The sequence below is a fragment of the Pseudopipra pipra genome, chromosome 8 (genome assembly GCF_036250125.1).
Source record: "Pseudopipra pipra isolate bDixPip1 chromosome 8, bDixPip1.hap1, whole genome shotgun sequence".
In the NCBI taxonomy this organism is placed as follows: Eukaryota; Metazoa; Chordata; class Aves; order Passeriformes; family Pipridae; genus Pseudopipra; species Pseudopipra pipra.
Window position 1 is genome coordinate 37,576,602 of NC_087556.1, and position 69,194 is coordinate 37,645,795.

Here is a 69,194-nt window from a genome sequence, read left to right on the forward strand (position 1 = left end):
TAGAAATCCTCTTCCCTTCATGGCAGGTCAAAGCACGAGTTCCAGTAGACTGAGAACATAAAGTGTGTGTTATGAAAATACTTTTTTTTAAAGAATGACTAGTTAGTGACTAATTATTAAATTTTAGGATGTGTTTGCCTTTATGCCCACACTCCATTAGCATTTTAATTTGGGACAGGAGCATGTTTCTGAAGGGAATTGCTCACTTACCACACTTGGGTTTACATGACAGAGTGGTGTGGATGCCTCAGCTGGATTAATTTTGGTTAAAACTAACCAAGAGGTGTGCTCTGTGCTACAAAAGTGTGTCTGATGTCCTGCAGATGCCAGTGGGTGCCAGGTCCATGGGCTGAGGCTGGAGTCAGCCGAGGGCACCCTGCCCAGGCAAGTAAGGGTGTTGTACTCTGCAGGGGTGTTTCTGATGTGCTGGATGTAGGCACACGAAACTGTAATTTAGGAGAAAAACTCCTACATTTCTTACCAGTGCAGGGCTACAGCCCCCCTCTGAATTTCAGATTTGATATTTCTGATTTTTGGAAAGGTCTCACTGCAGTGCTGAGCTGTGGAAATAACTGCAGTCCATGAAAGACCCAGGTACTGCCATGAAATTAGGCTCTTATTTACCCACTTGCTTTAAGGAACACAATACCATGCAAAGGTGTTTTGTGTATTTTTTCCTTTGTATTTTTTTTTTCTCTTGGCTGGTTGGTTGTTGTTCTCCTCCCTCCCCACCTCTATCCCTTCTCACCCACAGATCATTAGATTGTGACTTACCTACTTCCATTTTCCCCAGATATTATTGTGACTTCTTCAGCTCCCATGCAGACCCTGTCTACATGACCCAGATGCTTTTTCCAGAGAAACTCAACTTTTGAAATGTTCCCAGAAATTTCTGTATCAATATAGTTCAAGTATGTGTTGCCTGGTTTGAAAGTTCCCCTGCCAAAAGAAAAGCACAGAAGTGATGCTTGGTGTTCTATAAAAATGAGGGGGAAAAACCACCACAGTACAGGCAGAAAGGAAGATGAGCTGTGGGATGCTTGAGTTGAGCTTTGAATACCAGTGTTATAATTTTATTATTTTTTTTAATAGAGTTACAAATCAGAGAAGTCAGGCAAAATTTTAGCTTAAGGCACGTTCTTAGAGTATATATTCCTTGGGGAACATACAGGACTCTTGATGCAAAACCAGATCACACAGATCTGAGGCTTCCAGCTCTAGCAGTAGCAGATCATGTCTCAGGTCCAGAAACAACAAATGCCGACTCTCTACTAACTAGTCATATATATATATATATATATATATATATATATATATATATATATAATGCACTTTTCACTCAATCCTTTTTGTAAGAATTAGAAAAGATTGTATCCTTGACATTGGCATTTTGGTTGATTTCTTCCTCCACATCAGTACTGCAATTATTTGGCTTCCCTGAAGCTATTGTGGCGGTGCTGAGTCTACCTCATCTCTCCCAAAATTATTTATCCTGAATAGCTGGAGGAAGTTCTGAGGACTAAATGTCATTTTTCCCTCCTTTGACATAAGTCTGTGGTGAAGATACCAGCTAGGCAGATTGGTGAAGGACATAAAGTCTCAATATTAATCTTACTTAAGAAAGCACAGGAAACAACATTCCTGCTTACATAAGGAGGTGATCGTGGATCCCAAGACAGGTTTAGTCTGTCAACCTGATATATAGTCTTGTTAGTACCCAAGGAGGAGAGAGCTACTCAGAGGGATTTATATACGTATGCAAATTACACAGCTGCTTAAATTCCTGTGCCTTTCAGGATGAAAACACTACATTATTCAGCACATTCTTTGTCAGTATTGCCATGGTTTATTCCGTAAGTTATTTTTGGAAAATAAGATCTATCTTCACATAAATCCAAGTCAAAACGTTCTGTCAGTGTTTCTGGTTGCTCTAAACCATGAAGAAAATTGAAAATCACAGTTTAAATTTGTGCCTTCTGTGGCATCACTGTTCACTGTAACAGAACACACATTACATTAACCTAGAAATTACTTGTACGTGTATTGCTGCAGTTGTGTATTTATAACCAAAAGTACTCCTGGTACAGATCAGTAATGGTGCTGTTTTCAAACACAGAGGAGGTTGGTTTTACAATTTGAAGCTGTGTTCTTGCCCAGGGTCTTTTTACTGAGGTTTAAATTCACATTTACTAGAAAAATCCAGGGGGAGTAGACAGGAATCCGTATTTCAGCACGGTTCCTAAGAAAGCTGCAATTTTCTTACTCAAATACTCCCCAGAGGAGCGGGTAATTAAATGTACATCACACAGCTCTTTGTCCTCTCAGAGAACACTAAATCATGTTTGAGTCCAGCAGTAGCCACAGAGCTTTTTGCTCTTGCCCAGTTTGCCATGCTAACCATCAACTCCAGAAAACAAAAGAAAATACAGAGCAAGAGAGACCCGCAGACAGATTTTTACCACAATCTGTAGCACAGGGAACTTCAACCACTTACCAGCTACTTTTATTACTAGTGTACATCACAGACCATAATAGAACAAGATGAAGCATGTAAAAATAGCTGTATATATATTCAATATGACAACAAAGATAGAGCCATTTTTTCAACAGTCATATTAAACTCACTTGTCAATTGTATATTTTTTCCTGATCCCATTAGTTCCAGTCAAGGCGACATCTATATTCCCCTTTGTGACTTCTGTTGCACATACTTTGACGTGTATCTCTTTTCTCCAGCCTTTGAAAGCAAAATCAAATCAATCACCGTTGTAAGGAGACTTCTTTCTTAATGGCAAAATTTCTTGTGTGTTTCAATGTCTTTCAGGGAAAGGAAAGGATTGCACAAATGTGCTTATAAGCAAAAAAACATGATTTTTTTTTTTTAAGGAAAATGTTCTGTGCGATTCTGGTAGTTTTAATTTCTTGACAGTGGTCTAAAATCACTGCTCCAGTCTTTGCCATCCTCCTGAATCTGCTGAGTATTTAATCTGTCATGGTCAATACTGTACTTTGCTCTTCCACTTGGCCTCACTGTTAATTTTGTGATTTCTTACATTTATGAGCGGTTGCACGGGTAGCATGTAAACTCTCAGCTGTGTGGTGAGGCCCACTGGACTGCTGTGGTAAAGACATATTAAACAAAACCTTCTGTTTTCCCAGGATGATTCTGATATACATACAGAGTGGTTAGGGGTTTTCTTGTATCTGTCACAGCCCAAAAGCTTTCAGATCATATCATCACCCGTGCCTGTCTAAGGCAGAAGAAGGGCCTTGGATGCAACAGCTCATATTGATTTCAGGCAACTAGGGTTGGGAAGTTTTTGTACTGGCTTTAATTCAGGCTATTCAAAGAAGAATCTCTTCCCCCAGTTCATGAGGTTATATTTGTCTTTCAGGCTATAATTACTATAAACTCAACAGCTTGCAAATGTTGAAATCACTGTATTCATTCAGACTGGAGAAATAGCATGCTTTTCTATACTCTAACTTTTTTACTTTTTGCTCTTATGAAGGTGTAATATAAGATTTTTTTTATTCTTACTTTTGCTTTCATATTTTAGTGCCTAGTGAATAAAAACCTCAAAGGCTCTCTGTCATTCGTTGGCCTCGAAGTTGATCACCTGCGATGAATTACAATTTATTTATTAATTTTCTTATTTCCCAGTTCTGTGTCTGCTTCTACATTAATCCCAATTAAACCTGTACTTCTTATTACTCCCTGCCATTTTGACCTGATGAGCTTTATGAAACTATTCTGAAATGCTCCAATTTTAATAAATTTTTGTCAATAAAAAAATTGTAACAGTTTCCTATTTGAAGTTATGCACTTCCAGCATAACATTCCTCCCACCTTCAGCTGTACAGAATTTTTAAGCTATGATGTAATAACCAAGTTTAACTGAAAGGTGAGCATCATTGATATATTTCCACAATTATCTCAGCTTTGCCAAATAATGATGGTACTGCATGTTCCTAACACACCTGAAATTCTAGATGTGTTAGTTAGTGAGTGCCACTCATTAACTCCAGCAGCTCTCTGCAGATGTGTAAGGCCCTTTTTCACACATAATTAATTGCCACTTTAGAATACACCACCCAAAACGAGCACTTACGAGCATAAGGAGAGGAAGCCCCTGTGTTTAAATAAACTTTTTGCTGTTCTTTTTCAGTTTTATGTAAGAACTTCTCAGCATAATGACCCATCAGTGGGCATCCTTCCTTTGGACATGGGAAACAGTCTCCCTGGGGGGAAAATAACAGTGTGCATTACCAGACATTTTCCGTTTTAATCTCACTTCTTAAAGCTTAAGGAATTAGCATATTTCAGCTTTTTCCCAGCCTTTTTTTCGAAAAGGTACTTGCTTCTCAATTGAGATCATATCTTCAGTATTTATCTGTGTGGCGGAAAAAGGAGTTGAAATGGTCAGTCAGGTTATTTTATCTGGTTGGAAATCAGAGAGAAACAGGTTGAAAATCTGGCCTAATTCCTCGTGGTCCTGCAGAGACCATAAGTAAATACCTTAATGCATGTTGTGCCTTACTACCTGATCTGTAAAATACAGGTAATATATTCATCTTTTACAGGGTCCATTGAAAGGTTTTCTGCTAGTGATAGATAGGATGGGTAACCATATTTCAAAGGAGGTCTGGCTGGATATCTCACTCTTACAGTAAAAACATTGAAGTTTAGGAATACTGAACTTAGACTCTCACTTTGGAATTTGTTCTGTCTGCTCTACAGCCTTTATTCCCATGCAGAGCCTCGATGAAATTAATCTATTACATAGATCAGACAATCAGATCAGGAGCTTGACATCCATTAAAAAAAAAAGGAAGAAGAGAGAAAAAAGATGAGCATGAAAGCAGATTATTGTAGTTGGGAAAAACAGCATTTTTATATTTACATAGGTCAGTTTTGATATATGGGAGGTTCTGTTTGGAAGTGATATTTGTGGATCTTTGGCTATTTGTGCATTTGATGACTAAAAAGCTAAATGATCATCATCACCACTTGTCTATCATGAAATTAAAAAAAACCATTTCCCTTACATTACTAAATTGCACAGGGTTGAGGTTTTCAAGTCCTGAATTACATCAAACTTTCAAGTTATGTGGCAACATTGATACAAACAGTAACAACATTTTTTGCCTTATTGTAGTAAATCCTTTGGGAGTAGATGGAAAAAAATCAGCCGTGTCCTCCTCCTTGGCCAGTCCTCAGTTGCGTTGCCAGAAGTGGTTCAATAAAGCCCAATTCCATTAGATATGAACCACCAGGACATCATGCTGCCCTGTTTCTGCACTGCCTGAGAGCTGGGTAAGCAATGCTGGGCTGGATAAATATCCCCCCTGCCCTACAGATTGGGGATGTTTATTTTTTAGACAGTGAAGCTTTTCTGAAATCTAGGGGCTGTCCTTTTCATGATGGGCTCCATCAGGTTTAGATGGACTTCCTTGAGCCAGAGGGGCCCTTGCTGCTCACCTACCCAAAAGGTGAGCCCAGCCACTTTTTCCCATTATCCTCTTACTCACCTCTTCATCTCTCCCTTTGTAATGGTTTTAGATGTTTATATTTTATGTCCTTTTTTATTATAGATATTGTTTTTAAAGTTTGCTGCTTTTAAACTTGCCTGGTTTTGAGTGTGGTCTGGATGAAGGTGGTCAGTGGTTCTGCACAGTCCCATGATTCTGAATGTAGAAGTTGTCCCAGAAATTATTAAGAGAAGAAAGGCAGGACTATAATTCCTCAGATAAATATAATCCCAATACTTACCAATACAAAATCTCGGTATGTTTCACACTGATACCCAACAAATCCACTTGGAGTGATAATACTCTCAGCATAATACCGGAGACTTCTTTTATGCCCACATCCAATAGCTCTGTATGCTGGGGAGAAAAACCCAAACAACAGGTGAAAAACAATTGAAGCTATTCACTGACATAAAGTCCATGCCAAAGCAACATTTGTTGGTCTCTTTTTCTCAAAAGCATTTGCACAGAGTGAAATCTCAGGGAAAAAAAAAAAAGGGATAATTAAAAGACCTTCAAAGGGTGAATTATTTGGTTTTGGAGTAAAAAAGTGTATTTATGCCTACATATATATTTTTTTGATGGGGAAGAAGTAGGTTCTATCAGAGGTGGACATGCACCAAGGTGGACCTCCTGCAGCCTCCCGTCCTGTATGGGGACTCAGCTGCTTTTACTTTAGCATGAGAAACAAGGAGGATTTAGGAGAATTTCCCTTTGATATTTCAAAGACTGAAAGAATTCATAGCTTAGGTTTTGTAAGGCAAACAGTAGTTACTATGAAGTAGTTTTCATTTGCTTACAGTTATCACAATGTGGTATTTTGTAAAACCACAGTTTCCACTAATTTCTAGAATTAAAGGTAATTGTAGTAATTTTTTTAAATTTAGTGGCTTTCAGTGTTTTTATCCTCTAGAAAATCTGTAGTCATTTAATAGAGATTCTGTTAAATTCTCTGAAAAGCCAAATGTATGGCAGTGTGTTCTCAATTTTGTCAGAACTATTTAAAACAAGTACATTTTCCCATCGGAGTGAAATTTATAAGCAGCCAGTAAGAAAAGGAGAAAATGCTGTTTGGGTTGTATTTACAGACCCCTTGTAAAAAGTGTTGCATTCATTGACGCTGAAGTCTCTCCTTCATCAAAATCCAGCATACTAAAGTTAGGTTGGTTGTATAAAAATATGCACTGTTCTGCCTCAGCGTATGGTGGGGGCTCTCCTAGTCACAGGAGAAGTCTGGGAGCACTGAAGTAATTGCAAACTGGCACAGTTTACAGTGAAATCAGAACTACCCCTACTATCAATATTTGTGCATCTTAAAGATATACCAGTTGGTGTTGACCAATTGACACATTGTTCTTTGCATAAGGAAAGAAAAAAACCACACCAAACCCCCTCTGAAAAGTACTTTTATGTTTTTCTTGATAATAATCTGCACTGTCAAGGCTTCCTGAATATCTTTTCTTTATAGCTCCTTCTTTAATTCGGAAGGGTTTGTACTTTAAAACCCTCAGCTCTTACAATTGGCTTAATTTGTGTTAGCACCAAATTCACTTAACAGCTATACTCTCCCTACTGCATTAAAAACTGTAGAAAAAAAATTACTAAATATTATTTCTAAAACACTTCATACATAAAAGCACTACATAAATGTAAATATTACCAAACAGAACAGAGATGCACAATGCAAGGTTTAACCAAGAGGCACGAGTTAAGGCTGTCTCTATTTTTATGATCTGCATGAACAACAAATTCCATCTGCTCATGTTCAGTAGAGCTGTTTCTCCTTCATGACAAGACATTGCAAACAGTCTGTGTGAAATGTCTCTTGAAAATATTTATTTGTGCTGAAAATTCAGACATTTTTATGCAGTCCAATTGGAAAGTGTTTTGGTTCCAAATGACTGTGCCCAGCCAGCTTTCAGTTCTCTTTGTTACTAAGTTCTCAACCAGTTCTGAGACAGAGCATTTTTGAAAGCCAATTATTTAACTAATGATAGGGATTTCAAAACATTCAGCTGTGAATAACAGATGTTCTCATTTCTGTAGGTTAGGATCAGAAGACAGGATTTTGTGGATCTATTGTACTGGATCCCAGGGTAATTCTGATTAACTGCCCAGCTTTCTTTGAAGAACATGAACTACTAATGGAATAGTCACTTTATTATCTTTTATATTTCTAACCTTGAGCTGTTTCCTTTGAAGATACTAAAGCTTAATGGCATGGATGAGTCCCAGTAATATTGGGAGTGATGTCTTTCAAGGGAGAAGGGAAGCTCAGATTTTAAAATACTAATTTTTGGATTAGCCTTAAATGAAATTTTACCAGTCCTTCATGTGTGGAATTCCCACTGAGATCAATCTGTCAGCACAGTGGCAGGCTCTTATAAAGCTTGTGATGAACAATTTTCCATGCTTTAACTGAAGTTTCCATCTGGAATTTGCATTGGTTAGTATAAAAGAAAATTTGACGGTATTTCAGAGGCAGCTTTAAATGTTCCATTTTTGAGTATTGTCTCCCTCCCCCAAATCCGAGCTACATAAATAACATATACATTCAAAAGGCTTTACCTTATCCTAGTCTTTATTTCTAACTGTAGCTTACAATGAGGTATTACTTCTTTAAAATACATTTACCTCTCATAAGGTCATTGACATTCCGAGTTGCAGGAGGTACATGAAACTGGTGGCATCCTGGCATCTTCTTCCCACCATTTGGGTAAAAATCCAGGTGGCCACAAGTCTGAAGAATCCCTGGAGCTGAAACGCACAGTGAGTCCAGGCCAGTCACTCTCAGGTACACTGTGGCCAACCCATGTGTCCATGTCAGCCTTTGGGTGAAAACTTACCAAAGTCAAAGAAAAGATGACCAGCATGAGTATGAATTATATCAACAAATTTTGCATCTGAAGGATCCAGCCTAACCATTGTGGGAGTATATTGGAAAAGAGGCCCAGCTGGATCCAAACCTAAACAAATGGAGATACATCTGATTGAGTAAATACTACTATATGTATATCATCACATACAGGGTGTGTATACTATATGTCATTACATTTCTGCCTTTACTCCACATGTAAAAACCCATTTTGTGGTTCACAGCCAGCAAAACAGTAGGGTTTTAATAGAAAGGGGATTGGAGACATTGCAGCACTGTAAAATGCTGATGGCTGCTTGGCTTTCTTTTAAGGGAAAATGTTATAAGAAGAGGTTTGTTGGGTTTTGGTTTGGGGTTTTTTTGGATGTTAGCAAAAATATGAAATCTTGATATGTTACTCTGAGCATGTAGATTTGTTTTAAGAAATTTTTTTTGGCCACAAATCCAAAAGGTCTTAGTTGAAAATGGTACCCCTTCACTTCAGTGTCAGTGAGGTTCCCTCGGAGATAAAGAAAATACATCTGTGATCCCAGTTTCCCTGAACTGCTTATGTGAACTGCTTATTGTGTACATGGCTCAGACAAACCAATGTCTGTGCAGAGAAAAGAACTGACTGGAGGAGAAGGAAAGCAGAAAATGGGGAGTCTTTAAAAAAAGCGATGTGTGAGTGTGTCGGGATGCTGTGTCTCTGTGTGTGTGGCTGTGTGACTAACAGCTTTCTTCATTATCAGGGTGATGTCCAAGGCTATTTACCATCTTATCCTGCTGGGGTTTTATACCATCTTATCTAGGGGGTTTAATTTTTCATTTCAGATTTTCAAACTTCTGAACTGCTGAAAAGTCATGTTAGAGTGGGTTTGTAAAACCAAGTATGACAATGAGTTGCTAGTGTTTTACAGGTCTGTTATTCCACATACAATACAGCATTCTCTTCCTATTCTTTATATCATTACAAATCGTAACCAAGTGCTCCCTGGGGCCTATTGAAAGTCTTTTTTCCCTGTGACCTGTGAAAAGTGACCTCTACTTAGCTCCAGTCAGGGCAGTTAAGCCTTTTTGGTCTGTTGTGGTTGAGCCTTCCTCAGAGCCTTAAATGTTGATATGTGAAATGCTGGTGTTCCACAGGAATGGCTTATCCTATGACCTGTGTGCCGTCCTGTTGGCTGGTCACTGTTGTTTATGACAAATCAGCGCACTGCAGTCTGTATTGTGTGTTATAAATGAGCAGTAATTCTCCAGTTTCATGAAAATATAAAGTTCCATCAGCAAGAATCACTTCAGTACCTGTAATTCTTCCAATGCCAGGTTTCCTTCTCCCTGCCTCCCCAGCAACGTGTGCTCCAAGACTGTGGCCGATGAAATGGATATTGGCAGGAGAGTAGCCACAGTCCTTCTGTGAAGATGTATGGAAACTTAAAAAGCAGTGTGGGAATACAAGTCTGTTAAACTGCAGCATGGCCCCATGCAGTGCCAGGACATGGATAGAGCAGTGAGTGATGGAGGCAAGTGTATTATGTGGAAAGTTATAGTTATGGGCAATGGGATCTCTACCTAAAGAGAAGCAATTCCCCACTCACCCCACCTCTCTCATACCACACCTCTGTAAGGAACTGGCCCTTATGATAGAAATGAAGGATGATGGAATTTCTGCACATAAGTCCCTACATTTGCACTGATTGCTTTTCCAAAAGATGAATGACTCCATTGCCTCGCCCCTGAAAATGTCTGTCTGTTCAGGAGAGGAGTCTGGTAAAGGAGCTGTGCCTTTGTCAGGACATACCATCTGTGTGAATCTAGTGTCCATCCTGTCATGGATATGCTCCACCATGCAGGTCCTTAAGGATGGGGAGGACCATGCCTGGAATGCTGCTGGTGTGCCAGGCTCAGCTGAGCTTCAACAGGGGAAGCCTGATGTTGGCAGCTGCAGGAGAGTCAGTTCTCTCTGCTGCAATGCAGTTCCTGCAGGAGGCAGCGTGTGTGACCCGTAGAGGGATATTTAATCATATTGGTTCTCAATTACCACTCTTGACGTACCGGTTTTGTTAGACAGTCTCCAATCTGATCTCTTATCCAGTAAAAAGTTCATCCAGTACAAACTTTCAGCAACTATGGCCTGTAAGCCTCCAGGGACATGCTTATCTGTGGTCTGGTGCTAAAGCAGGTATTTCCATTTGTGCGGGATTAGAGCCTTTTAATGACACTTTCAGCTCTGTTACCAACTACCTCTGTGTTTCCTGGCTCTATTGACACAAACCTAAAGGTGCCACTCTGAACATGAGCTTTACCATACAGACTATAGTTTTCCCATTCCATAGATACTTCTACCTGGAGAAAGTTCACCAGATACTCCAGCTCAGCCCCCACAATGCGGACGTTGTTAACTGCGTCAGTGTACAAACCACTGGAGCCGCCTCTCCAGTCGGTCAAAATGCAGTTCACATCTTCAGTGTGAAACATGAACTGGTGGGAAACGAGAGAAGGGGAGACAAGAAGAAAAACGGTATTAATTGCAATTGTAGCAGGTCCTTAAGGATATATATAACATAAACAAGTTTATTTTGTTTAACTATAGCAAAAAACCAAGCTTTGTTTATGCAACTGATGAAGACACCTTTAGTATATTAATTCCTACTGATGCTGAAAATCAACACAAGGAGGCAGAGTGGAGCCAGTGATCTGAGCACTGGAGAAGGACATAGAATCTTTCTTCAGTTCTGTTTTCCATTCCAGATGCCTTGGTTGGATTTAGGGTACCAACTTCTCTTAATGACAGTACCCCAGTTACCAAAAGAGGATAGTATGACTTCTTTTTTATTGCCCAAGATCTATTCCTCAAATTTGTTCTGTTTGGATCATCTAAAAGGATTCTCAAATTCGTGTGCACCTGCTTGAACTGTTCGGCCTCAAAGTTCATAAGTTCTAACCAAAATCTTTCATTTATACACTTCTGCCAGTGGAACTTTCTGATTTTTTTTTTTAATTCTGAAACAAGTTCATTTTTAAAATGTGCCCGAGTAAAATAAAACCAATCTGCTGAACAAAGCCTTTTGGTTTTATTAGATCAAATGTCTCAATCAAACTGAAACCTTTATTTTGACCTTTTTCCTGAGGTGAGAAAAATCACTCTTTTCTTTCCACCCTTATTATTAGCAAGGAATTGAAAAATCAGTTAATTACAGCTTTCCCTGTGGAGGTGAATGCAGCAAAAGGGCATGCAGCAGAAGGCTGAAGTGCACTATACTCATAGCTAGGAACAAGGGGGTGGTCATGTGGAACTGGGTATCATTCTAAGTTCTGTTCCCCTTCTCTGAATTAACAAGAGAACAGAGGTGTAAATTTTACATGGGAGTTTTAAGCCACTTTTTAAGATGTGGATATTTGGACTTTCAAATACAAGTAGAATGACTGTCAGACCAAAGTCACACATACCCTGCAGATACTTGTCATCCAGGGCAGATCTGCTCCGGCAAGGTGGCCGTGTATAATGAAGCGAGTTTGCCTGTGTGTTCGGAAATTCGAAGCTTTGATAGTTGAAGGATTTGTAGCTGAAATTTTCTGTGTCAAAGAAACCAAACAAGCAACAAACAACACAAAAAGGATGTGACTGCTCCATCTCAGTGTACATTTTGATAAAACCCCAATGGTTAAGGCATAATTGTGGACTCTGAAGAGATGAGTCTTGTTCCTCACTGACTTTCTAGGGGGGATCAGTTAATCACTTCAACAAATTATTCACTTCCTCTAGTTAATTGAACTAATAACATGGGCATCCCTACACAATGCTTTGAGATATGCTGGTACAACACTGCCATTAAGTACAAGATTTTATCAAACATAGAAATGCAAAGACAGCATCTTCTGACAGGTATTATGTGGTTGACTTTGAAACTATACCTATTTTTCTTTCTTTTTCCTTTGAAGATAAGACCTTCATTGGTAAGCTCATTTATATTTTATGAGAAAGCCCACCAGGTTTACAAAGTCAAAGACTATAGGTATTTTGGGGTTTATTGAGGAGAAATCATAAACACCTTTACTGTTTATGACTGCCATTTTTATAAAAAAACACTATTAAGCCTTTTTCATGTAATGTAAGCCAACACCACCACCAAATTGCCCTCCCTCCCTTCATATGTATTTGCTTTATTTTTCTTGCTCTCGCACTCTGTGGTGGTCATTTCTTACCTTTCACCAGATTAGTCTATAGCTCCAAAAACCTGCATCATGTTAAACCCGGCCCAGCCCAGACATCTCCAACACCTCAAGCATCCTGATGTGAGCTTTTTCCAGTACTTGCTGATTCCAGAGGAAAGGGCTGGCACACTGCTTGTGGCTTTCAGTACATTCCCATTTGATGTGTCCTAAACAGTCCTACAGACTCCTTTACACTACTTCCATCTGTCACTGTGTCACAGTCCACAAGTTTTCAAATGTTGTTGATAACTTCACCTTTTTCCATTTTTTCCATAGAGCTCCAGAGTCTGCTGTCTCTATATTTTCCCGCCTGATGTGTCTTCAAGAGGGATAACCTGGTTCAGTTCTTCAAGCTTTCTCCATGCTATGTCTTATCAAGTCTTTTTCTTTATCCTTTTAGCATCTATTTTCCCTCAGTCCCAGTAAAAAAAAAAAAAGTTTTAACGTTTGTTTGTTTTCTTTGTCCATACCCATTTCATTCTGGTTTTGGTTATTTCCTTCTCTTTCCACATATGATTTCACTTTCTCCAGTTTGTCTTTAGCCTCCTGTTTTCCTTTCGAAGCCTTCCTTTAATTTTTCACCCTATTTTCCTGACCTTTTCTGGTGAATATACGTATTTTCTCATCTGGTCTTTGCTCTTAACTGTCTATCTGTTCTTAGGGCTCAGTGTTGGCAACCACATAAGCAGAGCCTCTGAGACTAATTGTATGCCCTTCAGAGGACCCAGTAATCACGCCTATGAACAGCATTCCTGAGTGGTGTATATGGGCCTGAAACACGTTTTTAATCTGTAGAAATGCAGGAGCCAAAATTGAGTTTTTCTTTTCTACTGCCTTCCCTACCTCTAGCTTTAGAATGCTAAACCTGAAACTGTATTTGGGCCATTTTCTTACTGTAGAGAAGCCTATAAAATATATCCAAAATTTCTCAGATGACTCTCATCAGAGAGCTGAAATGAGGAAAAAGAAAAAGATGGAAGAAAATTATTATTATTATTATGTGTCTAATAAAATTGAGCCTTCTCCTGGGAGACTTATGAGCAAAAATACAGAATAAAAGAAAGAAAAGGAGAAAAGAAACTATCCCTATAATTTTTTGCATGTACTGTCAGTGTTTAAAAACAAAGCAGTTTCTTACTTGATATTTCATCATGTTGTCTCTAGTGTAAAGAAGGAAGTTTGTGTTCACATCTTCTGGAGAGCTGGGCAAGCCTGCCAGTTGTCTTCCTGGGATCCCAGCCCAAGGGGGGCTATCTGTAAAGCATCCAAGCCTCTTGTAGCAAACTTCCCCTCCTGGGGTACACAAAATAAAATGTTAGTGTTCTGTGAACGTAACAGGTTCTGTACAAGAAGCTGCCTGGAGAGTGTTTATACCAGTGAAGCAGAAAATGGGTGATTCAGATCAGGGTGGCACTTGTGTGCATTTTTCGTTAAGGGACTTGTTTGTGCTCTGTAGCAAGGATTTGAACTTCAAGAGTGATTCCTGCTCCAAACATAGCCTAGAGCTCAGCTTGATGATCTCAGGAGAACGCAGGATGTGTATGGTCAAACATATTGTTACCAGCCCTCAGAAAAAGACAATAAAATCTTGATCCACAGAATAAACCAGCTTTTGCTGCCAGCACAGAGTAGTCCTTGAAATCAGTCATAATGCTCCAGGGATTATCTAAATTGTTATTGCTTGTGCAACAATTCAGGAAGATGTAAAAGACGCCCAAAACATTAAAACAGATACCTCTGGTTGCTCCACAACATACATTAAACATCTCCTTTTTTTTTTTAATCACCATAAGATTTTAGTGGAAGCAATAAAGTGGAATTTGAGTGGAAGCTGAAAGCAAAGCACAGCCTCAGGAAGTGAGGTCTGTGCCTTAAAGACCAGTTTCCCAGTTTCTGTTGCAGTTTTACTACAGTAACGATGGAAATATGACATGCGGGTGTTGCAATTAATTGTCATCCTTACACATTGTTGCAGCACAACAGTTGTGAAATCCCAGATAATTTTTATTGCTATTAAAAAGACACTGGAAACAATGAGAAACTGTTGTTACCTAGGACAGGCTCATAGTCCACCAGACCGTGACTTAATCTGTAGGAAATGCAGGGGTAGAACAATATAAACTGGAAATGCAACTAAAGAAAAAAAGGATTTAATTGTGGAGCTGTGGATAGAGAGTCCACAAGTGACTCAGGCATTTTCACAGGTGTCTTTTCTCTGATATTGGCAAACTTTTGGACTTTTGAGTCTTTTTGTTTCTTTTTGTTCCGTGTGTCTGTCCCTGTTGAAACTATTCCTTCCTATTGGTAAAGAGGTGTTTTGGACAAAGACTATTTTCTTGTTCTCTGCAAAGTGCTGTGAAGAGTAAGTGCCTGGCTCTAATTACCAGGGTGGTAGCTACCATGAATGCTGGTGTGGGTTGAGGGTGGGTAGGGGAAAATGTTCTGGAAGAATTTCATTATCAATTTAAATATAAAAATACCTTCCGAATTCCCATTTTGTTAGACAGCTGCAGAAACCTTTACAGACTTAAAAAGTAATGGCTTAAATGTGCAAAAGACATGACATAACTCAGTGGTCCTAGCAATGGAGTATATGAAATCCATCCCAAAGAACATCCTTTTTCTACAATATAGATATTCTAGTGTAAGCTGCACATAACAACTTTTACTGTTTATATATTTATCAACCATGTGTCTCACCTCTGGCTGCATTGAGAAGAAAAAGAGTAGTGATCCACACTGCAAACATCTAAAGTGAATAAGAGCACAATTCAAACATAACTGAAATTAGAATCTGGAATTCACCTAAGGGTTTCCTTGACCCATTAAAAAAAACCAAAACAAAACCAAGCAAACAAAACCAAGTCACAGCGGCCATAGGGGTACTTCAGTCATTCACTGAGTTGGATCCAAAAGAAGCAACACTTCTTTAAAGATAGGAAGGTTTCAAGAAAATAACTTTGGAATTATTTCTGTTTGTCATGGAGATTTTGCATATGCAGGGTATCCTGTAAGCATCCTTAAAGATAGTCTTCCTGACCTTGACAAACAGGAAATGGTTTTTTTCTCTAGAGCTGCAATTTATGGGCAAGTAAATTAAGTTCTTAGAGCATTTGCAACAACATATTTTTACAGAACAAAGTTTGTCCTAGGATTTAATAGAAACGTTACTCATAGAACTGCCATTCAATGATTGTATTTAAAAAAGAACAACCTTAATTAATTTGTATTTTTCAATCATATGGATAGTGTTGGAAACTCATTTTTATCATTGCTATCAGCCATGTATGCTTATCAGCCATCATCTGCCTGATTACCTAATCACAGCTGATAGGTAAGCACCAGAGTAAATGGAACCCACCATTTACTTCAAGGAGATACAGAGAAAGTCTTTTAAGTGTAGTCTCGCTACTACCACTAGTACCTTATCTTCAAAGAAGAGAATTCTTATACGCTCTAATGCTGTGCCCAGATCATCCAACGAGCCTTGCACAGGCAGAACCCTGAATCTCTTTCCTGATCAGTATTCCCAGTCCCTTGAAGTCCACGACACAATGTTAGGAGCAAAGAGTTCATCCCTGTGAAACCTACTGCAGGTTCAAGCAAGTCCTGCTTCCATCTCCTCCTCGTGCAGCCACTCACCAAATACCCCACACCTTACCATGATAAACCTTATTTCAGTTCCTTAGGTGTTCTTGGCTCCAGTGTGTCCCATTTTACCGTGGCACAGCTCAGCCCAAGTCCTTGGGGTCCCCCTCTCCCTGCTGGTGGCAAGCCTTGCAGAAGCTCTGTGAGGAGCCTGGAATGAAGCAGGACAGTGCTGCGCCTGCCCTTCAAGGGCACGTGGTGGAAGGATCCTCACCCCAGCACTGCTCCACAAGGCAGGTTCCCAGCTCTGTCTGGGACTGTTGGCTGGTGCCAAAAGAGATCTCCTTCTGTCAGGCGTGCTTCATCTGAGATAACACGGACCAGGTCAGACCAGTTGCGCTGCGACTCGACCTATTTAAAGCCAGGTTTCAAACAGGGTGTTATTGTCCTCCATTGTAATTATTTTTCAAGGTAAAAAGTGCTGGGAAGTGTGATGAACAAACACACAGCCTTTAAGGATCAGCGGGGCTGCTTATCTGGGTGTGATGCTGAGCTGGGTTCAAGCTGTTACCTGAGAAAATGCAGAAAGAAAAGAGAAGTATGAAAAATGATAAAAGAATTAAATTGCTCATTCTGTCACCTCTTAGTTCCTCATCTTGTAGATCTCTCATCTGTAATTTTGCTACTGGATGAATTACCTGACTTTTCTTTTAAACAAGGGAGAATAGTTCCTTGGGCAGATTGTCACCACATTCAATCACCGTGAATCTTCATAATTAAATTATATTAATTGCAGTAATTTTATTTTTTAGCATTTTGATAATGATGTCATTTCACTCAACATTTCACACTTTCCTAGAAAACTTTGTTCCTGTAAGTTATGTGGGTCTTTCCAACTTAAATGTTCTATGATTCTGTGTAGACACAAATGAGAAACTTGCATATCTACATTTTAATGTTAAACCCCTTAAGTATACAAGGGGACACCTCCTAAGGCAAGGGTGTATAGAAAGGGGAGACTCCCTTTCGGTATAATCCTTTCCACTGACTGATGGATTATTTCACATTTAGCACATGCCAATATGAACTGGGTTAAAGTGATTCTTATGAATGCTAGGTACAAAAGCATCTTCAGGCTTTTCTTCTTTTGTTTAGCTAGCCTTGAAAGGTTAATTTCTTCAGATGAAAGCAAATAGATGTTCTAACTCTGTGCTCTGTATCCCTAGCAGAAAATTAGGAAGAAAGGTTAATACATAGAGAGTTTCTTTTCTTAGTCTTCAGGACTAAGTCCAGAAAAGTGTTGAAGTAGTCACATTAAAATGAATTTGAGTTATCCTCTGCTCGCATATTTAAATCTGTTGTTAGGATGCAAGTTGGCTGGTTAACCAGTCACTCACAGAATTCAGTAAACATAAGTGGAGAAACATTCAAAAGATGCACACACACACAAAATTGCTTTCAAGCTCTCCCGGGTTATCCTGGGCAAATCTGGCTTCAGGGATAGCTAGTAGAACTCAGAGCTGTGATATGTGCTATACTCAGACCTGGTGAGCAGGTGCTCAGATCTCTGATATAGCATCGCATTCAAAGGGACTTAATGCTTGGGTTTATATCAATCACTAAGAATTCATAGGCAAAGTCAGATAGGCTGATTTTTTAGAATTTAGGGGTCCCACAGGTAATATGTAGTCTACATTACCTGCTTCTGATTTAATTCCATTATATATAATATTGGCCCAAAACCTCACTTCATTCTATATTCACAATTCCTTCACAATTCAGAAAGAAAGTTTACTGCAGAAACAGGTCACTCCAACTTTTAAATTCATCTAGTTGATTCAATAAATTATTCTCACTAATATGAACTCATAGATTTTACCTCTTCAGAGTATTTTGGTGCATATGTTCTCAGGGTAGCTCAAGAAATGTGAATAACCCACCTACATTGGGAAACCTTTCTGAAACCTGGTGTTGTAGTCCCACACCATAGCACACCCCCCTGCTTCAACACGGACTCAACTGCAGTGTGGGGGTGACGATTTCAGATCACTTACAAGATTCGGTGACATTGCCAAGTTAAAACTAAAACAACAACATTTTTAAGGGCTTTTGATTTTACCTAAGATGAGGACATCATTGTCTCACATCCTAGGTGAAAATGTGTACTATGCAATTCCTATAAATCATTATTCCAGCTAGTATTGAGCATCAGCTGGCATTTAACTTATCTAGGCTCTTCTCGGAGCACATGAAGTGACTATTTAGTGATGTTCATGCTGCCTTTCAGCAGTCAGTGAGACATGACAGCTCTCCTCCAGTGTTTAAGACAAGATTACTGGAAGAGCAAAGTATCTTCGTATTTGTAACAAATTAGTCAGAGGATTTACTCCAGCTGACAGGCATGAAATGGGATTTCTATAGTAATTTACTAATACCAGGAAAGCTCATAGCTCAGCAGCATTGTAAGATGTCAGTACTTCTGTGCTGGCTCCTAGAAAATCTTGCACTTTAATGAGGTTAACTACTTCAGTATTATTCGGGACCTATGTAGGAAGTAGCAAGCCACAAAATGCTGACTCTCCATCCCTCAGAAGTTCTTGAGAATTTCTCATCCATGAACTTGGCCAAGCTGTCCTGAACTCACGCACACCTCTAGCACACCCAGCATCCTGTATCAGGTACATTCTAATTATGTAACTGTGAGGAGAATCATCTACTTCCATTTGTCTTGAGGTGTGCAATGCCAGCTTCATTTCATGCCCCTGTTACTAGTGTGGAAGAAAATGAGTAAGTCATCTTCTGTTTCCTTCTCCATGTTCCCCTTCATTCTAGAGATCACATTCATACCCCCATCTCTTTTCAGGGCTGACTGCATATTGCAGGGTGTGTAATTCAGTTTTGTGTTGTGTATGAATAACTTTTATTATAGATGGCAACAGTAATGTAAAGGTCACCTTTCCCAGCACATCAGTTGTAAGGCCCTCCCTAAGAAAGTAACAGTTTTGAATAAAAAAACCTTAAATACCAGCCAGTATTTTTCTATTCATTCCAGTCTGCTTGGCTGCTGAAAAAGATATGAAGGGATTATTATTCTTTATATCTGCTGTCCTTTCATTATGATCCAGCTTCTAATACTTTTATTGATGCCAATCCCAATGGGATGACTCATAGAAAAATATTTCTTAGCTAAAGAAAGAGTATCGAATGTTAACTTCCATTTGCTTTGTATTTTAATACTATTTAAATGAACAGCTGTTGCATGACTTATTTGTAACTTACATGGAAGCCCAAGTTTTTTTCTTGCACTTCCCAAGGTGAACCTGGAGTTACCAGGAGATTTGAACTGTGATGCTCCTGACTACATTTTGTCCCCGAAATTCCAATAAAGGGAAGAGGTTGTGTAAGTGCACTGGTTCCTATCTGGTCCCCTCATATCAATATGTATTTTCAAGGATTTGAGTGTGTAATTAGCCATCCTTTATTCACTGCTTACCTCTCTGTGGTTAACTACAACACTTACTGGCTCTCTGAGAAGATAGGTGAGGAAGGATTAATCTTTACAAGGAATTCTGCACGAAACATTCCCCTGAGCTTTAGCTGACCTTCTAATGTCTAAATCAAGAACTGCTGCCTAGCCTGGTCTCTCTGGATATATCTCACATATCTGGGTAAGTCTGAAACATCCCACTACTATGCGACAAAGTTATTCAATTCAGTGTCAGTTTAGAAATCCTAGAAAAGTACAGATCCATATCCTCTTTGATGTAAGAGAGCAGAGATAAGCATCGTCTTTCAGCTCTAGTACAGTTTAACTTTCATTTGGCAAGATTCAGTGTCATGGTTTGAGATAGCCCCAAAATCCAATTCCCTAGCTCCATTCCCCCTCCCACATCTCAACCTAATGTGAGATGGGTTTTTCCAGACAAAACACACCAGACTCAAAGTGGGGGAAAGGGAATATATTACAATGACTGTACAAATAAATACCATATCACATTATACACATGATCACAACTATCTCTACCATGACATATAGTATTTACAATGGATCAGATCTCTTCTCCCCTCCAAATAAAAGTCCAGGAGGGAAAGAAGGACAGATCCCTTCCAGTCACTAAGCAGCAGCATCTTCTGAGGCAGCGATCTGTCTGTCTTCTCCACATGCAGCAGCTGATAGCTGGCTTTCTGCCAGCACTCACGAGGGAGGTATCCAAGCTCCCTCGGCCCCCTTGACGCAGGCAAAGGGGTCTTCCATGGGCTTCGTCACCCCAGACAAGGTCGTTTCACCACGTCATATCACGAGACACGGGGGGGTCTTCGTGATGGTCTGGTATCTCTTGCAGGGCCTCTGTGCCCTGTCTCTCAGGCTGCCACCGCGGCAGCAGTGCAAGGGGGGGGAGCCAAGGTCAACTCCCCCTGCATTCCATCTGGCCGTCCCGGTCCAGCTCCGGGACGCTCTGAGCTTCTCAGCTCCTCTCTCTCTCCGGTGCTGCATGTCCAAAACTCTTCTCCAAAATAGGAGTCCATCTATTCCTCCTTTCTCGGAGGTCTCAAAGGAGTCTGGGGGGATCTGGTATCAGCCTTACCCCCAGAACTCTGTCTCTCAGCTGCTGGCTCTCTCTCTCTCCCTTTCCAGGAGTCCTTTCTCTGGTGCTGCATGTTGTTTCTGCTGCTCCTCCAGTTCAGGTCCTTATCTCTGGCTCTCTGCCACCGTTTCTCTGGTCAGTGCCGGCTGCTGTTCTGTGCCCATGGAGAAAACATCTCCTGGCAGAACTACAGACACTTAGTCCAGTCTAGCACTGTTCCAGGTCCCTGCAGCCCCCAGCCAGGGGCTGGGGGGCCCCAGAGGGCCCGAGGGGCTCAGAGCCCCTTCCTCATGGCTCACAGCATGGCCACCTCTCCTCTACAACCAAACCACAACTCATCTCTTCCAGTGCTTGTGATATGTTTACACTTCTGCAGGAGCGCCCATTGGGCAGAACTTCAAAACTTCCAGGGGTTCCACCCCTTGGGGTCTACCACTTTTCTTAGCCTCTGGGGGAAAACAAGAGTCAAACCACGACATTCAGTAACATCAACTTTGACTGGAAAAACAGGGGGAAAAAATCTTATTTGTGCAGTGCTTCAGTTTGATAAAATACTGCACTGCTTGAAACAGTTTAGGGAAGAAAAGAATTCAAGAAATATTAGTGAGTTCAAATTTTAAAGTTTGAGGATGTGTATCCCAATATTTTCACATAATAGTGAAAAAATTGCTAATAACCATCTGGTTAGTAATAGATCATACTTGTCTCTACAGCAGCTGCTGAGTCTAGGCTGCATGTTGCAAACAGATGCAGTAGGTCAGACTCGCTGATTGAATTCAAGAGTTATACTGATTTCCATCAGGTGAGGTCTGAAATTCGTGTCTTAATAAACAAAATACATTTATTCTGGCAGTTATGCCTTAGTTTGCATCAAACAGACTTCCAAGTGGGTTAGCTGGTCACCATTTCTGTGATAAAACACTCGTGCTCAATGCATATTCTAAGGACAGCATTGAATTTAAATGTACAAAATAGGGATATAAATAATATAATATAAACAGAGAATTTTAAACCTCCACCAGCAAGGTATTTTAAGGCCAATGGACGCTATGTGCATTGATCTAAATTTTGGGATGTAAATTAGTAAACAATAGTGCAAAAAAAATGAAAGAAATAAGTAAGCTTTTAGACTTTTTCTTAACCAGTTGCTATTTCTTTCTCTTATCAGCCATCTAGCATGAAATTATTGGTTTTGTACCTTTGAAAAGTTAGAAGATACTTTAAGGAAAGACAATAAATACCATAAAAAATGGATTTCATAGATTAATGGGAAAGCATAGAACCAAGATTTTAATAATAGCTTCTTTCCACAGCCCTGTAGAAGGCTGTGGCAAATGAGTTGTAATTATCAGGATGATTTTTTTTTTACAGTTTAAAGATTACATGAAGTGGTGGGATAGAAGCTTTGTCTGAAGGCCTTTGAATTTATAAATTTCTAAGTTAAAGCTGCTGGTTATTAGTAAATAGGAAACCATCCTTTATGAGATCTGGTAGCATAGTTGCTGAAAAGCTATGACTTTAAAAACACTCTATTTTTTTTTAGTTCCTGATTTTGTCTGACATTAAAAAAGACATTTTATATTAAACAAGTAACATCAGCTTATGGGATGGCTGAACTATTTTCTATATGTTGATATAACCACCCAGAGGGTGGTTGGGCACTGACCAGGCTCCCCAGGGCAGTGGGCACAGCCCTAAGGCTGCCAGAGCTCAAGGAGTGTTTGGATGATCCTCTGGGCCACAGGGTGTGACTCTCAGGGATGGGCCTGTGCAGGGCCAGGAGCTGGACTTGATGATCCTTGTGGGTGGGTCAGCATATTCTGTGATTCTGTGAAAATAATTTTATGTATTTCTTTCTGAAAGATAAGAATAAATTTGGAGGCATAAACATTCTACAGATTCTAGTCCCTCACCAGATTTAATCTGTATTTCAATCTTAATCAGGATTTCAATATCCTTATATCTCATTTTTTTCAAACTATCAAATGCCTGTCACTGCAAGAGCAGAAGGCTCCCGGTTTAAAACTGGATTATGAAGTCAGTAGAATTATATTAATTTATATGAGCTGTTAGCTGCTATTTAACGGAAACACCTAGTAAAAATATCAGGGGGTTTCATATCAGACCTTTGATGTGATACAGGGCCTGGTGTTTGTGGGTTTATTTATTATTTTGCGGGCACTGGTTTGGTTCCATCACATTTCGTTTAACTTCAGGAAGTTTATGTCAAGTTTGCTGTTATGTTTGTGTCACTATATATATAGGTTCTTAACTACTTGTGGTGTGGCAACATCTGTAATGCTTTCATAAAATGTGTATTGTTTTTGTGGTATTCTCTCCACATGGTTCTGACCACAGGTTTGTGTTTGTCCCTCATTTGTGTCATGTCTGGAGAGCAGGTTTGAGTTTGGAGCTGTGTACCTAAGGCACACGGTGTTTAATAGATTCTTCCTCCAAATCCCTGGAAGGGGGTGACAGAAGGAGAAGCAGCACCTGGATGGTTCCCAAAGACTGTTTGGTGCCTCTAGCTGGCTTTGCCGCCCCCTGTGCAAAAGGACGACTTACATGGGGAATAAGCTTTTATCATATTTGCTGAAAAGAGCAAGATAAAAGGCTGCCTGTAAACAGGAAGGCTTCTTTGCTTTTGGGTATTGCTGTTTCTTCAGTGAGTCTGGGTTTTCAGTATACTTTAAGGATACTATCAAAATTTTAAGAACTTTGAGTCACTACTGCAACTAAATCAGGTTTTAACAAGGCACTACCTTTGCCCCCTGCTGTTTTGGAATGTCTCAAAACTCCTTTGAGAGAAGCCAGCTAAGATAGGGTAGGCTATGAAGAGAAGTAACTAGTTTATTCTTCTGTAAATGAAGTAATACAAAAGCTACAGGACGGGATTCATTTATTTTGCAGGTCAGTTAAATCAGTATCACGTTCAAAATTACTTCAGAAAAACTGAGTCATCATTATTTTGATTTTAAGCCTTTTGGCTTTGCAGTTAAGGAACACAACCTTTCTTTTTTCAATTGTGAAGAAGTCATGAGGAACACAGAAAGCTTTTTAAAGGGCTACCCCAAGTGAGAGTAATGAGGCAGGGTTGCAAAGCACAAAGCAATTTTAAGCCTAAGGAATGTGGGAGTGGGATGTTGCAACCAGCACAGCATGCAGCATTACCACACCAATTAGACTTAATAAGTTTAACTGGAGTATTTCACAATGTGAGTCCAACCCAGCCTCTTTTCAAATTAGCTGAAGTAATTTTCAGGCTAGAAGAGCACATTTCAGTATTGATTTCAGGATGTATGTAGTTGTTTCAGGGTGTATACAGCTGCATCTAAGGTGCATACAAACATCTGAAAAAGATGCTGGATTTTCAGTGATCTGTTACTGGATGGGCACTAAATGCTAAGTGTGAAGAACTGGAGAGTGAGAAGCTTTAGAGATGGTTTCCGTGTGGGCTTCCTGCTTCTGAAAACCAGTTGGGTGGTTTGTGAATGCATCACTTGTAGATGATTGTGATGTGCAGGCCCTGGGCAGTCGTGAGCAACCTCTTCTGCCTAATCCCGCTTTTTGAGCAGGAGAGACTGGACTAGATGATCTCCAGAGGTATTGTCCAACCCCCACCATTCTGTCCTTCTCTAAAGGGGCTTTGCACTGCCCTTTTGAACTGTAATCTGTTGATGACCTGTGTTGAGGTCACACAGTAGCTTGTCACACTGAATGGCAGCCTGAATAATTTAATATTGAACTGTGATTAATCACAAGATGAAAGCTCAGATAGGCTGGTAAGAGGCAGTGTTCTTTGCTGCAGCATTTCCCACCTGAGGTAATTTTCCTTGTTCTGAAAGTGTCAAGTACAGCTGGGCAATGTACTACATAGGAAGAAGGGAAAGAATCTCAAAAACAAATAAATGAACAAAAAAAACCCTTTAGATTTGCTTGTGCAAGAAGAAGATTGTTCTTCCACTCAGCAAGGTTTTGAGAGGACAAATTAATTGTTTCTCTGACAAAACTATACATTGGAGGCTGTTAATGATCCCATAGTCTGTGCTAAAGGTTTTAGCTGATTGTGTTTGTCATCAGCTTTTACTAAAGAAAAAGCAAGCCTTCTCGGCTGTGTGGATATTACAGGAACGAAATGATTCCATTCATGTAGATAATGATAACAGAGCCAAACCAAAACTATTGTGAGTGTCCTATGTGGAACAATATACAGAATTTCAAAAGGGATTGTAGTGGTCCCATATACAGAACTAACATACTTCCTGTTCCTTATTTGCTGATCAGGTCATGTTTATCTGCCTGTCAGGACTGTTGGAGCACTGGATGGAGAGCAGGTCATATGAGGAGGATTACGGAGTAAAAGGCAGCTTGTACTGAAGTGCAGGGAAAGTATAAATATTTATATATATTGGCACAGCGCCTGGCCTTAATGCTTAAAATCCTTTGGAGAGCTGTCTGCATATTTACTGTATTAATGATCAAATGCAAGGCTGTGTTGGGAAAGGTCTTCCATTTGGAAGTCAGTAGTTGAGACTGTCTTGCCTATGAAAAAGAGGGAGAATTTTCGTTAGAGGGTGTAGGATTCTGGCTGGTAATAGTCTTAATTCAAGGTATTTTTAGAGAATTGATTTAATACAAGCAGAACAAATGGCCAGAAGTGTAACGAGAGACAAGTTGAAATTAGAAAGTAGATGTGCATTTTGAATGTATTGTCATAGCAACTGATTAAATTCTCCCTCTCTTGCTGTTCTGGGGACCTTTTAAATGTGCTTTGGCTAAATAAAAAGTATTAGACTATTTCAGAGCCAAAAGGTCAGTTCTTGTTGTCTCTTTTGCACTTTAATTCTAGTACACTGATACTTGCTAACCACGTATAACCCTAGATGCAGAATGAGAACTTGGGTTATTAACAATAAACAAGTAAACAGCAGAAAGACTTGACCTTTCTTTTGAATTGCCCTACAGTGTTACAAAATACCAAACAAACCTCCTTCCCCAAAGAAACGCCCCCCAAAATGCCCCAACAACTCACCAAACACAAAATCACCGACAACCAAAAAGCAGAAGTAACAAACATGAACAGCAAGTGGAGGAAGAGTTTGAAAGCGGGCTGGACAGAAGCAGAAGTGTTACTGCCCACTCTTAGGCCACTGTGCTGATTAAATGGGTGTTGTTAGGTTTAGATTAGTAGTTTGTTGTTGTTGGGTTTTTCGGTGGTGTTGATTTTTTTTGTTGTCGTTGTGGGGGATTGTTTGTTTGTTTGTTTTTATTTTGGTTTTTTTTCTGTATTAAAAATCTGGCTCAGTTACTCTCTAGTTCTGGTGTGTTCTCTTTTCCAGGTGGTTGGTGTTTCTGCAGTGTTTGGCACAGGACTGGGGGAGATTTTTACCCAGCTTTCTAAAGCTGTAGATGAATAGGAGAGGTAAGGGGATAACTTCTGGTCCGCGACCCAGTGACCACTTCCTGAAGGTCCTGATTCATGAGTCTGCTCCTTTGATTTGAAAGGAGTGTACAGTTGCCATAGCCAAGGTAGCTTAGGGTGTCCAGTATCAGCATAAAAAGCAGCAGTAAAAAGGAACTATTCAGAGATGAATTTTTGTGCTGTTCCGTGAAAAAGTAAAAGCTATCTGTGCCAGCAAGTCTGTGAAGTAATTTTTTTCTTGTAGTTCCATACCAAGTTTTGAATTGTTGCTGTTTTAATGAAGTATGTTCATTGATTTTGCATCCATTGGTTTCAGAATCCAAATCTGGGGAAAAAAGTACTGTCTTTCTGAAATGTCTCTCAAACATGAAAGCCTAGAGAAAACTTTTTTTTGTGAGTAAAAAGAAGCCTCCAGGATGATCCTTATGCAATACAAATCATGTGTTTTTCAGACTGAATGCACTCCCTTTATTCACCTTTTCAGAGAGTATCGGCCAGAATACGAGCGCCTGAGAAAAACACTGGTAAGTGTTTTTAGCTGTTTTACACCTGAACAGTGTATCTTGGGTCACTTTTGTGCACACAATTGCCTTTATGTTGAGAGGGTCTAACATTTCATTTACTAGTCGTACTCACTGTGGGAAAACTCCTGTCCTGAAGGAGTCCACCATTTGCCTTTTTTTTCCTAGATGTGGTGGAGCATATCTTTACAAAACTAAAGATTTTGTAAAACAGATGTTGCTCACTGGTTTAGTGCTAGTATTTGAGCTAATTGTGTGAAAATGATTGGGAAATAAGATTGTGTCTTCCATTCAGATGGACAGAGAGTTCTTAAAAATAAATTTCCAAAGGGATTTGTTGAGACTATCCCTGTATCTTCCTGCACCAGTGAAGAGTACTAGTTTGACTTAGTAAGAAAGACTGAATTGCAGTGCCAAAATCAGTAGCTCTGCTCACCTTGAGTTCTGGCTGTCCAAAGGACAGTTCTCTGCAGGCACAGCTACACAGAGTTTGGCTTCCCGGCGCTGCTGAAAACGTCCTAGAATCCCACCTGACTGGAGGTTGCTTTCCATGCTTAGTCAGAAGTTCTGTGTAACCTGAGTTGAAATGTAAGACCTGCGTAGTGACTTCTGCTCTCTGACTGGGGGACAGGCTGCTGGGTTTGGGTGAGGTTTCTCTTCTCCTGATGTTTTAAATGTTCTCAGAATCCACAGGTAAATCTTTGTCTACGGGAGAAAGCTCAAAATAAACAAAAGAGAGAGCAGCTGGAACACTTGTGGAAGGACATGGGCAGCGTGTGTGTGCAGGGCAGCACACTGGCAGGTACCTCCCCAGGAAGATAAAGTTTACTGCAGAAGTTTTCTGAAGAGTTTGCCTTGTGAAGTAGTACAGTGCTTCTTTGTCCTCACAGCAGAAGTGTGAAAGCAGCTCCATGTTAGAGGAGCAGGGCTTTAGTTCCTGTGGGGTTGGTCACACTTAGCTCTTCCTGTGTCAGTCACAGGTTTGGAAGAAACCCCGCTGTGTAGCTAAAGCAGTGGACCTACTAGAAATAATGAAATACTTTAGAAAAGGCGAAACAGTCAGATCAGAATATGAGAAAGCTCTGCTGTTGGCTGCACTGTTCCTTAGATGAGGCGAGTAGGTGCTGATGGAGTCTGTCCTGTGTCTGGGATCCACAAGCAGCTTTCTGTCCCCTTAGAGCAGGTGTTCATTGCTGGGTTTCTGTGCAGATAGAAACCTTACCTTTAGCAAGCTGCTGTGCTGTGTGTGCCTGCAGGTAAGAAAAGCTGGGAGTGCAGTCCCTCTGCTTTGATTGCTGTGTCCCTTTGGTAGTGATTTTGGAGGGGAATCCCAGAGCGATTTGGTTTGAAGGGGACCTTCAAAGGCCAGCCTGTCTTCCGTGGGCAGGGACACCTTCCACTGTCCCCGGTTGCTCCGAGTCCCGTCCAGCCTGGCCTGGAACACGTGCAGGGATGGGGCAGGCTCAGCTTCCCTGTGCGGTGTGCTCTAATATCTCTCCACTGGCATCCTGAAAAATGTTGTCAGCGTGTTTTGTTGGCCGACGGTAAGCAGGACCTGGGTGAAAAGGACATTCTCTGAGGTGCTGGGAGAAGGAGGACTCGTGCGGGCACCTCCAGAGACAGCGGGAACGGGAGCGTGCTGCGGAGAAGGAAAATTCCAGGGGGTGGGTGCCGAGAAATATGTCCTTCCCTTGCCCTGTGCTCTGCACTTAGCAATGGGTCAAGTGCAGAAGTTTCCTGGGGACCCTGGGAAATGATGCCGGGTCTGCTAAGAAAAGTGGGTCCAAAAGAGCAGGACCTGGGTCTGCGAGCGTGGGAGAAACAAGGGCCGGGTCATCCTCTGCCTCCAGGAGGGAGGGCAGCAGGAAAGGCCACGGACTAAAGCACTGAAGTGCCGTTCCCCAGGGAGCCCCTGCCCAGCACTGAACTTGCTTGTGCACTTGCTGTCCCTTTCCCAGCGGAGCCGAAGCGTCAGGTGCGGGTGCCGGGGGGATGGAGCTGCCAAGGACAAACTGAGAGGGTGTTTGTGAAGGAAGGGGGTAGAAGGAGCTCTTGACGTGCTTTTTTTACTTCTTCATCCCACAGAATTGCCACGAGAGGAAATACTTCAGAGGGGCTTCCCTCCGGATAAGCCCTGAATGTGCCAGGAGGTTTCAGCCGGGAGAAAGGAGCTGTGGAAGAAAAGCAGCCTAAAAATAGCCAGTGGGGATCATCAGGTTTTCCAGGCAAGAAGAACAAGGAGAGAGATGAGGGAATCGGGTTCCAATTCCTAATGATTTGGTGGGTGCAGGAATGATTTTTGTGTGTTTTCCAGTCCCTTTTGATTCCTGAGATGATTTTAAAATGATGGCTTTAGCAATCAACTAAATCGGAGGTGTTGTTTTTGAGAGGAAATGATGCCAAATAAATGCAGAGTTTTGGGTCAGTTTTTGGGATGATTTGAGTCAGTTTTTGGGGTCAGTTTGGGGTCATTGTTTGGGGTGATTTGGGTCACTTTTGGGTCAGCTTTTGGGGTGATTGGGGTCAGTTTTGGGTCAGCTTTTGGGAAGATTTGGGTCAGGTTTTGGGGTCAGTTTTGGGTCAGCTTTTGGGGTGATTTGGGTCGGTTTGGGGTCAATTTTTGGGGAGCACTGGGTGTTACTGGGGGTTGTTGGGGAGCACTGGGTGTTTCCTGGGGAGCACTGGGTGTTACTGGGGGTTGTTGAGGAGCACTGGGTGTTACTGGGGTGCACTGGGGAGCACTGGGTGTTACTGAGGGTTGTTGGGGAGCACTGGGTGTTACTGGGGAGCACCGGGAGAGCAAATGAAAAATAAAGGGAATAAAAAATAACCGAAATAAAAAAGGAAATATAAAATAGAAAAGAAAATTAAAAAAAAAAAAAAGGCAAAAAAACTAAAAAGGAAATAAAATGAAAATGAAATAAAAGAGAAAAAAAAAAAAAAAACAACCCCTTCTTGGGCACCCCGTTTCCTCTCCTCCCCCCCCCCCCCGAACCGTAAATTGCGGGGTCATCACCCCTCGAATGTGAGAAGGGGACCCCAAAATGTGGGTGAGGGAACCCCAGGGAGCCGAAAAAGTGGAGGGGGAGCCGCAGTAAGAAAGCGAAGCCGGGCGGTCGGGCGGCGGGGTGGAAGGGGGGAGCCAAGGTGGCGACGCCGGCGCGTGCGCAGTCGTTGGGAAAGACGCCGGCGATCACGTGGTAACTGAGGGCAGCCAGGAGCGGGACCGGCGACGCATGCGCGGTGGCTCTCGTGCCGGTGCAGCGCTCCCTGGTCGAGTTAAGGGCCGGTTCCGGCGGCAGGGAGGGACTCGCGGTCTCCCGTCCCTCCCGGGGTGTGTGTGGGGGGAATAACATGAAGATTTTTTGGGGTGAAAGCGCAGAAATTAGCGAGGAGGGACGCTAATTTGGGTAAACCCGGTCCCCGGAAGTAGAGAGCGACCGGAAGTCCTCCAAAGCCCCGGCCCGGAAGTCCGCCAAGCCCACAGTAAAGATGGCGCCGCCAGGACCGGAACGACCACACTAAAGATGGCGTCCCCGGCCCGGAAGTCCGCCAAGCCCACAGTAAAGATGGCGCCACCAGGTCCGGAACGACCACACTAAAGATGGCGGCCCCGGCCCGGAAGTCCGCCCCGAGGCCACACTCAAGATGGCGCCGCCAAAACCGGAACTTAGCCGAGGCCACTCTAAAGATGGCGGCGAGAGGCCCCCTCGCTTTAGAGAGGCGTTTATCCTGTTGCCTGACCTCCGCCGCCACCCGGACCCCCGCCCCGCGCCCGCAGCGCCGTCTCGCCGCGCCGCTTCCCGCTGTGGGGACAAGGCGGGGCGCTCGGCGGCGCCGGGCGCGGGCGGCAGGTTCGTGGGCGGCGGCAGGCACCGGCGACGGCAGCCCCCTCTCGGCGCCGCGGAGCGCGGCGGTCGCCGCGAGAAGCCCAGGCACCGCCCCCCTTCCGCTCCGCTCCGCTCCGCTCCCGCTCCCGCCCCCGTCCCCGCCCCGCTCGGTCCCGCCGTGGCCTGGAGATGCTGTCGGGGCTGCGCCGCCGCCTTCCCCCCCTGGAAGCGACCCACGGCGGCAGATCCGACGGAGATCGTCCCCGGGGTAACCTGGGCGCGGTGGGGGGGCGCGGCGGGGGGGCGCGGCCGCTCTTCTGCCTCTCCCGCGGCCATCGGCGACCGCAGGCAGGGGAAGCGACAGGCAAGTTTCTCGCCTCTGCGGAGAAACTTGCACCTGCGTGCCGCCGCAGGGCCGGGTTCGGATGTGCCCTGGCATTGCGCCCCCCCCTCCCCCGCGGGGAGGGTCTGCGCTGCCTCGGGGCCCCTGTCTGTGCTGCCGGGAGAGAGAAATCCTTTGGGAAGCTGGGCTGGAAACAGCAACTCTGTGAATTGCTCAGCTTTTCCTAGGCAAGGGCAGGTTTTAGGGAACAAAGGCCCGTACTCGCGAAAGGCGCCGCGGGTCTCGCCAAGGGGTGGGGGGGGGGCGCGCGGCTGCGGCGCCGCGCGCGGCTGCAGTGCCGCTCCCGGCCGTGTCCGCCAGGCGGCGACTGTGAGGCGGGGCCCGGCGCTCGGGGGCGCTCTCGCAAGCGACGCCCCCGGGAAAGCGGCGGGGTTTGGGCGCTGCCGGCCTTCCCCCGCAGTGCCCGGGCTGGCCCGGCGCCTGGCAAAACCTCTGAGGGAAAAGGCAAGCAACAGCTGCGCTTCTTCTGCCCTTTCTTTAGCCAGGGACTGGAACACAGACAAAATCGAGGGGCTCTTTGACCTGTGCAGGCTCCGAGCATTTTTCAGCCTTCCCTAGCAGGGCATTCTCACTCTCTGAAAAGCTGAAAGGCTTTAACAGCTGGAGACGCGCCTGCAGCTGTGCAGATTAATGTAGTTTCTTTGAGGAAACGAAGGGGAAGTTTTCCTGTTGTGAGCCTAAATACCGAGTCTACTCTGCTTTTTCAATCAGGTGACGAAGCTTATGGAAAAAAAGACCAAAGGCCTCGAGGTGAGTACATTCTACCGAGTTCTGCTTTTCTGGGATCGGTTTGGGAAAATCACGTGAAATTCTAAAAAGCTTCTCTCCGTGTTTTCTAGTTGTTTTTTCAGCCTTGGTCTAAGTTTCCTGTAGAAAAGGGCATAGAATTATTAGAACAGACAAACTAGACCTTCTCGGGAGAGATGGAAGAAAAGGCTGCTGATTGCAGTTCTGCTTTTCTTGTCTTCCCTTCGACTGTCATTTTCTCTCCCCTGCTGTTCAAATAGGCAGCAATTAATTGCTCTGCTGAAGAGTTTGCTGTGCTAAGTGTCTGTCAAATTGACGCCTTCAACTCAAGACAGCACCTGCTCCTTAGTTACAAAAAGTTCCTCCCGGGAAATTTCCAGGCGTGCCCATAAATCTCCTCGCTGTTTGTTTGGGAGAACAGGGTTTTCTCGTCTGTAACAGAATAGTCGTGGCATTTGCTATTGAATGCTGGTGGCAATCTAGTCAGAAGAGGACCCCGTGCTTCACTAATTTTGCCTTTTTGCTGTTGGGGGTGACTTCTTCCCAGGGATGTTCTTCTTGATCCCCCGGGGCAAAGGGAGGTGTCAGCGTCAGGAGCCATCCTAACTGGGGCCCTGGTAGGTCAGTGCTTTTTGTGTGACTGGACGGTGAAGCTGTCTGTGGGAATGACCTGGCTACTGCTCAGTGTAGTCCTAATTAAGGTGTCTTTTACTCCGTGTTCCCAGGCTCCCTGTTTTCCTTTGGTCGCCGTGGGTGTGCCGGACGCCTCTGGCAGGACTAACCCTGTGGCTTTTATGTCCAACGTGCTGTGCTGTGTGTGCCTGCAGGTAAGAAAAGCTGGGAGTGCAGTCCCTCTGCTTTGATTCCTGTGTCTCTTGGGTAGTGATTTTGGAAGCGGCGCCCGCGCAGGGCGAGGCGTTGGCCGGGCCGGCGCCTGAAGCGCTCGGGGCCGCCGGGCAGGGCAGCGCCCGGCTGGTGGGTGCCTCGCAGAGAGAAGAGCCTGGCCCTGGGAAGGCAGGAGCCTGGTCTCGAGCTGCTCTGGACCGCTGTGGGGATGAGTTTGAAGTTTTGGGATCGCTTGTTTCTGTCCCTACCTTCCCACTGAAAACAATAACTTAAGAAGTTCTCCTCTGGACTGGTCCAGAGAAATTGTGGAGTCTCCATCCCTGGAGATGCTTAAAACACTTTTGCTCAGGCAAAGTTGTGAGCAACCTCTTCTGCCTAATCCCGCTTTTTGAGCAGGAGAGACTGGACTAGATGATCTCCAGAGGTATTGTCCAACCCCCACCATTCTGTCCTTCTGTAAAGGGGCTTTGCACTGCCCTTTGGAACTGTAATCTGTTGATGACCTGTGTTGAGGTCACGCTGCAGCTTGTTACACTGCAGCTTGTCACACTGAATGGCAGCCTGAATAATTTAATATTGAACTGTGATTAATCACAAGATGAAAGCTCAGATAGGCTGGTAAGAGGCAGTGTTCTTTGCTGCAGCATTTCCCACCTGAGGTAATTTTCCTTGTTCTGAAAGTGTCAAGTACAGTTGGGCAATGTACTGCATAGGAAGAAGGGAAAGAATCTCCAAAGCAAATAAATGAACAAAAAAACCCTTTATATTTGCTTGTGCAAGAAGAAGATTGTTATTCCACTCAACCAGGTTTTGAGAGGACAAATTAATTGTTTCTCTGACAAAACTATACATTGGAGGCTGTTAATGATCCCATAGTCTGTGCTAAAGGTTTTAGCTGATTGTGTTTGTCATCAGCTTTTACTAAAGAAAAAGCAAGCCTTCTCGGCTGTGTGGATATTACAGGAACGAAATGATTCCATTCATGTAGATAATGATAACAGAGCCAAACCAAAACTATTGTGAGTGTCCTATGTGGAACAATATACAGAATTTCAAAAGGGATTGTAGTGGTCCCATATACAGAACTAACATACTTCCTGTTCCTTATTTGCTGATCAGGTCATGTTTATCTGCCTGTCAGGACTGTTGGAGCACTGGATGGAGAGCAGGTCATATGAGGAGGATTACGGAGTAAAAGGCAGCTTGTACTGAAGTGCAGGGAAAGTATAAATATTTATATATATTGGCACAGCGCCTGGCCTTAATGCTTAAAATCCTTTGGAGAGCTGTCTGCATATTTACTGTATTAATGATCAAATGCAAGGCTGTGTTGGGAAAGGTCTTCCATTTGGAAGTCAGTAGTTGAGACTGTCTTGCCTATGAAAAAGAGGGAGAATTTTCGTTAGAGGGTGTAGGATTCTGGCTGGTAATAGTCTTAATTCAAGGTATTTTTAGAGAATTGATTTAATACAAGCAGAACAAATGGCCAGAAGTGTAACGAGAGACAAGTTGAAATTAGAAAGTAGATGTGCATTTTGAATGTATTGTCATAGCAACTGATTAAATTCTCCCTCTCTTGCTGTTCTGGGGACCTTTTAAATGTGCTTTGGCTAAATAAAAAGTATTAGACTATTTCAGAGCCAAAAGGTCAGTTCTTGTTGTCTCTTTTGCACTTTAATTCTAGTACACTGATACTTGCTAACCACGTATAACCCTAGATGCAGAATGAGAACTTGGGTTATTAACAATAAACAAGTAAACAGCAGAAAGACTTGACCTTTCTTTTGAATTGCCCTACAGTGTTACAAAATACCAAACAAACCTCCTTCCCCAAAGAAACGCCCCCCAAAATGCCCCAACAACTCACCAAACACAAAATCACCGACAACCAAAAAGCAGAAGTAACAAACATGAACAGCAAGTGGAGGAAGAGTTTGAAAGCGGGCTGGACAGAAGCAGAAGTGTTACTGCCCACTCTTAGGCCACTGTGCTGATTAAATGGGTGTTGTTAGGTTTAGATTAGTAGTTTGTTGTTGTTGGGTTTTTCGGTGGTGTTGATTTTTTTTGTTGTCGTTGTGGGGGATTGTTTGTTTGTTTGTTTTTATTTTGGTTTTTTTTCTGTATTAAAAATCTGGCTCAGTTACTCTCTAGTTCTGGTGTGTTCTCTTTTCCAGGTGGTTGGTGTTTCTGCAGTGTTTGGCACAGGACTGGGGGAGATTTTTACCCAGCTTTCTAAAGCTGTAGATGAATAGGAGAGGTAAGGGGATAACTTCTGGTCCGCGACCCAGTGACCACTTCCTGAAGGTCCTGATTCATGAGTCTGCTCCTTTGATTTGAAAGGAGTGTACAGTTGCCATAGCCAAGGTAGCTTAGGGTGTCCAGTATCAGCATAAAAAGCAGCAGTAAAAAGGAACTATTCAGAGATGAATTTTTGTGCTGTTCCGTGAAAAAGTAAAAGCTATCTGTGCCAGCAAGTCTGTGAAGTAATTTTTTTCTTGTAGTTCCATACCAAGTTTTGAATTGTTGCTGTTTTAATGAAGTATGTTCATTGATTTTGCATCCATTGGTTTCAGAATCCAAATCTGGGGAAAAAAGTACTGTCTTTCTGAAATGTCTCTCAAACATGAAAGCCTAGAGAAAACTTTTTTTTGTGAGTAAAAAGAAGCCTCCAGGATGATCCTTATGCAATACAAATCATGTGTTTTTCAGACTGAATGCACTCCCTTTATTCACCTTTTCAGAGAGTATCGGCCAGAATACGAGCGCCTGAGAAAAACACTGGTAAGTGTTTTTAGCTGTTTTACACCTGAACAGTGTATCTTGGGTCACTTTTGTGCACACAATTGCCTTTATGTTGAGAGGGTCTAACATTTCATTTACTAGTCGTACTCACTGTGGGAAAACTCCTGTCCTGAAGGAGTCCACCATTTGCCTTTTTTTTCCTAGATGTGGTGGAGCATATCTTTACAAAACTAAAGATTTTGTAAAACAGATGTTGCTCACTGGTTTAGTGCTAGTATTTGAGCTAATTGTGTGAAAATGATTGGGAAATAAGATTGTGTCTTCCATTCAGATGGACAGAGAGTTCTTAAAAATAAATTTCCAAAGGGATTTGTTGAGACTATCCCTGTATCTTCCTGCACCAGTGAAGAGTACTAGTTTGACTTAGTAAGAAAGACTGAATTGCAGTGCCAAAATCAGTAGCTCTGCTCACCTTGAGTTCTGGCTGTCCAAAGGACAGTTCTCTGCAGGCACAGCTACACAGAGTTTGGCTTCCCGGCGCTGCTGAAAACGTCCTAGAATCCCACCTGACTGGAGGTTGCTTTCCACGCTTAGTCCGAAGTTCTGTGTAACCTGAGTTGAAATGTAAGACCTGCGTAGTGACTTCTGCTCTCTGACTGGGGGACAGGCTGCTGGGTTTGGGTGAGGTTTCTCTTCTCCTGATGTTTTAAATGTTCTCAGAATCCACAGGTAAATCTTTGTCTACGGGAGAAAGCTCAAAATAAACAAAAGAGAGAGCAGCTGGAACACTTGTGGAAGGACATGGGCAGCGTGTGTGTGCAGGGCAGCACACTGGCAGGTACCTCCCCAGGAAGATAAAGTTTACTGCAGAAGTTTTCTGAAGAGTTTGCCTTGTGAAGTAGTACAGTGCTTCTTTGTCCTCACAGCAGAAATGTGAAAGCAGCTCCATGTTAGAGGAGCGGGGCTTTAGTTCCTGTGGGGTTGGTCACACTTAGCTCTTCCTGTGTCAGTCACAGGTTTGGAAGAAACCCCGCTGTGTAGCTAAAGCAGTGGACCTACTAGAAATAATGAAATACTTTAGAAAAGGCGAAACAGTCAGATCAGAATATGAGAAAGCTCTGCTGTTGGCTGCACTGTTCCTTAGATGAGGCGAGTAGGTGCTGATGGGAGTCTGTCCTGTGTCTGGGATCCACAAGCAGCTTTCTGTCCCCTTAGAGCAGGTGTTCATTGCTGGGTTTCTGTGCAGATAGAAACCTTACCTTTAGCAAGCTGCTGTGCTGTGTGTGTGCCTGCAGGTAAGAAAAGCTGGGAGTGCAGTCCCTCTGCTTTGATTGCTGTGTCCCTTTGGTAGTGATTTTGGAGGGGAATCCCAGAGCGATTTGGTTTGAAGGGGACCTTCAAAAGCCAGCCTGTCTTCCGTGGGCAGGGACACCTTCCACTGTCCCCGGTTGGATGCTCCCAGTCCCGTCCAGCCTGGCCTGGAACACTTGCAGGGATGGGGCAGGCTCAGTTTCCCTGTGCAGTGTGCTCTAATATCTCTCCACTGGCATCCTGAAAAATGTTGTCAGCGTGTTTTGTTGGCCGACGGTAAGCAGGACCTGGGTGAAAAGGACATTCTCTGAGGTGCTGGGAGAAGGAGGACTCGTGCGGGCACCTCCAGAGACAGCGGGAACGGGAGCGTGCTGCGGAGAAGGAAAATTCCAGGGGGTGGGTGCCGAGAAATATGTCCTTCCCTTGCCCTGTGCTCTGCACTTAGCAATGGGTCAAGTGCAGAAGTTTCCTGGGGACCCTGGGAAATGATGCCGGGTCTGCTAAGAAAAGTGGGTCCAAAAGAGCAGGACCTGGGTCTGCGAGCGTGGGAGAAACAAGGGCCGGGTCATCCTCTGCCTCCAGGAGGGAGGGCAGCAGGAAAGGCCACGGACTAAAGCACTGAAGTGCCGTTCCCCAGGGAGCCCCTGCCCAGCACTGAACTTGCTTGTGCACTTGCTGTCCCTTTCCCAGCGGAGCCGAAGCGTCGGGTGCGGGTGCCGGGGGGATGGAGCTGCCAAGGACAAACTGGGAGGGTGTTTGTGAAGGAAGGGGGTAGAAGGAGCTCTTGACGTGCTTTTTTTACTTCTTCATCCCACAGAATTGCCACGAGAGGAAATACTTCAGAGGGGCTTCCCTCCGGATAAGCCCTGAATGTGCCAGGAGGTTTCAGCCGGGAGAAAGGAGCTGTGGAAGAAAAGCAGCCTAAAAATAGCCAGTGGGGATCATCAGGTTTTCCAGGCAAGAAGAACAAGGAGAGAGATGAGGGAATCGGGTTCCAATTCCTAATGATTTGGTGGGTGCAGGAAGGATTTGTGTGTGTTTTCCAGTCCCTTTTGATTCCTGAGATGATTTTAAAATGATGGCTTTAGCAATCAACTAAATCGGAGGTGTTGTTTTTGAGAGGAAATGATGCCAAATAAATGCAGAGTTTTGGGTCAGTTTTTGGGATGATTTGAGTCAGTTTTTGGGGTCAGTTTGGGGTCATTGTTTGGGGTGATTTGGGTCACTTTTGGGTCAGCTTTTGGGGTGATTGGGGTCAGTTTTGGGTCAGCTTTTGGGAAGATTTGGGTCAGGTTTTGGGGTCAGTTTTGGGTCAGCTTTTGGGGTGATTTGGGTCGGTTTGGGGTCAATTTTTGGGGAGCACTGGGTGTTACTGGGGGTTGTTGGGGAGCACTGGGTGTTTCCTGGGGAGCACTGGGTGTTACTGGGGGTTGTTGAGGAGCACTGGGTGTTACTGGGGTGCACTGGGGAGCACTGGGTGTTACTGAGGGTTGTTGGGGAGCACTGGGTGTTACTGGGGAGCACCGGGAGAGCAAATGAAAAATAAAGGGAATAAAAAATAACCGAAATAAAAAAGGAAATATAAAATAGAAAAGAAAATTAAAAAAAAAAAAAAAGGCAAAAAAACTAAAAAGGAAATAAAATGAAAATGAAATAAAAGAGAAAAAAAAAAAAAAAACAACCCCTTCTTGGGCACCCCGTTTCCTCTCCTCCCCCCCCCCCCCGAACCGTAAATTGCGGGGTCATCACCCCTCGAATGTGAGAAGGGGACCCCAAAATGTGGGTGAGGGAACCCCAGGGAGCCGAAAAAGTGGAGGGGGAGCCGCAGTAAGAAAGCGAAGCCGGGCGGTCGGGCGGCGGGGTGGAAGGGGGGAGCCAAGGTGGCGACGCCGGCGCGTGCGCAGTCGTTGGCAAGACGCCGGCGATCACGTGGTAACTGAGGGCAGCCAGGAGAGGGAACGGCGACGCATGCGCGGTGGCTCTGGTGCCGGTGCAGCGCTCCCTGCTCGAGTTAAGGGCCGGTTCCGGCGGCAGGGCGGGACTGGCGGTCTCCCGTCTCTCCCGGGGTGCGTGTGGGGGGAATAACATGAAGATTTTTTGGGGTGAAAGCGCAGAAATTAGCGAGGAGGGACGCTAATTTGGGTAAACTCGGTCACCGGAAGTAGAGAGCGACCGGAAGTCCTCCAAGGCCCCGGCGCGGAAGTCCGCCAAGCCCACAGTAAAGATGGCGCCGCCAGGACCGGAACGACCACACTAAAGATGGCGTCCCCGGCCCGGAAGTCCGCCAGCCCACAGTAAAGATGGCGCCGCCAGGACCGGAACGACCACACTAAAGATGGCGGCCCCGGCCCGGAAGTCCGCCAGCCCACAGTAAAGATGGCGCCGCCAGGACCGGAACGACCACACTAAAGATGGCGGCGAGAGCGCCCCCCCCCCCCCCCCCTCGCTTCAGAGAGGCGTTTATCCTGTTGCCTGACCTCCGCCGCCACCCGGACCCCCGCCCCGCGCCCGCAGCGCCGTCTCCCCGCGCCGCTTCCCGCTGTGGGGACAGGGCGGGGCGCTCCGCGGCGCCGGGCGCAGGCGGCAGGTTCGTGGGCGGCGGCAGGCACCGGCGCGCGCAGCCCCCGTCTCGGCACCGCCCCCCGCCCCGCTCCCGCTCCCGCTCCCGCTCCCGCCCCCGCCCCCGCCCCGCTCGGTCCCGCCGTGGCCTGGAGATGCTGTCGGGGTTGCGCCGCCGCCTTCCCCCCCTGGAAGCGACCCACGGCGGCAGATCCGACGGAGATCGTCTCCGGGGTAACCTGGGCGCGGTGGGGGGGCGCGGCGGCGGGGCGCGGCCGCTCTTCTGCCTCTCCCGCGGCCATCGGCGACTGCAGGCAGGGGAAGCGACAGGCAAGTTTCTCGCCTCTGCGGAGAAACTTGCACCTGCGTGCCGCCGCAGGGCCGGGTTCGGATGTGCCTTGGCATTGCGCCCCCCCCTCCCCCGCGGGGAGGGTCTGCGCTGCCTCGGGGCCCCTGTCTGTGCTGCCGGGAGAGAGAAATCCTTTGGGAAGCTGGGCTGGAAACAGCAACTCTGTGAACTGCTCAGCTTTTCCTAGGCAAGGGCAGGTTTTAGGGAACAAAGGCCCGTACTCGCGAAAGGCGCCGCGGGTCTCGCCAAGGGGGGGGGGGGGGCGCGCGGCTGCAGCGCCGCGCGCGGCTGCAGTGCCGCTCCCGGCCGTGTCCGCCAGGCGGCGACTGTGAGGCGGGGCCCGGCGCTCGGGGGCGCTCTCGCAAGCGACGCCCCCGGGAAAGCGGCGGGGTTTGGGCGCTGCCGGCCTTCCCCCGCAGTGCCCGGGCTGGCCCGGCGCCTGGCAAAACCTCTGAGGGAAAAGGCAAGCAACAGCTGCGCTTCTTCTGCCCTTTCTTTAGCCAGGGACTGGAACACGGACAAAATCAAGGGGCTCTTTGACCTGTGCAGGCTCCGAGCATTTTTCAGCCTTCCCTAGCAGGGCATTCTCACCCTCTGGAAAGCTGAAAGGCTTTAACAGCTGGAGACGCGCCTGCAGCTGTGCAGATTAATGTAGTTTCTTTTAGGAAACAAAGGGGAAGTTTTCCTGTTGTGAGCCTAAATACCGAGTCTACTCTGCTTTTTCAATCAGGTGACGAAGCTTATGGAAAAAAAGACCAAAGGCCTCGAGGTGAGTACATTCTACCGAGTTCTGCTTTTCTGGGATCGGTTTGGGAAAATCACGTGGAATTCTAAAAAGCTTCTCTCCGTGTTTTCTAGTTGTTTTTTCAGCCTTGGTCTAAGTTTCCTGTAGAAAAGGGCATAGAATTATTAGAACAGACAAACTAGGCTTTCTCGGGAGAGATGGAAGAAAAGGCTGCTGATTCCAGTTCTGCTTTTCTCGTCTTCCCTTCGACTGTCATTTTCTCTCCCCTGCTGTTCAAATAGGCAGCAATTAATTGCTCTGCTGAAGAGTCTGCTGTACTAAGTGTCTGTCAAATTGATGCCTTCAACTCAAGACAGCACCTGCTACTTAGTTACAAAAAGTTCCTCACAGGAAATTTCCAGGCGTGCCCATAAATCTCCTTGCTGTTTGTTTGGGAGAACAGGGTTTTCTCGTCTGTAACAGAATAGTCGTGGCATTTGCTATGGAATGCTGGTGGCAATCTAGTCAGAAGAGGACCCCGTGCTTCACTAATTTTGCCTTTTTGCTGTTGGGGGTGACTTCTTCCCAGGGATGTTCTTCTTGATCCCCCGGGGCAAACGGAGGTGTCGGCGTCAGGAGCCATCCTAACTGAGGCCCTGGTAGGTCAGTGCTTTTTGTGTGACTGGACGGTGAAGCTGTCTGTGGGAATGACCTGGCTAGTGCTCAGTGTAGTCCTAATTAAGGTGTCTTTTACTCCGTGTTCCCAGGCTCCCTCTTTCCCTTCGGTCGCCGTGGGTGTGCCGGCCGCCTCTGGCAGGACTAACCCTGTGGCTTTTATGTCCAACGTGCTGTGCTGTGTGTGCCTGCAGGTAAGAAAAGCTGGGAGTGCAGTCCCTCTGCTTTGATTGCTGTGTCTCTTGGGTAGTGATTTTGGAAGCGGCGCCCGCGCAGGGCGAGGCGTTGGCCGGGCCGGCGCCTGAGGCGCTCGGGGCCGCCGGGCAGGGCAGCGCCCGGCTGGTGGGTGCCTCGCAGAGAGAAGAGCCTGGCCCTGGGAAGGCAGGAGCCTGGTCTCGAGCTGCTCTGGACCGCTGTGGGGATGAGTTTGAAGTTTTGGGATCGCTTGTTTCTGTCCCTACCTTCCCACTGAAAACAATAACTTAAGAAGTTCTCCTCTGGACTGGTCCAGAGAAATTGTGGAGTCTCCATGCCTGGAGATGCTTAAAACACTTTTGCTCAGGCAAAGTTGTGAGCAACCTCTTCTGCCTAATCCCGCTTTTTGAGCAGGAGAGACTGGACTAGATGATCTCCAGAGGTATTGTCCAACCCCCACCATTCTGTCCTTCTGTAAAGGGGCTTGGCACTGCCCTTTTGAACTGTAATCTGTTGATGACCTGTGTTGAGGTCACACTGCAGCTTGTTACACTGCAGCTTGTCACACTGAATGGCAGCCTGAATAATTTAATATTGAACTGTGATTAATCACAAGATGAAAGCTCAGATAGGCTGGTAAGAGGCAGTGTTCTTTGCTGCAGCATTTCCCACCTGAGGTAATTTTCCTTGTTCTGAAAGTGTCAAGTACAGTTGGGCAATGTACTACATAGGAAGAAGGGAAAGAATCTCAAAAGCAAATAAATGAACAAAAAAACCCTTTATATTTGCTTGTGCAAGAAGAAGATTGTTATTCCACTCAACCAGGTTTTGAGAGGACAAATTAATTGTTTCTCTGACAACAGTATACACTGGAGGCTGTTAATGATCCCATAGTCTGTGCTAAAGGTTTTAGCTGATTGTGTTTGTCATCAGCTTTTACTAAAGAAAAAGCAAGCCTTCTTGGCTGTGTGGATATTACAGGAACGAAATGATTCCATTCATGTAGATAATGATAACAGAGCCAAACCAAAACTATTGTAAGTGTCCTGTGTGGAACAATATACAGAATTTCAAAAGGGATTGTAGTGGTCCCATATACAGAACTAACATACTTCCTGTTCCTTATTTGCTGATCAGGTCATGTTTATCTGCCTGTCAGGACTGTTGGAGCACTGGATGGAGAGCAGGTCATATGAGGAGGATTACGGAGTAAAAGGCAGCTTGTACTGAAGTGCAGGGAAAGTATAAATATTGATATATATTGGCACAGCGCCTGGCCTTAATGCTTAAAATCCTTTGGAGAGCTGTCTGCATATTTACTGTATTAATGATCAAATGCAAGGCTGTGTTGGGAAAGGTCTTCCATTTGGAAGTCAGTAGTTGAGACTGTCTTGCCTATGAAAAAGAGGGAGAATTTTCGTTAGAGGATGTAGGATTCTGGCTGGTAATAGTCTTAATTCAAGGTATTTTTAGAGAATTGATTTAATACAAGCAGAACAAATGGCCAGAAGTGTAACGAGAGACAAGTTGAAATTAGAAAGTAGATGTGCATTTTGAATGTATTGTCATAGCAACTGATTAAATTCTCCCTCTCTTGCTGTTCTGGGGACCTTTTAAATGTGCTTTGGCTAAATAAAAAGTATTAGACTATTTCAGAGCCAAAAGGTCAGTTCTTGTTGTCTCTTTTGCACTTTAATTCTAGTACACTGATACTTGCTAACCACGTATAACCCTAGATGCAGAATGAGAACTTGGGTTATTAACAATAAACAAGTAAACAGCAGAAAGACTTGACCTTTCTTTTGAATTGCCCTACAGTGTTACAAAGTACCAAACAAACCTCCTTCCCCAAAGAAACACCCCCCAAAATACCCCAACAACTCACCAAACACAAAATCACCGACAACCAAAAAGCAGAAGTAACAAACATGAACAGCAAGTGGAGGAAGAGTTTGAAAGCGGGCTGGACAGAAGCAGAAGTGTTACTGCCCACTCTTAGGCCACTGTGCTGATTAAATGGGTGTTGTTAGGTTTAGATTAGTAGTTCGTTGTTGTTGGGTTTTTCGGTGGTGTTGATTTTTTTTGTTGTCGTTGTGGGGGATTGTTTGTTTGTTTGTTTTTATTTTGGTTTTTTTTCTGTATTAAAAATCTGGCTCAGTTACTCTCTAGTTCTGGTGTGTTCTCTTTTCCAGGTGGTTGGTGTTTCTGCAGTGTTTGGCACAGGACTGGGGGAGATTTTTACCCAGCTTTCTAAAGCTGTAGATGAGTAGGAGAGGTAAGGGGATAACTTCTGGTCCGCGACCCAGTGACCTCTTCCTGAAGGTCCTGATTCATGAGTCTGCTCCTTTGATTTGAAGGAGTGTACAGTTGCCATAGCCAAGGTAGCTTAGGGTGTCCAATATCAGCATAAAAAGCAGCAGTAAAAAGGAACTATTCAGGGATGATTTTTTGTGCTGTTCCGTGAAAAAGTAAAAGCTATCTGTGCCAGCAAGTCTGTGAAGTAATTTTTTTCTTGTAGTTCCATACCAAGTTTTGAATTGTTGCTGTTTTAATGAAGTATGTTCATTGATTTTGCATCCATTGGTTTCAGAATCCAAATCTGGGGAAAAAAGTACTGTCTTTCTGAAATGTCTCTCAAACATGAAAGCCTAGAGAAAACTTTTTTTTGTGAGTAAAAAGAAGCCTCCAGGATGATCCTTATGCAATACAAATCATGTGTTTTTCAGACTGAATGCACTCCCTTTATTCACCTTTTCAGAGAGTATCGGCCAGAATACGAGCGCCTGAGAAAAACACTGGTAAGTGTTTTTAGCTGTTTTACACCTGAACAGTGTATCTTGGGTCGCTTTTAGGCACACAATTGCCTTTATGTTGAGAGGGTCTAACATTTCATTTACTAGTCATACTCACTGTGGGAAAACTCCTGTCCTGAAGGAGTCCACCATTTGCCTTTTTTTTCCTAGATGTGGTGGAGCATATCTTTACAAAACTAAAGATTTTGTAAAACAGATGTTGCTCACTGGTTTAGTGCTAATATTTGAGCTAATTGTGTGAAAATGATTGGGAAATAAGATTGTGTCTTCCATTCAGATGGACAGAGAGTTCTTAAAAATAAATTTCCAAAGGGATTTGTTGAGACTATCCCTGTATCTTCCTGCACCAGTGAAGAGTACTAGTTTGACTTAGTAAGAAAGACTGAATTGCAGTGCCAAAATCAGTAGCTCTGCTCACCTTGAGTTCTGGCTGTCCAAAGGACAGTTCTCTGCAGGCACAGCTACACAGAGTTTGGCTTCCCGGCGCTGCTGAAAACGTCCTAGAATCCCACCTGACTGGAGGTTGCTTTCCACGCTTAGTCCGAAGTTCTGTGTAACCTGAGTTGAAATGTAAGACCTGCGTAGTGACTTCTGCTCTCTGACTGGGGGACAGGCTGCTGGGTTTGGGTGAGGTTTCTCTTCTCCTGATGTTTTAAATGTTCTCAGAATCCACAGGTAAATCTTTGTCTACGGGAGAAAGCTCAAAATAAACAAAAGAGAGAGCAGCTGGAACACTTGTGGAAGGACATGGGCAGCGTGTGTGTGCAGGGCAGCACACTGGCAGGTACCTCCCCAGGAAGATAAAGTTTACTGCAGAAGTTTTCTGAAGAGTTTGCCTTGTGAAGTAGTACAGTGCTTCTTTGTCCTCACAGCAGAAATGTGAAAGCAGCTCCATGTTAGAGGAGCGGGGCTTTAGTTCCTGTGGGGTTGGTCACACTTAGCTCTTCCTGTGTCAGTCACAGGTTTGGAAGAAACCCCGCTGTGTAGCTAAAGCAGTGGACCTACTAGAAATAATGAAATACTTTAGAAAAGGCGAAACAGTCAGATCAGAATATGAGAAAGCTCTGCTGTTGGCTGCACTGTTCCTTAGATGAGGCGAGTAGGTGCTGATGGAGTCTGTCCTGTGTCTGGGATCCACAAGCAGCTTTCTGTCCCCTTAGAGCAGGTGTTCATTGCTGGGTTTCTGTGCAGATAGAAACCTTACCTTTAGCAGGCTGGTTTGTGTACAGCCTGTTCCCTTCAAGGACCTGATGCTTCTGCAATGGGTCCCTCTGAGCTAATACTAACACGAGGAACTCTCGATGAAGAGCAAGAAGAGAGGGAGAGTGACGCTGATGGCATTGACCACGAAGGTAAGGGAATGAGGTCTAAAAGCTGCCTCTCAAGAAATCCCCTCTATATTTCATGTCCTGGATGGACTGTAAGGAGAGCCTAGAAAACAAGCAAACATTCAGTCACCTGACGTGTCAGAATCTGTAGCAGAAGCTCAGCTGCAATGGTCAGTGCAGGGATATCACTCTGTAACCTTTGTGAAAGTTCAATTGTAAATTTTCTATTCAAGTAATTAATAGGTGTATAACACACATAAACGAGAGAACTCGTTAGGCTTGGGGCATGCAGTGACCTCTGAACCTGATTGATGCACAGATGTGTCCATCATCTTTTTGGCCTTACAGTTTCTGCCCCTGGCTCTCTTCCCTTTTCCTGTGACTGTGGTCTTGGAGCAATCTTCTAAGTTGTTACAGTGTGATTTTTCTCTTCTATAGCTCACAGACTTAATCTTCATTCTTTCCCTGTTCCACTGATGGGTAGGATCACTTATTTCCTTTGCCCTGTAATGTAGCTGAAGATGGAATAGACTTTCTATGTTGCTTTGGCTATCCTGATTCTAGCTTTTTTTCAGAAACACAAGTAGAACAAGTACTGAAATAGCGCTGAACTTCAGCAGCAGCGGGGACTGCGCAGGAGAAGGAGGGTGGGCAGCGGGCCTGGGGCAGGCAGGGGGATGGGGGTGGGGGCGGGCACTTAAAAGATTTCGGCCAGGGAGCTGATCTCAGCCAGCACCCAGTCGGGGCAGTCTAAGTCCCCGTAGAAGCAGAACTGCTGCGTGGGGAGAGGCGGTCAGAGGCGCACTGCAGCTCTGCGTCCTCCCCGCTCCCCGCCGCCGACTCCCGGCCCACCACGTCGCCGCTGCTCCCCGGTCCCCCATGCCGCACAGTCCGCCTTCGCGATCCGGAACCGCCCCGTGTGCCGGTGGGTGGCTCCCCGAGGGGCTCTGCAGGGGCCTTGGGGCCGGGACCCCGGGGGTGCAGCCCGACCAAGGGGCGGGGCAGGGGACGGGGTCCCGGGAGCGGGACCCGGGACGGCCACGGACCCGCGGGAAGGGCGCCTCCGACACGGCCCTAGTCCCTCCTCCTGACCACCCGAGCACCTCCCGCCACCCCGCGGGCTCCAAGCCCCGCCAATCCGGGCCCGAGGCAGAGTCTGGCCCGCCAATCCCGGGCCGCCTTTCTCGGCGCCGTCCAATCACAGCCCGCCTTTTCAATCCGGCAGCGGTCCCCCAAGCTCTGCCCGCTCAGCCGCGGCGCGGCCCCTCCGAGCGGCACCGTCCCCCCGTTCCCCTCAGGCGCTGCTGGGACCACGGAAGGGCGGTGGGAGCTCCGCGGTCACGTCCCGTCCGGGAGCTCTCCCAGGAGAAGGAGAGGGAGGCGGGGAGCGGGCGGGAGGGGCTCCGGGAGCGGGGCCTGCGGGACCAGCGGGGTTCTCGGGAACGGGCGGGCGGGGATTGGCTGGGCTGGCACGAGGGGGGCGGGGCCGTGCGGGCCGCGGGCTATAAATAGGGGGGGGGGAAGCGGGGGGGGGGCAGTTCGGCGGCGGAGGTGGAAGCGGCGCTGGAGCTGCGGGAGCCGGGGCGAGATCGGCGGTGAGCTGGGGCGGGACTCCCGCGGCTGCCGCTCCCGACGTGCAGGTCCGATCCCGGCCCGCCACTCCCAGCCCGCTTTTCTCCGCTCCGTCCAATCGTAGCCCGCCCTTTCAATGGGGCCGCGGTCCCGTAAGCTGTGCCCGCTCAGCCGCGGCGCGGCGCCGCCCCCCTTCCCCACGTTCCCCTCAGGCGCTGTAGGTGCCGGCGCCTTTGCTTCCGGAGCAGCGCCTGCGCTGCCGCAGCCCCCGACAGGCCCTGTTGGGATCAGGGAGGGCGGGTGGCACAGCTCCGCGCTCACGTCCCGTCTGGGAGTTCTTCCGGGAGGCGTGGAGGGGGCGGGAGCGGCGGCGGCCCTTTCAACGCGGCCGCGGTCGAGCAAGCTCTGCCCGCTCAGCCGCGGCGCGGAGCCGCCCCCCTCTCCACCTCGTCCCCCGCGTTCCCCTCAGGCGCCGGTCTCGGCGCCTTTGCTTCGGGATCCGGCGGAGCCGCGCCTGCGCTGCCGCGGTGCCCGCAGGCGCTGTTGGGAGGGCGGGTGGGAGGTCCGCGGTCCCGTCCCGTCCCGGAGTTCTCCCGGGAGAAGGGGAGGGAGGCGGGCAGCGGGCGGAAGCGGAGCAGCCCCTGGGAGCGGGGCCTGAGGGGACAGCGGGGTTCTTGGGGACGGGCAGGGCGGGAACGGGCAGGCGGGGATTGGCGGGGCCGGACGCTGCCGGACGCTGGGATTGGCTGGGCTGGCACGAGGGGGGCGGGGCCGTGCGGGCCGCGGGCTATAAACGGCGTGGGCGGGGGGCCCTGGGGGCAGTTCGGCGGCGGAGGTGGAAGCGGCGCTGGAGCAGCGGGAGCCGGGACGAGATCGGCGGTGAGCTGGGGCGGGACTCCCGCGGCTGCCGCTCCCGACGTGCAGGTCCGATCCCGGCCCGCCACTCCCAGCCCGCTTTTCTCCGCTCCGTCCAATCGTAGCCTGCCCTTTCAATGGGGCCGCGGTCCCGTAAGCTGTGCCCGCTCAGCCGCGGCGCGGCGCCGCCCCCCTTCCCCACGTTCCCCTCAGGCGCTGTAGGTGCCGGCGCCTTTGCTTTCGGAGCCGCGCCTGCGCTGCCGCAGCCCCCGACAGGCCCTGTTGGGACCAGGGAGGGCGGGTGGCACAGCTCCGCGCTCACGTCCCGTCTGGGAGTTCTTCCGGGAGGCGGGGAGGGGGCGGGAGCGGCAGCGGCCCTTTCAACGGGGCCGCGGTCGGGCAAGCTCTGCTCGCTCAGCCGCGGCGCGGAGCCGCCCCCCTCTCCACCTCGTCCCCCGCGTTCCCCTCAGGCGCCGGTCTCGGCGCCTTTGCTTCGGGATCCGGCGGAGCCGCGCCTGCGCTGCCGCGGTGCCCGCAGGCGCTGTTGAAAGGGCGGGTGGGAGGTCCGCGGTCCCGTCCCGTCCCGGAGTTCTCCCGGGAGAAGGGGAGGGAGGCGGGCAGCGGGCGGAAGCGGAGCAGCCCCTGGGAGCGGGGCCTGAGGGGACAGCGGGGTTCTTGGGGACGGGCAGGGCGGGAACGGGCAGGCGGGGATTGGCGGGGCCGGACGCTGCCGGACGCTGGGATTGGCTGGGCTGGCACGAGGGGGGCGGGGCCGTGCGGGCCGCGGGCTATAAACGGCGTGGGCGGGGGGCCCTGGGGGCAGTTCGGCGGCGGGGCTGGGGGCGGCGCTGGAGCGGCGGGAGCCGGCCCGGGATCGGCGCGGCCGCCGGGCCGAGGAGCGGCGGTGAGCCAGGGTGGGACCCTCGCGGCTGCCGCTCCAGGGAGTGGTGGGGAGCCATGGGGCAGCACCCCCTCGGCTGCCGATCCAGGGGGAGCCGGGGTCGGTCCCCCACAGCTGCCGAGGCAGGGCGTTGGGCAGGCGGTGTCCCGGGCAGCTGTGCCGGCCAGCTTTGGTCAGTGCTCAGTGGGGGAGCAGCCCATGCTCAGGGGTGCTCCCCCGAACCAGAAGGACTAGGATGCAGCCTCTCAGTGGGGCTGGTATTGAAAGTATTGTTACAAAGAAAAGTAATAAAAGATGTTTCATTCTATTATAATTTTATTTTACTTTTATTTTCATCTTTGACTACTTGATTGTTTATTCTATTGTTTTGTTGCTGTTCCCGTTGGGATGGGTGGGACAGCTCCTAGAGATATTTAAGTGAACGACAAAGACTGATTTGTGACCTTGTCAACAGCCCGGGCCTGCAGAGATACCCAGGAGCAGATTTAGGCAGAGGCAGCAGAAAGCTGAGGCAGAGGCAGCAGAAAGCTGAGAACGTGGAGCTCAGGCAGCAGAGCTGGTGGAGACATAAAGACGGTAGGACTGTGGGCAGAACAAGGGTGGGGCTGGATTAGGGAGCATGGACCTGGCATAAGTACTGCAGGGATGGAGCTGGGATAAAAATAGTCAGGCCTGGCCTGGAATGTGGGCTTGAGAGCTGGGGTGGAAAACTCAGACCTTTAAAAAAGAAAGATGCTAGGATTGGAACGTGCAGCAGCTTTACCGGGAGCTGACAGCAGAGCTGGCAGAGAAATAAAGGTTGTGGGTCTGGGTATGGGATAGGGAGAGTGGTGCTCGGAAAGGGACTGTTGAGCAGGGATAGGGACTGTGGCACTGCAGTAGAAATCACTGTAGGATTGAGACAGGGACTGGCACCGTCGCTCAAACATCTGTGTGTCTGTGGAATAGGGATTGATGGGCAGGAACATGGACTGGGGGGGAAGAGCTGAAATCAGTCTAGGGCAAAGATCTGGCCTTTGGAGTTGGGATCGGGTTTGTGGGGTTGGAGGAGTACCTGGGGGACTGGGATTGGGAATGTGAAGTTGGAGCTGGAAAGTCGCAGAGCTGGAGCCAAGCTGAAGATCCTGCAGTGAGAACCTGGAGCAGCTTCCCGAGGCGGCGCTGGCAAGATGCAGAGCTACTGCTGAGAGAGCAGAGCTGGCAGTGCAATAAAGCTTGTGGGTCTCGAGCTGAAATCACTGAGGGGCTGGGGTAGGGACAGGGTTTGGGCTTGGGACTGTAATACTTGGGGCAGTAATCAGAGCAATCACTGTGAGATAGGGCATGTGGCAACGTCGCTGCAATGGCTGTGTGTCTGATATAGGGATTGATGGGTGGGAACGTGGATTGGGTGGGTAGAGCTGAAGTCAGTATAGGGCTGGGCTTGTGATTTTTGAATTGGGATCGGGTTTGTGGGGCTGGAGGAGCACCTGGGGGACTAGGACTGGGAGTGTGAGGGTGGAGCTGGAAAGTCACAGAGCTGGAACCAAGCTGAAGATCCTGCAGTGAGAACCTGGAGCAGCTTCCTGAGGCGGCGCTGGCAAGATGCAGAGCTACTGCTGAGAGAGCAGAGCTGGCAGTGCAATAAAGCTTGTGGGTCTCGAGCTGAAATCACTGAGGGGCTGGGGTAGGGACAGGGTTTGGGCTTGGGACAGTAACACTTGGGCAGGAATCCGTGTTGGGAGGAGATAGGGCCTGTGGCACCGTTGCTGAAATCTCTGTGTGGCTGTGGAATTGGGATTATAATTGGGAATGTGGACTGAGAGGCTGGGGCTGAAATCAGCATAGTGCTAGGATTGCATCTGTGGAGCTGGGAGGGTGTCTGGAGCTCAGATAGGGCCTGTGGCATGTTCGCTGAAATCCCTGAGTGGCTGTGGAATAGGGATTAATGGGCGGGAACGTGGATTGGGTGGGTAGAGCTGAAGTCAGTATAGTGCTGGGCTTGTGATTTTTGAATTGGGATCGGGTTTGTGGAGCTGGAGGAGCACCTGGGGGACTGGGACTGGGAGTGCGAGGGTGGAGCTGGAAAGTGGCAGAGCTGGAGCCAAGCTGAAGATCCTGCAGTGAGAACCTGGAGCAGCTTCCCGTGGCGGCGCTGGCAAGATGCAGAGCTACTGCTGAGAGAGCAGAGCTGGCAGTGCAATAAAGCTTGTGGGTCTCGAGCTGAAATCACTGAGGGGCTGGGGTAGGGACAGGGTGTGGGCTTGGGACTGTAACACTTGGGGCAGTAATCAGAGCAATCACTGTGAGATAGGGCCTGTGGCACCGTCGCTGCAATGGCTGTGTGTCTGATATAGGGATTGATGGGTGGGAACGTGGATTGGGTGGGAGAGCTGAAATCAGTCTAGTGCTGTGCTTGTGTCTTTGGTATTGGGATAGGAATTTTGGGGCTGGAGGAGCACCTGGGGGACTAGGACTGGGAGTGTGAGGGTGGAGCTGGAAAGTCACAGAGCTGGAGCCAAGCTGAAGATCCTGCAGTGAGAACCTGGAGCAGCTTCCCGTGGCAGCGCTGGCAAGATGCAGAGCTACTGCTGAGAGAGCAGAGCTGGCAGTGCAATAAAGCTTGTGGGTCTCGAGCTGAAATCACTGAGGGGCTGGGGTAGGGACAGGGTTTGGGCTTGGGACTGTAACACTTGGGCAGGAATCCGCGTGGGGAGGTGATAGGGCCTGTGGCACCGTTGCTGAAATCTCTATGCAGCTGGAAATGGGATTGTAAATTGGGAATGTGGACTGGGCGGGTAGAGCTGAAATTCGTATAGGGCTGGGCTTGTGATTTTGGAATTGGGATAGGAATTTTGGGGCTGGAGGAGCACCTGGGGGACTGGGTTTGGGAGTGTGAGGGTGGAGCTGGAAAGTCACAGAGCTGGAGCCAAGCTGAAGATCCTGCAGTGAGAACCTGGAGCAGCTTCCCGTGGCGGCGCTGGCAAGATGCAGAGCTACTGCTGAGAGAGCACAGCTGGCAGTGCAATAAAGCTTGTGGGTCTCGAGCTGAAATCACTGAGGGGCTGGGGTAGGGATGGGTTCTGGGCTGGGGACAGTAACACTTGGGCAGTAATCAAAGCAATCACTGTGACATAGGGCCTGTGGCACCGTTGCTAAAATCCCTGTGTGGTTGGAATTGGGATTGTAAATTGGGAATGCGGACAGGGAGGCTGGGGCTGAAGTCAGTATAGTGCTAGGATTGCATCTCTGGAGCTGGGAGAGTGTCTGGAGCTCGGATAGTGACTGGCACCGTTGTTTAAAAACCTGTGTGGCTGTGGACTAGTGATTGATGGGCAGGAACATGGACTGGGCGAGGAGAGGTTAAATTAGTCTAGTGCTGGGTTTGTGAGTTTTGAATTGGGCTAGGGTTTGTGGGGCTGGAGGAGTAATTGGGGGACTGGGAATGGGAGTGTGAGATTGGAGCTGAAAAGTCACAGAGATGGAGCCAATATGAAGATCCTGCAAGATTTGGAGCTGCTGCTGAGAGAGCAGAGCTGGCAGTGCAATAAAGCTTGTGGGTCTCAAGCTAAAATCACTGAGGGGCTGGGATAGAGCTGGGGTCTAGAATATGGACTGGATGCTTTGGTCAGGTACTGTTGGTTTTGAGTAGAAATTACTGTGGGATTGGGATTGTATTTTTGTGCACTCTGGGGAGTCTAGTAATTCTATTGCAAGCCATTGGAGGGAACTGGGAGTACTGGGTAGAGTCAGCTGTTCTATGGGGAAGGCCCAGGTGTTAACAATGAGGGGGAGGAGGGGCCAGGGATTGGGCTGAGGCCCCTTGGCTGTTGTTCCGACTCAGGAGCTGTAGCAGGACTTCTTAGACCGTGACTCAGGTGAGTCTGTTTCAATTTCACCTTTCCAGTCCCTTCCTACTGTCCCCAGTCCCTCCCCACTGTCCTCAGTCCCTCCTGAGTCCTTCCCAGTTTCTCCCAAGTACCCCAAACCCCATCCCAGTGCAGCCAGTCCCCTCCCTGTTCCTTCCCCAGTGCCTCCACTTCTTGCCAATTGCTCCCACTACACCCCAGTCCCATCCCAGTCCATCCCTAGTACCCTCAGTCCAACCAAGCTCCCTGTGCAGTTCCCTCCAGAACCTCCCCAGTGCTCCCAGTCCTTCCAAAGTTGCCTCAAACCCATTGCAGTCCCTCTCCAGTGGCCTCAGTCCCATCCCAGTTCCCTTCCCAGTGATCCCACTTGCTCCCAAGTGCCCCCAGTCCAGCCCAGTCCCAACCCAGTGCCCCTGGTACCTCCCCAGTGCCCTCAGTGCCATCCTACTTCTCTCAGTCCCATCCAAGTACCTCCAGTCCTTCCCCACTGCATCCCAGTGCTCCCAGTCCCTCCCAAGTGCATTAAAGAGCCATCATCAGTGACCCCAGTCCCTCCCCAGTCCCATCCCCGTCCCTCCTAAATGATGCCTAGTCCCTCCCCAGTGCTTCCAATCAAATCCCAGTCCCTCCCCAGTCCCTTCCCAGTACATCTGCGCCCCATCCCAGTTGTCCCAGTCCCTCCCCAGAGATTCTCAGGCCCATCCCAGGCACGCTCTCCAGTCCCCTCCCCAGTCCTCTCACAGTCCCCTTGCAGTCCCTTCCCAGTCCTATCCCAGTCCTATCCCAGTCCCTGCAGTCCCTTTCCCAGTGCTCCCAGTCCCATCCCAGTTCCCTCCCCAGTGACCTCAGTCCCATCCCAGTGCCCACCTAGTGCATCGCAGTCCCATCCCAGTGCCTGTAGTCCCACTGTCCCCAATCCCTTCCCAATGACCCCTGTCCCATCCCACTTCCCCCAGTCCCTCCCCTGAGAATCCCAGTTGCAGTCCAGTGCCCCCAGTGCCAGCCCAGTTCTCCCCAGTCTATCTCCAGTGCCCTCAGTCCCATCCCAGTCCCTCCCTACTCCCCCCAGTCCCGCTCCAGTGCCCCTAGTCTCAGCCCAGTGCATCCAACTCCCTTGAAGTGTCCCCAGTCCCATCCCAGTCCCTCCCCAGTTCATTGTGCTCCTTTTCCCTGTGCATCCCATTCCCATCCCAGTCACTTCGCAGTCCCTCCCTGCTCCCTCCCCAGTTCCCCCAGTCCTAGCCCAGTGCCACCAGTGCTCCCAGTCCCACCCCAGTGCCCCCATTCTCATCCCAGTCCCTTGCAACTTCTCTCAGTGCAAGCCAGCGCACCCATTCCTTCCCAAGTGTCCTCCTGCAGTGCAACCCAGTCCTTCCCCAGTTCGCCCAGTTCCATCCCAGTCCCTTCCCACTGCCCTGAGGCCCATCCCAATTCCCTCCCCGGTGATCCCAGTCCCATCCCAATGGTGCCACAGTGTGTCCCCAGTGCCTCTCAGTCCTATCCCAGTGCCTCCAGTCCCTCTCCAGAGAATCCCCGTCCCAGCCCAGTACCCCAAGTGCCCCCAGGGCCTCTCCAGTGCCCTCAGTCCCGGCCCAGTCCCTCCCCAGTGCATCTCACTCCTATCCCAGTGCCCCCAGTCCCATCCCAGTCCCTCCCCAATGACCCCCAGTCCCATCCCAGTGCTCCCAGTCCCCCTCACCCCCCCGAAAATCTCAGTCCCACCCCAGTGTCCCCACTCCCAGCCCAAATCCCCCCAGTGCCCCCAGTCCCTCTCCAGTGTCCCCAGTCCCATCCCCATCCCTCCCCAGTCCCTCCCAGTGCCTGCCAGTCCTTTTCCCCGATGCATCTCACTCCCTCCCTAGAGCATCCAAGTCCCATCCCAGTTCCCTCCCCAGTGCCCCTGACCCATCCCCAGCCCTCCCGTGACCTCAGTCCCTCCCCAGGGCATCCCGGTTCTTTTCCCCTGTGCATCCCAGTCCCATCCCAGGCCCACTCCCCAGTCCTGTCACAGTCCTCTTGCAGTCCCTCCCCAGTCCAATCCCAGTCCCTGCAGTGGCTTTCCCGTTGCTCCCAGTTCCTCCCCAGTGCATTCCGCTCCTTTCTCCCATGCATCCCATTCCCATTCCAGTACCATCCCAGTTCCCTTCCCAGCCCCCTCGCAGTCCCTCCCTGCTCCCTCCCCAGTTCCCCCAGTCCTAGCCCAATGCCACCTGTCCTCCCAGTCCCACCCCAGTGCCCCCACTCCCATCCCAGTCTCTCCCCACTTCCCCCACTGCAACCCACCACCTCCTTTCCCTCCCAAGTGTCCTTTTGCAGTGCAACCCAGTCCTTCCCCAGTTTGCCTAGTCCCATCCCGGTCCCTCCTAAGTGATTCCCAGTCCCTCCCCAGTCCCTTCCCAGTACAATTGAGGGCACTGAAGAGGCCCTCGGGACGCTTGGGGGAACTGGGCTGGGACGGGGATTCTCTGGGGAGGGACTGGAGGCCCTGGGATAGGACTGAGAGGCACTGGGGAGGCACTAGGACACACTGGGCCACCACTGGGATAGGACTGGAATCACCGGGGAGGGAATTGGGATGGGCCTGAGGGCAGTGGGAAGGGACTGGGATGGGACTGGGCAAACTGGTGAAAGACTGGGTTGCACTGCAGGAGGACACTTGGGAAGGAATGGGTGCACTGGCTTGCACTGAGAGAAGTGGGAAGGGACTGGGATGAGAATGGGGGCACTGGGGTGAGACAGGGAGCATCTCCAGTGCCCTCAGTCCCATCCCAGTCCCTCCCCACTGCCCCCAGTCCGTCCCCAATGCGTTGTGCTCCTTTTCCCTGTGCATCCCATTCCCATCCCAGTCACTTCGCAGTCCCTCCCTGCTCCCTCCCCAGTTCCCCCAGTCCTAGCCCAGTGCCACCAGTGCTCCCAGTCCCACCCCAGTGCCCCCACTCTCATCCCAGTCCCTTGCAACTTCTCTCAGTGCAAGCCAGCGCACCCATTCCTTCCCAAGTGTCCTCCTGCAGTGCAGCTCAGTCCTTCCCCAGTTCGCCCAGTTCCATCCCAGTCCCTTCCCACTGCCCTGAGGCCCATCCCAATTCCCTCCCCAGTGATCCCAGTCCCATCCCAGTGGTGACCCAGTGTGCCCTAGTGCCTCCCCACTGCCTCTCAGTCCTATCCCAGTGCCTCCAGTCCCTCCCCAGAGAATCCCCGTCCCAGCCCAGTTCCCCCAAGTGCCCCCAGGGCCTCTCCAGTGCCCTCAGTCCCGGCCCAGTCCCTCCCCAGTGCATCTCACTCCTATTCCAGTGCCCCCAGTCCCACGGTTCCCCAGTCCCTCCCCAATGACCCCCAGTCCCATCCCACTGCTCCCAGTCCCCCCCCCCCCCCCGAAAATCTCAGTCCCACCCCAGTGTCCTCACTCCCAGCCCAAATCCCCCCAGTGCCCCCATCCCTCCCCACTGCCCCAGTCCCTCCCAGTGCATGCCAGTCCTTTTCCCCGATGCATCCCACTCCCTCCCTAGAACATCCAAGTCCCATCCCAGTTCCCTCCCCAGTGCCCCTGACCCATCCCCAGCCCTCCCGTGACCTCAGTCCCTCCCCAGGGCATCCCGGTTCTTTTCCCCTGTGCATCCCAGTCCCATCCCAGGCCCACTCCCCAGTCCTGTCACAGTCCTCTTGCAGTCCCTTCCCAGTCCCTTTCCCAGTGCTCCCAGTCCCATCCCAGTTCCCTCCCCAGTGACCTCAGTCCCATCCCTGTGCCCACCCAGCGCAGCTCAGTCCCATCCCAGTGCCTGTAGTCCCACTGTCCCCAATCCCTCCCCAATGACCCCTGTCCCATCCCACTTCCCCCAGTCCCTCCCTTGAGAATCCCAGTTGCACTCCAGCGCCCCCAGTGCCAGCCCAGTTCTCCCCAGTCCATCTCCAGTGCCCTCAGTCCCATCCCAGTCCCTCCCTACTCCCCCCAGTCCCGCTCCAGTGCCCCTAGTCTCAGCCCAGTGCATCCAACTCCCTTGAAGTGTCCCCAGTCCCATCCCAGTCCCTCCCCAGTTCATTGTGCTCCTTTTCCCTGTGCATCCCATTCCCATCCCAGTCACTTCGCAGTCCCTCCCTGCTCCCTCCCCAGTTCCCCCAGTCCTAGCCCAGTGCCACCAGTGCTCCCAGTCCCACCCCAGTGCCCCCACTCTCATCCCAGTCCCTTGCAACTTCTCTCAGTGCAAGCCAGCGCACCCATTCCTTCCCAAGTGTCCTCCTGCAGTGCAGCTCAGTCCTTCCCCAGTTTGCCCAGTTCCATCCCAGTCCCATCCCACTGCCCTGAGGCCCATCCCAATTCCCTCCCCAGTGATCCCAGTCCCATCCCAGTGGTGACCCAGTGTGCCCTAGTGCCTCCCCACTGCCTCTCAGTCCTATCCCAGTGCCTCCAGTCCCTCCCCAGAGAATCCCCGTCCCAGCCCAGTTCCCCCAAGTGCCCCCAGGGCCTCTCCAGTGCCCTCAGTCCCGGCCCAGTCCCTCCCCAGTGCATCTCACTCCTATCCCAGTGCCCCCAGTCCCACGGTTCCCCAGTCCCTCCCCAATGACCCCCAGTCCCATCCCACTGCTCCCAGTCCCCCCCCCCCGCCCCCCGAAAATCTCAGTCCCACCCCAGTGTCCCCACTCCCAGCCCAAATCCCCCCAGTGCCCACAGTCCCTCTCCAGTGTCCCCAGTCCCATCCCCATCCCTCCCCACTGCCCCCAGTTCATGCCAGTCCTTTTCCCTGATGCATCCCACCCCCTCCCTAGAGCATCCAAGTCCCATCCCAGTTCCCTCCCCAGTGCCCCTGACCCATCCCCAGGCCTCCCGTGACCTCAGTCCCTCCCCAGGGCATCCCGGTTCTTTCCCCCTGTGCATCCCAGTCCTGTCCCAGGCCCACTCCCCAGTCCTGTCACAGTCCTCTTGCAGTCCCTCCCCAGTCCAATCCCAGTCCCTGCAGTGGCTTTCCCGTTGCTCCCAGTTCCTCCCCAGTGCATTCCGCTCCTTTCTCCCATGCATCCCATTCCCATTCCAGTACCATCCCAGTTCCCTTCCTAGCCCCCTCGCAGTCCCTCCCTGCTCCCTCCCCAGTTCCCCTAGTCCAGTGCCACCTGTCCTCCCAGTCCCACCCCAGTGCCCCCACTCCCATCCCAGTCTCTCCCCACTTCCCCCACTGCAACCCACCACCTCCTTTCCCTCCCAAGTGTGCTCTCGCAGTGCAATCCAGACCTTCCCCAGTTTGCCTAGTCCCATCCCAGTCCCTCCTAAGTGATTCCCAGTCCCTCCCCAGTCCCTTCCCAGTACAACTGCATCCCATCCCAGTGACAGCAGTCCCATCCCAGTGGTCCCACTCTCTCCAGAGATTCTCAGGCCCATCCCAGGCACACTCTCCAGACCCCTCCCCAGTCCTCTCACAGTCCCCTTGCAGTCCCTTCCCAGTCCTATCCCAGTCCCTGCAGTCCCTTTCCCAGTGCTCCCAGTTCCATCCCAGTCTCTCACCAATGACCCCCAGTCCCATCCCACTGCTCCCAGTCCCCCTCACCCCCCCGAAAATTTCTGTCCCACCCCAGTGTCCCCACTCCCAGCCCAAATCCCCCCAGTGCCCCCATCCCTCCCCACTGCCCCAGTCCCTCCCAGTGCATGCCAGTCCTTTTCCCTGATGCATCCCACTCCCTCCCTAGAACATCCAAGTCCCATCCCAGTTCCCTCCCCAGTGCCCCTGACCCATCCCCAGCCCTCCCGTGACCTCAGTCCCTCCCCAGGGCATCCCGGTTCTTTCCCCCTGTGCATCCCAGTCCCGTCCCAGGCCCACTCCCCAGTCCTGTCACAGTCCTCTTGCAGTCCCTTCCCAGTCCCTTTCCCAGTGCTCCCAGTCCCATCCCAGTTCCCTCCCCAGCGGCCTCAGTCCCATCCCTGTGCCCACCCAGCGCAGCTCAGTCCCATCCCAGTGCCTGTAGTCCCACTGTCCCCAATCCCTCCCCAATGACCCCTGTCCCATCCCACTTCCCCCAGTCCCTCCCTTGAGAATCCCAGTTGCACTCCAGCGCCCCCAGTGCCAGCCCAGTTCTCCCCAGTCCATCTCCAGTGCCCTCAGTCCCATCCCAGTCCCTCCCTACTCCCCCAAGTCCCGCTCCAGTGCCCCTAGTCTCAGCCCAGTGCATCCAACTCCCTTGAAGTGTCCCCAGTCCCATCCCAGTCCCTCCCCAGTTCATTGTGCTCCTTTTCCCTGTGCATCCCATTCCCATCCCAGTCACTTCGCATCCCTCCCTGCTCCCTCCCCAGTTCCCCCAGTTCTAGCCCAGTGCCACCAGTGCTCCCAGTCCCACCCCAGTGCCCCCACTCTCATCCCAGTCCCTTGCAACTTCTCTCAGTGCAAGCCAGCGCACCCATTCCTTCCCAAGTGTCCTCCTGCAGTGCAACCCAGTCCTTCCCCAGTTCGCCCAGTTCCATCCCAGTCCCATCCCACTGCCCTGAGGCCCATCCCAATTCCCTCCCCAGTGATCCCAGTCCCATCCCAATGGTGCCACAGTGTGTCCCCAGTGCCTCTCAGTCCCATCCCAGTGCCTCCAGTCCCTCTCCAGAGAATCCCCGTCCCAGCCCAGTACCCCAAGTGCCCCCAGGGCCTCTCCAGTGCCCTCAGTCCCGGCCCAGTCCCTCCCCAGTGCATCTCACTCCTATCCCAGTGCCCCCAGTCCCATCCCAGTCCCTCCCCAATGACCCCCAGTCCCATCCCAGTGCTCCCAGTCCCCCTCACCCCCCCGAAAATCTCAGTCCCACCCCAGTGTCCCCACTCCCAGCCCAAATCCCCCCAGTGCCCCCAGTCCCTCTCCAGCGTCCCCAGTCCCATCCCCATCCCTCCCCACTGCCCCCAGTTCATGCCAGTCCTTTTCCCCGATGCATCTCACTCCCTCCCTAGAGCATCCAAGTCCCATCCCAGTTCCCTCCCCAGTGCCCCTGACCCATCCCCAGCCCTCCCGTGACCTCAGTCCCTCCCCAGGGCATCCCGGTTCTTTTCCCCTGTGCATCCCAGTCCCATCCCAGGCCCACTCCCCAGTCCTGTCACAGTCCTCTTGCAGTCCCTTCCCAGTCCAATCCCAGTCCCTGCAGTGGCTTTCCCGTTGCTCCCAGTCCCTCCCCAGTGCATTCCGCTCCTTTCTCCCATGTATCCCATTCCCATTCCCGTACCATCCCAGTTCCCTTCCCAGCCCCCTCGCAGTCCCTCCCTGCTCCCTCCCCAGTTCCCCCAGTCCTAGCCCAATGCCACCTGTCCTCCCAGTCCCACCCCAGTGCCCCCACTCCCATCCCAGTCTCTCCCCACTTCCCCCACTGCAACCCACCACCTCCTTTCCCTCCCAAGTGTCCTTTTGCAGTGCAACCCAGTCCTTCCCCAGTTTGCCTAGTCCCATCCCAGTCCCTCCTAAGTGATTCCCAGTCCCTCCCCAGTCCCTTCCCAGTACAATTGAGGGCACTGAAGAGGCCCTCGGGACGCTTGGGGGAACTGGGCTGGGACGGGGATTCTCTGGGGAGGGACTGGAGGCACTGGGATAGGACTGAGAGGCAGTGGGGAGGCACTAGGACACACTGGGCCACCACTGGGATAGGACTGGAATCACCGGGGAGGGAATTGGGATGGGCCTGAGGGCAGTGGGAAGGGACTGGGATGGGACTGGGCAAACTGGGGAAAGACTGGGTTGCACTGCAGGAGGACACTTGGGAAGGAATGGGTGCACTGGCTTGCACTGAGAGAAGTGGGAAGGGACTGGGATGAGAATGGGGGCACTGGGGTGAGACAGGGAGCATCTCCAGTGCCCTCAGTCCCATCCCAGTCCCTCCCCACTGCCCCCAGTCCCTCCCCAATGCGTTGTGCTCCTTTTCCCTGTGCATCCCATTCCCATCCCAGTCACTTCGCAGTCCCTCCCTGCTCCCTCCCCAGTTCCCCCAGTCCTAGCCCAGTGCCACCAGTGCTCCCAGTCCCACCCCAGTGCCCCCACTCTCATCCCAGTCCCTTCCCACTTATCTCAGTGCAAGCCAGCGCACCCATTCCTTCCCAAGTGTCCTCCTGCAGTGCAACCCAGTCCTTCCCCAGTTTGCCCAGTTCCATCCCAGTCCCTTCCCACTGCCCTGAGGCCCATCCCAATTCCCTCCCCAGTGATCCCAGTCCCATCCCAGTGGTGACCCAGTGTGCCCTAGTGCCTCCCCAGTGCCTCTCAGTCCTATCCCAGTGCCTCCAGTCCCTCCCCAGAGAATCCCCGTCCCAGCCCAGTTCCCCAAGTGCCCCCAGGGCCTCTCCAGTGCCCTCAGTCCCGGCCCAGTCCCTCCCCAGTGCATCTCACTCCTATCCCAGTGCCCCCAGTCCCACGGTTCCCCAGTCCCTCCCCAATGACCCCCAGTCCCATCCCACTGCTCCCAGTCCCCCCCCCCCCCGAAAATCTCAGTCCCACCCCAGTGTCCCCACTCCCAGCCCAAATCCCCCCAGTGCCCCCATCCCTCCCCACTGCCCCAGTCCCTCCCAGTGCATGCCAGTCCTTTTCCCCGATGCATCCCACTCCCTCCCTAGAGCATCCAAGTCCCATCCCAGTTCCCTCCCCAGTGCCCCTGACCCATCCCCAGCCCTCCCGTGACCTCAGTCCCTCCCCAGGGCATCCCGGTTCTTTCCCCCTGTGCATCCCAGTCCCGTCCCAGGCCCACTCCCCAGTCCTGTCACAGTCCTCTTGCAGTCCCTTCCCAGTCCCTTTCCCAGTGCTCCCAGTCCCATCCCAGTTCCCTCCCCAGTGGCCTCAGTCCCATCCCTGTGCCCACCCAGCGCAGCTCAGTCCCATCCCAGTGCCTGTAGTCCCACTGTCCCCAATCCCTCCCCAATGACCCCTGTCCCATCCCACTTCCCCCAGTCCCTCCCTTGAGAATCCCAGTTGCACTCCAGCGCCCCCAGTGCCAGCCCAGTTCTCCCCAGTCCATCTCCAGTGCCCTCAGTCCCATCCCAGTCCCTCCCTACTCCCCCCAGTCCCGCTCCAGTGCCCCTAGTCTCAGTCCAGTGCATCCAACTCCCTTGAAGTGTCCCCAGTCCCATCCCAGTCCCTCCCCAGTTCATTGTGCTCCTTTTCCCTGTGCATCCCATTCCCATCCCAGTCACTTCGCAGTCCCTCCCTGCTCCCTCCCCAGTTCCCCCAGTCCTAGCCCAGTGCCACCAGTGCTCCCAGTCCCACCCCAGTGCCCCCACTCTCATCCCAGTCCCTTGCAACTTCTCTCAGTGCAAGCCAGCGCACCCATTCCTTCCCAAGTGTCCTCCTGCAGTGCAACCCAGTCCTTCCCCAGTTCGCCCAGTTCCATCCCAGTCCCATCCCACTGCCCTGAGGCCCATCCCAATTCCCTCCCCAGTGATCCCAGTCCCATCCCAGTGGTGACCCAGTGTGCCCTAGTGCCTCCCCACTGCCTCTCAGTCCTATCCCAGTGCCTCCAGTCCCTCCCCAGAGAATCCCCGTCCCAGCCCAGTACCCCAAGTGCCCCCAGGGCCTCTCCAGTGCCCTCAGTCCCGGCCCAGTCCCTCCCCAGTGCATCTCACTCCTATCCCAGTGCCCCCAGTCCCATCCCAGTCCCTCCCCAATGACCCCCAGTCCCATCCCACTGCTCCCAGTCCCCCCCCCCACCCCCCGAAAATCTCAGTCCCACCCCAGTGTTTTCACTCCCAGCCCAAATCCCCCCAGTGCCCCATCCCTCCCCACTGCCCCAGTCCCTCCCAGTGCATGCCAGTCCTTTTCCCCGATGCATCCCACTCCCTCCCTAGAACATCCAAGTCCCATCCCAGTTCCCTCCCCAGTGCCCCTGACCCATCCCCAGCCCTCCCGTGACCTCAGTCCCTCCCCAGGGCATCCCGGTTCTTTTCCCCTGTGCATCCCAGTCCCATCCCAGGCCCACTCCCCAGTCCTGTCACAGTCCTCTTGCAGTCCCTTCCCAGTCCAATCCCAGTCCCTGCAGTGGCTTTCCCGTTGCTCCCAGTCCCTCCCCAGTGCATTCCGCTCCTTTCTCCCATGCATCCCATTCCCATTCCAGTACCATCCCAGTTCCCTTCCCAGCCCCCTCGCAGTCCCTCCCTGCTCCCTCCCCAGTTCCCCCAGTCCTAGCCCAATGCCACCTGTCCTCCCAGTCCCACCCCAGTGCCCCCACTCCCATCCCAGTCTCTCCCCACTTCCCCCACTGCAACCCACCACCTCCTTTCCCTCCCAAGTGTCCTTTTGCAGTGCAACCCAGTCCTTCCCCAGTTTGCCTAGTCCCATCCCAGTCCCTCCTAAGTGATTCCCAGTCCCTCCCCAGTCCCTTCCCAGTACAATTGAGGGCACTGAAGAGGCCCTCGGGACGCTTGGGGGAACTGGGCTGGGACGGGGATTCTCTGGGGAGGGACTGGAGGCACTGGGATAGGACTGAGAGGCAGTGGGGAGGCACTAGGACACACTGGGCCACCACTGGGATAGGACTGGAATCACCGGGGAGGGAATTGGGATGGGCCTGAGGGCAGTGGGAAGGGACTGGGATGGGACTGGGCAAACTGGGGAAAGACTGGGTTGCACTGCAGGAGGACACTTGGGAAGGAATGGGTGCACTGGCTTGCACTGAGAGAAGTGGGAAGGGACTGGGATGAGAATGGGGGCACTGGGGTGAGACAGGGAGCATCTCCAGTGCCCTCAGTCCCATCCCAGTCCCTCCCCACTGCCCCCAGTCCGTCCCCAATGCGTTGTGCTCCTTTTCCCTGTGCATCCCATTCCCATCCCAGTCACTTCGCAGTCCCTCCCTGCTCCCTCCCCAGTTCCCCCAGTCCTAGCCCAGTGCCACCAGTGCTCCCAGTCCCACCCCAGTGCCCCCACTCTCATCCCAGTCCCTTGCAACTTCTCTCAGTGCAAGCCAGCGCACCCATTCCTTCCCAAGTGTCCTCCTGCAGTGCAGCTCAGTCCTTCCCCAGTTTGCCCAGTTCCATCCCAGTCCCTTCCCACTGCCCTGAGGCCCATCCCAATTCCCTCCCCAGTGATCCCAGTCCCATCCCAGTGGTGACCCAGTGTGCCCTAGTGCCTCCCCACTGCCTCTCAGTCCTATCCCAGTGCCTCCAGTCCCTCCCCAGAGAATCCTCGTCCCAGCCCAGTTCCCCAAGTGCCCCCAGGGCCTCTCCAGTGCCCTCAGTCCCGGCCCAGTCCCTCCCCAGTGCATCTCACTCCTATCCCAGTGCCCCCAGTCCCACGGTTCCCCAGTCCCTCCCCAATGACCCCCAGTCCCATCCCACTGCTCCCAGTCCCCCCCCCCCCGAAAATCTCAGTCCCACCCCAGTGTCCCCACTCCCAGCCCAAATCCCCCCAGTGCCCCCATCCCTCCCCACTGCCCCAGTCCCTCCCAGTGCATGCCAGTCCTTTTCCCCGATGCATCCCACTCCCTCCCTAGAACATCCAAGTCCCATCCCAGTTCCCTCCCCAGTGCCCCTGACCCATCCCCAGCCCTCCCGTGACCTCAGTCCCTCCCCAGGGCATCCCGGTTCTTTCCCCCTGTGCATCCCAGTCCCGTCCCAGGCCCACTCCCCAGTCCTGTCACAGTCCTCTTGCAGTCCCTTCCCAGTCCCTTTCCCAGTGCTCCCAGTCCCATCCCAGTTCCCTCCCCAGTGACCTCAGTCCCATCCCTGTGCCCACCCAGCGCAGCTCAGTCCCATCCCAGTGCCTGTAGTCCCACTGTCCCCAATCCCTCCCCAATGACCCCTGTCCCATCCCACTTCCCCCAGTCCCTCCCTTGAGAATCCCAGTTGCACTCCAGCGCCCCCAGTGCCAGCCCAGTTCTCCCCAGTCCATCTCCAGTGCCCTCAGTCCCATCCCAGTCCCTCCCTACTCCCCCCAGTCCCGCTCCAGTGCCCCTAGTCTCAGCCCAGTGCATCCAACTCCCTTGAAGTGTCCCCAGTCCCATCCCAGTCCCTCCCCAGTTCATTGTGCTCCTTTTCCCTGTGCATCCCATTCCCATCCCAGTCACTTCGCAGTCCCTCCCTGCTCCCTCCCCAGTTCCCCCAGTCCTAGCCCAGTGCCACCAGTGCTCCCAGTCCCACCCCAGTGCCCCCACTCTCATCCCAGTCCCTTCCCACTTATCTCAGTGCAAGCCAGCGCACCCATTCCTTCCCAAGTGTCCTCCTGCAGTGCAACCCAGTCCTTCCCCAGTTTGCCCAGTTCCATCCCAGTCCCTTCCCACTGCCCTGAGGCCCATCCCAATTCCCTCCCCAGTGATCCCAGTCCCATCCCAGTGGTGACCCAGTGTGCCCTAGTGCCTCCCCACTGCCTCTCAGTCCTATCCCAGTGCCTCCAGTCCCTCCCCAGAGAATCCCCGTCCCAGCCCAGTACCCCAAGTGCCCCCAGGGCCTCTCCAGTGCCCTCAGTCCCGGCCCAGTCCCTCCCCAGTGCATCTCACTCCTATCCCAGTGCCCCCAGTCCCATCCCAGTCCCTCCCCAATGACCCCCAGTCCCATCCCAGTGCTCCCAGTCCCCCTCACCCCCCCGAAAATCTCAGTCCCACCCCAGTGTCCCCACTCCCAGCCCAAATCCCCCCAGTGCCCCCAGTCCCTCTCCAGCGTCCCCAGTCCCATCCCCATCCCTCCCCACTGCCCCAGTCCCTCCCAGTGCATGCCAGTCCTTTTCCCCGATGCATCTCACTCCCTCCCTAGAGCATCCAAGTCCCATCCCAGTTCCCTCCCCAGTGCCCCTGACGCATCCCCAGCCCTCCCGTGACCTCAGTCCCTCCCCAGGGCATCCCGGTTCTTTTCCCCTGTGCATCCCAGTCCCATCCCAGGCCCACTCCCCAGTCCTGTCACAGTCCTCTTGCAGTCCCTTCCCAGTCCAATCCCAGTCCCTGCAGTGGCTTTCCCGTTGCTCCCAGTCCCTCCCCAGTGCATTCCGCTCCTTTCTCCCATGCATCCCATTCCCATTCCAGTACCATCCCAGTTCCCTTCCCAGCCCCCTCGCAGTCCCTCCCTGCTTCCTCCCCAGTTCCCCCAGTCCTAGCCCAATGCCACCTGTCCTCCCAGTCCCACCCCAGTGCCCCCACTCCCATCCCAGTCTCTCCCCACTTCCCCCACTGCAACCCACCACCTCCTTTCCCTCCCAAGTGTCCTTTTGCAGTGCAACCCAGTCCTTCCCCAGTTTGCCTAGTCCCATCCCAGTCCCTCCTAAGTGATTCCCAGTCCCTCCCCAGTCCCTTCCCAGTACAATTGAGGGCACTGAAGAGGCCCTCGGGACGCTTGGGGGAACTGGGCTGGGACGGGGATTCTCTGGGGAGGGACTGGAGGCACTGGGATAGGACTGAGAGGCAGTGGGGAGGCACTAGGACACACTGGGCCACCACTGGGATAGGACTGGAATCACCGGGGAGGGAATTGGGATGGGCCTGAGGGCAGTGGGAAGGGACTGGGATGGGACTGGGCAAACTGGGGAAAGACTGGGTTGCACTGCAGGAGGACACTTGGGAAGGAATGGGTGCACTGGCTTGCACTGAGAGAAGTGGAAAGGGACTGGGATGAGAATGGGGGCACTGGGGTGAGACAGGGAGCATCTCCAGTGCCCTCAGTCCCATCCCAGTCCCTCCCCACTGCCCCCAGTCCCTCCCCAATGCGTTGTGCTCCTTTTCCCTGTGCATCCCATTCCCATCCCAGTCACTTCGCAGTCCCTCCCTGCTCCCTCCCCAGTTCCCCCAGTCCTAGCCCAGTGCCACCAGTGCTCCCAGTCCCACCCCAGTGCCCCCACTCTCATCCCAGTCCCTTGCAACTTCTCTCAGTGCAAGCCAGCGCACCCATTCCTTCCCAAGTGTCCTCCTGCAGTGCAACCCAGTCCTTCCCCAGTTTACCCAGTTCCATCCCAGTCCCTTCCCACTGCCCTGAGGCCCATCCCAATTCCCTCCCCAGTGATCCCAGTCCCATCCCAGTGGTGGCCCAGTGTGCCCTAGTGCCTCCCCACTGCCTCTCAGTCCTATCCCAGTGCCTCCAGTCCCTCCCCAGAGAATCCCCGTCCCAGCCCAGTTCCCCCAAGTGCCCCCAGGGCCTCTCCAGTGCCCTCAGTCCCGGCCCAGTCCCTCCCCAGTGCATCTCACTCCTATTCCAGTGCCCCCAGTCCCACGGTTCCCCAGTCCCTCCCCAATGACCCCCAGTCCCATCCCACTGCTCCCAGTCCCCCCCCCCCCGCCGAAAATCTCAGTCCCACCCCAGTGTCCCCACTCCCAGCCCAAATCCCCCCAGTGCCCCCATCCCTCCCCACTGCCCCAGTCCCTCCCAGTGCATGCCAGTCCTTTTCCCTGATGCATCCCACCCCCTCCCTAGAACATCCAAGTCCCATCCCCAGTTCCCTCCCCAGTGCCCCTGACCCATCCCCAGGCCTCCCGTGACCTCAGTCCCTCCCCAGGGCATCCCGGTTCTTTCCCCCTGTGCATCCCAGTCCTGTCCCAGGCCCACTCCCCAGTCCTGTCACAGTCCTCTTGCAGTCCCTCCCCAGTCCAATCCCAGTCCCTGCAGTGGCTTTCCCGTTGCTCCCAGTTCCTCCCCTGTGCATTCCGCTCCTTTCTCCCATGCATGCCATTCCCATTCCAGTACCATCCCAGTTCCCTTCCTAGCCCCCTCGCAGTCCCTCCCTGCTCCCTCCCCAGTTCCCCCAGTCCTAGCCCAGTGCCACCTGTCCTCCCAGTCCCACCCCAGTGCCCCCACTCTCATCCCAGTCTCTCCCCACTTCCCCCACTGCAACCCACCACCTCCTTTCCCTCCCAAGTGTGCTCTCGCAGTGCAATCCAGTCCTTCCCCAGTTTGCCTAGTCCCATCCCAGTCCCTCCTAAGTGATTCCCAGTCCCTCCCCAGTCCCTTCCCAGTACAACTGCATCCCATCCCAGTGACAGCAGTCCCATCCCAGTGGTCCCAGTCTCTCCCCAGAGATTCTCAGGCCCATCCCAGGCACACTCTCCAGACCCCTCCCCAGTCCTCTCACAGTCCCCTTGCAGTCCCTTCCCAGTCCTATCCCAGTCCCTGCAGTCCCTTTCCCAGTGCTCCCAGTTCCATCCCAGTCTCTCTCCAATGACCCCCAGTCCCATCCCACTGCTCCCAGTCCCCCTCACCCCCCCGAAAATCTCAGTCCCACCCCAGTGTCCCCACTCCCAGCCCAAATCCCCCCAGTGCCCCCAGTCCCTCTCCAGTGTCCCCAGTCCCATCCCCATCCCTCCCCACTGCCCCCAGTCCCTCCCAGTGCATGCCAGTCCTTCTCCCCGATGCATCCCACTCCCTCCCTAGAACATCCAAGTCCCATCCCAGTTCCCTCCCCAGTGCCCCTGACCCATCCCCAGCCCTCCCGTGACCTCAGTCCCTCCCCAGGGCATCCCGGTTCTTTCCCCCTGTGCATCCCAGTCCCATCCCAGGCCCACTCCCCAGTCCTGTCACAGTCCTCTTGCAGTCCCTTCCCAGTCCCTTTCCCAGTGCTCCCAGTCCCATCCCAGTTCCCTCCCCAGTGGCCTCAGTCCCATCCCTGTGCCCACCCAGCGCAGCTCAGTCCCATCCCAGTGCCTGTAGTCCCACTGTCCCCAATCCCTCCCCAATGACCCCTGTCCCATCCCACTTCCCCCAGTCCCTCCCTTGAGAATCCCAGTTGCACTCCAGCGCCCCCAGTGCCAGCCCAGTTCTCCCCAGTCCATCTCCAGTGCCCTCAGTCCCATCCCAGTCCCTCCCTACTCCCCCCAGTCCCGCTCCAGTGCCCCTAGTCTCAGCCCAGTGCATCCAACTCCCTTGAAGTGTCCCCAGTCCCATCCCAGTCCCTCCCCAGTTCATTGTGCTCCTTTTCCCTGTGCATCCCATTCCCATCCCAGTCACTTCGCAGTCCCTCCCTGCTCCCTCCCCAGTTCCCCCAGTCCTAGCCCAGTGCCACCTGTCCTCCCAGTCCCACCCCAGTGCCCCCACTCTCATCCCAGTCTCTCCCCACTTCCCCCACTGCAACCCACCACCTCCTTTCCCTCCCAAGTGTGCTCTCGCAGTGCAATCCAGTCCTTCCCCAGTTTGCCTAGTCCCATCCCGGTCCCTCCTAAGTGATTCCCAGTCCCTCCCCAGTCCCTTCCCAGTACAACTGCATCCCATCCCAGTGACAGCAGTCCCATCCCAGTGGTCCCAGTCTCTCCCCAGAGATTCTCAGGCCCATCCCAGGCACGCTCTCCAGTCCCCTCCCCAGTCCTCTCACAGTCCCCTTGCAGTCCCTTCCCAGTCCTATCCCAGTCCCTGCAGTCCCTTTCCCAGTGCTCCCAGTCCCATCCCAGTCCCTCCCCAATGACCCCCAGTCCCATCCCACTGCTCCCAGTCCCCCTCACCCGCCCGAAAATCTCAGTCCCACCCCAGTGTCCCCACTCCCAGCCCAAATCCCCCCAGTGCCCCCAGTCCCTCTCCAGTGTCCCCAGTCCCATCCCCATCCCTCCCCACTGCCCCAGTCCCTCCCAGTGCATGCCAGTCCTTTTCCCCGATGCATCCCACTCCCTTCCTAGAACATCCAGTCCCATCCCAGTTCCCTTCCCAGTGCCCCTGACCCATCCCCAGCCCTCCCGTGACCTCAGTCCCTCCCCAGGGCATCCCGGTTCTTTTCCCCTGTGCATCCCAGTCCCATCCCAGGCCCACTCCCCAGTCCTGTCACAGTCCTCTTGCAGTCCCTCCCCATCCAATCCCAGTCCCTGCAGTGGCTTTCCCGTTGCTCCCAGTCCTTCCGCAGTGCATTCCGCTCCTTTCTTCCATGCATCCCATTCCCATTCCAGTACCATCCCAGTTCCC

The 69,194-nt window shown here is 50.5% G+C and overlaps 2 protein-coding genes and 1 long non-coding RNA gene across 3 annotated transcripts; 2 read left to right on the top strand and 1 right to left on the bottom strand.

The window, feature by feature from the left end:
* Positions 1–690: 690 nt before the first annotated feature.
* On the bottom strand, positions 691–19,004 carry LOC135418475 (pancreatic lipase-related protein 2-like). The gene is made up of 11 exons (XM_064663862.1): positions 18,959–19,004; positions 13,740–13,894; positions 11,837–11,962; positions 10,733–10,867; positions 9,692–9,800; positions 8,379–8,498; positions 8,167–8,289; positions 5,774–5,889; positions 4,113–4,242; positions 2,626–2,737; positions 691–939 (listed from the first exon to the last, which is right to left on the bottom strand). The coding sequence occupies exons 1-11, from the start codon at positions 19,002–19,004 to the stop codon at positions 771–773; spliced, it is 1,341 nt and encodes a 446-aa protein (XP_064519932.1). The 3' UTR covers positions 691–770.
* A 6,942-nt stretch (positions 19,005–25,946) lies between these two features.
* Positions 25,947–29,143, top strand: LOC135418390 (uncharacterized). Its single transcript, XR_010432420.1, has 5 exons — positions 25,947–26,197; positions 26,650–26,721; positions 27,403–27,520; positions 28,244–28,382; positions 28,804–29,143. It is a non-coding gene; the product is annotated as an uncharacterized LOC135418390 (long non-coding RNA).
* Positions 29,144–30,245: 1,102 nt separating this feature from the next.
* LOC135418476 (uncharacterized) lies at positions 30,246–37,754 on the top strand. Its single transcript, XM_064663863.1, has 7 exons — positions 30,246–30,265; positions 30,423–30,816; positions 31,663–31,701; positions 32,424–32,525; positions 35,254–35,325; positions 36,007–36,124; positions 37,415–37,754. The coding sequence occupies exons 1-7, from the start codon at positions 30,246–30,248 to the stop codon at positions 37,465–37,467; spliced, it is 798 nt and encodes a 265-aa protein (XP_064519933.1). The 3' UTR covers positions 37,468–37,754.
* The last annotated feature ends 31,440 nt before the right edge of the window (positions 37,755–69,194 follow it).

Coding starts and splice junctions, on each gene's coding strand:
- LOC135418475 (XM_064663862.1), bottom strand. CDS start 19,004: ATGGAGAAGGAAACAGAAGATGACTTACTCATTTTCTTCCACACTA. Junction 10,868..11,836: donor GGATGACAAGTATCTGCAGG/GTATGTGTGACT, acceptor GTTTCCCACCAG/TTCATGTTTCACACTGAAGA. Junction 940..2,625: donor AAAAAATATACAATTGACAA/GTGAGTTTAATA, acceptor TTCTTTTGGCAG/GGGAACTTTCAAACCAGGCA.
- LOC135418476 (XM_064663863.1), top strand. CDS start 30,246: ATGGCGTCCCCGGCCCGGAA. Junction 30,266..30,422: donor ATGGCGTCCCCGGCCCGGAA/GTCCGCCAAGCC, acceptor TGGCGGCGAGAG/GCCCCCTCGCTTTAGAGAGG. Junction 35,326..36,006: donor AGCGCCTGAGAAAAACACTG/GTAAGTGTTTTT, acceptor AAATGTTCTCAG/AATCCACAGGTAAATCTTTG.